We start from the raw sequence: 72,089 nt of genomic DNA, 5'->3' as shown, positions 1-72,089 counted from the left end.
AACACACCATCCTCTTCGTGTGCTAATATGACATTCATCGGAGTAGTAACACCTTTGTCCAAAATCCCGATGTATTTTCTGTTCGCTGTTCGGAGGAATAGGAACATGTGCCTTTTCCATTGGCCAAAGTGTTCCTGGCTGAACGGTGGGATTTTAATGCTACTGATCTTTTGCGTACTCATTTTTTTTAAGAATTTAAAGTGAATAGTGTTTGGAGAGATTTGGATTTTTGAAAGAAAAATATTTTAAATCAAAATTAATTTTTGGAATAAAATTAATTCGAATAAAAAATATTTGGACGTTACAGAGTGTGAATAGGATCTGATACGGAAAATGGTATCAACTGCTCTGATGCCAATTGTTAGGTCCTGAAACGATTGTAGAAGGGGGGGTTGAATACAATCGTCACTAAAAAATCGCGGCGGAATAATCTGATTTGAATTAAACTTGTTAATCAGATTTTAATTAATTAATATAACAATGTTTTAAGTCGTTATATAATTAATAAGGTTCATTTTAATGTCCACTAAAGTTCGTAGAATAAATTCGACAGGATGTATTCTAGTTTAGTGATTAAAACAACCGAGTGATCAAAGCACAGAAAACTGTGGATATAACGAATAGCAAGTTACAAACAACTTGAAAGTTTACAATGCAATGAACACTTGGAAATGAAGAAGTGAAGCCATATTTATAGGCAAAGCACTTGGAACTAGGTATGACATTGAAAGGAATGACTTAGTAGCTTAGGAATGACATTACAAAGCAAAGCCATGCCAAAAGGAAGGAAGGAATGACATTTAAAAGGAATGTCATACTGCCATACATGGTATGACATTAATTCCTTGGCCTTCAAGGGTCATTTGGCATGACATAACTAGCCAAAGTCATAAGCAATCAAGAGGTATGACTTAATAAGTCATAGAGCATCAAATGGTATGACATTCTAAGTCATACAACACAAGACATAAGGACAAAAGGAAAAAGCCATTCTGGATGACACGGTATGACTTTTTAAGTCATACCACTGAATGTCATTCGATGACAAACGGTATGACATTCTATGTCATGCCAGAATATGTAGTTTCCATAGACACGGTATGACTTTAATCGAGAAAGTCATTGCACCTGCTAAAGTCGCTTTGCTAGACACGGTATGACATAATTAGACTATGTCATCTCACCAGTTTAAGTCATATTACTTCACACGGTATGACATTAATTAATAAAGTCATACCGAGGTGTTTAATGACTAAAACACTTGTTTTTTAATTAAATAAATATTCAATAATCACTTAATTAATTATATTAATCATATAAATTCATAAATTAAATTAATTCGAAGGTGAATCAATTTAATAAATAAATTATACAACTAATTTAATTATTTAGATAAGTGAAGTGATTAAAGAAATATTTATATAATTCTTTTCTTCAAGCAGCAGGGACTCCAGACATGTTTAAACGCTGTAGATCTTCGTCTTGATGGAACGGCCACTTATAGTTGATGCTGAACACTTAATCTGAGTAGCTGACACACAAATGTACTGTCTGGTTCATCTGTATCTAGCTGAATTAAATATCCTTTATCAAATAAACATTTGAGTCGTGGCTTGTTCGTCGATTCTTTGTCTTCGTAGTTCTTCTTCATTAGTAACAATAGTATGAAATCTTCTGAATAAATAAAGTATTAAAACTTTATACCTTCTGGACTTCTGGACGTGCTACAAAAGATTATTTGTACACTGAGGCTTGAACATATTAATGAACTTTTTCCAGTGGTGTGTAGCAGCATCCTGAAATTCTTCAGACATATAATTTCAATAAATCACTTGGCGTTCTTCGTACGGATTCCTTCATCAGTACTTGGTATTTACCTTACTTTCTTATCAGAGTTGAGTTGGTACCTCTTTAATTACAAATAGGCTAAACATATGCCTTTCACAAAGCACAGCAGCATAAGGTATCATCTCTTTAGAGAGCATGTGATGGAAGGTACAGTGGAATTGCACTTTGTTCCTTTTGATCAATAACTTGCAGATATCTTCAGCAAACCTTTGGATGAAGCTACTTTCTCAAGGCTTGTAAATGAATTAGGGATGATCTCTGGTTCTTTTTAAACTCTGCTTAGTTGTTCGGCTAGGATAGAAGCATGCCATTATAATCTGAAGATTGCATGTTACCTAAACTCTGATTTATTCTCTGATAATTAAACTCTGATTTCATGATTCTGTTCTATGCGACATTCCCGTGAAGAAAATGCTGCAAATCTCTTGAATAGTAGTCATCAACTTAGATCAAGTCTAAACTCTGAAATTTTCTTATGTGGAAATTCTTTGACACTTGCATGATCATAATCTGAGACTTAGAGTGACTTACTTCTCAGATCTTAGGATTGTAATCAGATATAGAAATCTCTTTATTCTCTTTATAAGCTCAGAGCCGGTAAATCTCAGGTATGAATTCTTATTGATCATGTTCTTTCAGAAATAAAAAGAAAAGAAAAAGAATCAAATCAAGTACTCCTTTGAGATCTGAGATGACAATGTACAATGAAAGGGATAATCCAAGTACAATTGCTGGTATTAAGTAATATGCATCAAAAAAGAAGAATTTTCTTGGTGACCTTTCACCATCTCTGATTACTGGAGAAATACTGTGAAATACTACTTGCAAGGTCGGATTATGGTTATGACCCACTTATCATGAGAAGTTTCCAATCTAAGATCTGATAATTTTCTATTTTAAAGAGAGACATGATAAAGTCTGATCCTCACCGCAATAGGCTCTGCTGCAAATGAAGTGTTTAAATACTTTTCTGATACTCTGATTCACTTCTAAGAGTCTCTTGAAATTTGGCATTCTCTGTAGCTAACCAAGATCTATGCTTACATACACTCTTCACTCCACATCTGTGATAAATAGAGATCTGACTTACTTTGGTTGTGACAAAATTCATGCATTTTTGTATGTCCTGAGGATAATATCTTGTCTTATCTTTAAAAAAATATGGTCACAATTTTCATGAAGAAATTCCCATGATTTTAGTTGTTAATGTTAGAATCTGATATTTGCTAAATTCTGATATTGATCATTCTCTGATTGATCAGAATTTAATTTATTATTTGTCATGGTAAATAATCAGATTTTTGTTCTTAACCGATCCAATAACTTATGTATACGTTAGTGGGTTATAATAATTGAGTTTTACTTGGAAACATACATGTTTGCACAGTTAAACACATCAGTAATTATTATTGCCCCTTTATCTTTTTCTTGACTGTTGCCACACGGCCGCGTGGCCCACTGAGTTACTACAAGGTTTAACGTTAACAGTAGCGTGTATAACTAGTTCAAAGATTTCAATATCTTTATTTTTACACGCCTCTTTCTCTTATCATCTTCTCTCTTATTCTCAAACCCTCTCAGAACTTCTCTCAAACACCGACTCTACTTTTCATAATTCTTTTGTTTGCACAGACAAATGGCCACAAAATCTTTTGACGAGCAAGGTGATAAGTTCGTATCAAACAATTATGCTGCCATTCTCCAACACGATGAAGCACCTAAAGATTTCCATCTGATTCAAGATTTCTTGGCTCACAATGAGATCAATTGTGCTCTGACACGGCTAGACGCTCTTTCAGCTACTCAAGTCTTAGCATTCTGGAAGTCTGCCTCTTACAATGATGGTGATAAAGAAAAGACTCCCACCATCACTGTCTCTTATCAAGGTCAGACACACATTATCTATCCTCTCACAGTTCGAAAGGCTCTTCATCTGCCCGAGCACCCAGTTTTTGACAAATCTGCATAGGATGCTCAGTTGAGATCCTTGATGGATTCTCTAGGATATGATGATGATAACTACTTACTGGGAAATCTGAAGCGTCCATTGCTAATGAGGGAGTGGAGTTTCTTTTATGATTGCATAACAAGGGCATTTGCAAACAAGTGCTCCAACTTTGATGCTATCCCCATCCCTTCCCAACAAATCGTGTATTCTCTGAACCATAATCGTAAATTTGATTATGCTACTGCTATTCTACAGTTTATTGGTGATAAAATAGAAGAAGATACAGATGTTGTGTATTATGCTCGTTTTTGCCAGTTGATCTTCTCCTACTGTTTTCCCAATATCCCCATATCTGAGAATGACAAAATACCTAGATTCTAAATCACCAAGAGAGTTTTCACTGATTTGATAAATAAGGACAAAAAGAAAGGAACTGCTTTAAGTGCCTTTATTATTCCAGTTCCTGTTCAACATGCTCTGAAAAAGGCCATTCCAGATGTATATGTCTCTTATTTCGCTGAAGATAATCAACCTCATCCATCCCCTTCCATACCTCCAAACACATCCACCTTTGGTACCTCCCAAAAGGTGCCAATTGTAACATCACCAACTACCTCTGCTCAACCTCTGAAATCACCTAAGAGGCCTCAAACTCTGAGGTCCTCCAGGACGTCCTCTCCACCACAGCCACAATCCTCACCAAGAAAAAGGAGATTTCTTCAGAGAATCTCTGATTCAGATGAGGATGAGACTCCTATTGCTCATCTATCAAGAAGACGAATCTCTGAGGCTGATATTACAGACTTGACTATTGAACCTAAAGCTTCAGAGCCTCCTGCTCTACAGTTGGTTATTTATACAGAAACGGGTGATGAGTCTACAGATTTAGTCATGGTGCAACCAATCTCTGAGGTGCCCATGAGTGATTCAAGATGTTGTTCAGTCAGAACATCCTGAAGCAGCTCCTGTTCAGGAGGAACCACCAAAGATAAATTTGGAAAATTTAAATACTGTAGATCCTGTTCAAGAGGAGATATCTTTCTCCCCAGAGGCAAATGTCACAAATGAAGCTGCCTTTGTGCTTCCCTCATTCTCAATTGAAGCAGCCACTCCTAGCACTGTTGGTGTGGAAACACAAGCTGAGTCCTCTCTGCACACTCACAATCAGAATCTCTCAGCAGATGGTGATATTGCTAAAGAGGTGGACCTTCAATCATCTCCAGTTCACAAACTTATTTCCAAAGATGTCAGAGCAACTTCCCCTTCTCATAAGCAGTCACTGGATCATGATTTTCAAGATAAAAGATGGAATAATACCTGGAAGATATCTCAGATGGACATTGAATTAAATGATCTGGTTAAGCAACTTGACAGGGCTGACAAAGAAGTTGTAAACTCTGAGCTCAAAGCTTATTTAAAAGCCTCTGTCTTTGGAGTAAAATATTTTCATGGTCTTCATCAACAGACTCATTCACATGTAAACTCTATCAAGGATACTCTGACTACTCATGCTCTCACCTCAGAGTCTTACAACAAGAGAGTTATTCAACCCCTGATTCAAAAGGTTGCTACAATTGAAGCCAATCAGATTTCTATGAATCAAAAGATTGATGGTATTTAAAAATCTGTGGCCTTATTAATTTCTCTTCTTTCCTCTGATGATGCCAAAAGGGGGAGAAAGTTCATAGGACAAAAATGCTCAAGTGAGAAGACTTTGAAGAAGTCAAATCCTGATGATGCTGACAATCAAGGGAAGGAAGAAAGAAAGCTGAAGACTCTGATAAAGATCAACAGCTGATTCTAAAATCATTTGTCAGCACAACTTCTGATAAAAGTGCGGATCAGAGATGTCATAAGGAAGGATCAAAACAAGTAACTTTTCAAGATCAAAATCAAAGTCTGATCATACATGGTCAAGAAGCTGGAAACTCTGAGACACTACTTGAAGCTGGAAATTCTGAGACTCAGAAGTTCTTACAAACTCTGAAGTATAAAGGAAAGGAAGCTACTTTGTATTACAAAGATCCAAAGCTTCAGAAGTTTGATGAAGCAGTTGCAAGGAAGTATTTTGAGAAGGAAAATCCAGGAGTTGATATTTTGAGAAGGAAAATCCAGGAGTTGATATTGAAGAATTAAGAAAGGAAGAAGAAAGGCTGGCTACTGAGAACAAGAAGAAGGCCAGCAAGTCAAAGTCTTATCAGCAACAGACAAAATTTGATAACACTCTGAAGCCTTCTAGGCCTAAGGAAAAAGGAGTTGTAATTAGAGAATCAGATAGCTCAGAGTTCAACAGGCCAAAGACAAGATCTCAATTAAAACCTGAGACTGATCTGAAGAACAAGGGAAAGGAGAAGGTTGATGCCGTTCCTATTCCAAAAGAAGTTTCTCTTCCAGTCATCAAAATCACATCAGAAGTTCCTAGTGAAAGGCAGGTAACTTTTAGAGACTCTAAGATTTTAACTAGAATTGATGATACTACTGAAGATGAAGAAGACTGTGGTGCATTGAAAAGAAAGAGAAAGTCATCAGAATTAGTCGATGATAAACCTGCTGAGTTAAAGTTAATTTCTGACATTGCTCAAGTTAATGTGAAACAAGGTCAAAAGTCTATTTCAGATGTTGCTCAAGCAGAAAAGATATTAAAAAACTTGTCTGTTGAACAGAAGAAGAAGAAACTCTGGAGCTCTGCTGCTTTTAGAGAATACAAAGAAAGCCCTTTGCTTACTAGTATGAGGTTACAAGGAACAAGAGGAAAAGACACATATGAAAAAACTGGACTTGGGCACAGAAAGGAAAGATTGAAATCAGGTTTTGAAACTATGCTTAGAGATCCATATCCAATTACTAATAAACAAGGAGAACCAGTTACTCAGAAGCACTTGGACAGAATTGAGTCTGTTCAGATTTTGCTAGATACACATGATGGAAAAAGTGATAAAAAAAACTGGCAATTTTTCTGAGCAATGGAAGAGTGTATAAGATTGCTGATATAGAGCTGTTATTAAAATCTCTGAGAGAACTTGAGCATATCCATTTCATGCTGCAAGTGAGAAGTGGAGTAACTCAGAGATGGTCAGAACTAATTCAAAAGATCATCATAGACAAGAGAAGACTTTATGGAGTAAAGTCTGATAAAGAGTTTATTCGAAAGATACTTCAAGATGATAAATCAGAGATTGATATGCAGAAAGAAAGCTCTACAATTGAGGTTATCCAGGGTATAAGATGCTTGACATACAACAATGAAGCAGACAGACCAAAGCTAATACAGCTAGGTGAAGTAATTGTGAGAAGCAAAGCAAAAGCTTTGATTGCAGCCATCTATCAGACTTGTGAAGTCATTGAAGAATTTAAGACAGCTAAAGATCTGATGAAACAAACTCTGAAGGATATTGAAGATGGAATGATAAGACGGTTTGTCAGAGAAAGCTTTGGACACAAGCTGATAGAATAAAAGGAAGCTGGTAGCTCTGTAAGTTGTCATTATATGTATTAGATTGTTCTTGATATTTGTTTTTGACATCATTAGATATATATATAGTTGTTAACTTGTACATTTTGTTTATGCACAAGTTGGGGGAGATTGTTACATATATGATGATGTCCTGGCTAATCTAATTGTGTAGTTGCAGATCTATATAACAAAGTGTATCTTGGCTCAACTGGAAATCAGAGTTTGTAGCCTGCAGACGATATCAGAGTTTAAGCTGATCAGAGTTTGAAGGCGGCTGATTTCTAGGAGAGGATCTGGACGATTTGAAGAGGATAAATATCATGATGTGGACAACTCAGATTAACCAGTATTAGTTATTCTACTGGAATATCTTAGGAAGATGATCTTTATCATTTTATTTAGGATAATTATGTAACTATGTATATAAACACAGATTAGAGGTTCACTCTAGAAGAGTTGGAAATAGAGTACATCATTCTTGTAACCTCGCAGCTCTTAGTGATCAGAATATAAATCACTAAGAGATTATTTATATACTACTGTAATTGACTTTTGGTAAAAGTAACAAAAGTTGAGTTAAGTTATTCTCTTATTCTTGTAATTGAGCTTTGATTGTGTTCACTATATACATCTATATATTGTTAGAATTCGGCCTAACACTTTGACCATTCAATCGTTATGTACTTTGCAAAGATACTCCCCTATCTAGCGTTCACATCAATGGGAATTATGGACATAGTCTCGCGTCCCAATTAACAAACAGAGGTAACTCATTGAGAATGACATTCATTTTTAGTTGAAGTATGTTACAAACATATAGAGTTACCTTTACAATCAGTTGATTTGTCGGGGTGAAATTCTCAATCGTATGACCAATTGAATCATAATTCTACCCAGGTCTTGAACGTACCCCTCTTAGTATCATTGACCATAACGCATCTGCTGGCCATGTGTTGGAGTCAAGAGAAAAAGGTAATCATTCAAACTTTTGTTATTGCATCTTAATTATGTCATTGTCAGCAAATGAGTTTAAACCGTATGTCAAGAATTACATCAATTTCTGGATTTTATTTGCTGCTGTGTATTGGACCGAGTTATACCACACTCAAATTATTAGAGTTCCATGTTGACAGGTGAAAGGCGAAGAGGCCGTGGTCCAAGCATTGAATCATTGTTTAATCAAAAAAGTAAAGCGAGCATAACATGTTAAAGAGAACACATACATTCTACTACCGTTCTTTGCCGCACACCTTGAGCAATTGATAGAAATGTTAGAATATTTAAATGATAATTGTAGTTGTAAGACTGGTGTCTCCTAATAGGATCTAGCACGTTGTCATCGAGAGAAATACCTATTGGTGCCAAGTCCAATTCCGGCAGTCGTTTGACTAATGAGACCAATAAGACACCAGGTTTGCGTATTTACCATGTGCACTTTGGGTGATATTAAAAAAATAACGTGTGTGTAATTTTTCTAACAGGTTTCGGACGAAGAGGTCGTGGACCAAGCATCCAATGAATGTTCAAACATACGGCTTTCGACAGTATTTTTAACAGTACAATATTATCAAAAGGTTGTTACGCCTATGTGCATCTCTATCTTTTTTAAATATGTGTCAATTGCCAGCTGTCCTCACTCCCTTTGCATTTAAATTGTTTCCAGGTTTGGCTTATTGTTCCTTTGCAAAGGAAAATGTCTCTACATCTAGAGGAAAAAAAATCTTGAACACCTCTTCGATGAAGTTGTTGACGAGCCAATGGAACAAGCCATGATGCAAGACCGTGAGTTGTTACACCCTTCTTTAGTCATAGTCCCACATTTCCTTATAGATTTTAATAAATTTGACGTATCTTCCATAGTCGTTAGGCATAACCAATGATTATATAAAAGACATGACATTGATACGGACAATTGGGAAGGTTACCTGAACATTGGCCCTCCATCTGGAATCTGCAATAAATGCAGTTCATGTATGTGGTTGGAGGAGCGCAACAACAAATCTAGGAGAAAAGCACAGCCTACATACTCACTCTGCTGTAGAGATGGTTTTATAACACTCCCACCAGAGGACCCGCCTCCACCGTTGCTTGCATCATTGTTGTTTGGTGGTCCCAAGACAACGCACGTTAGTGCAAATATCCGTGTAACATCCCGACTTTTCGGAATATTAATACTAAATACAAAACTAAAATACAACGTAATTAATTGGAAATTCTATTACAAAGGTGACTATTACAAAGTGCAGCTAACAGAAGTCCAAACGTCAAGTTACTCCAAATCTAATATCCTCAAACTCCAATTCCAATGCACATTAACTCGCTCTTAAATCAAACCTGAAAATTGTAAGTAATGAGCTATACAGCCCAGCAAGCAACTAATCGATCCAACTAGTCGGGCCAAGTAACAAGTATACACATAAGATAAAACATACTTTTTTTATATACGATAACAATATACGAAACGAATACTTTCAAAACACTTTCATATTTCTTTTCGATGGCACAATCACATGGTGAACAATAACTCAGAACTCATAGTTTATACCATGACCACTACAACCCGATGATAACGGTCCTAAATTTTCTGAAAACTGTCACTATAACCCGGTGACTCGGTCCTTATTCTTATTCTTATTTTCACAAACCATGGCATAAATAAGAGTTCCGAAATCATAGTCAACACCGCACATATACGAGAACACAAATCAATTCAAATATAATCACTTAGCCCAAATTTATAGATCAAATATAAACATATAACACATCAGTTTAAAAACACTAGAAAGATCAATCAGAAACTTACCACAACACTGAAATCAAATAATCAACACCATCCAAGATCATATAACTAATCCTTGGCAACCAACCAAAATCATCTCATCCTAGACTCCAAAATCCTCCGCGAATCCAATCTGCCCAGATCACTAATCTACTGTTTTGACCCCATAAACAATATTTTCATGGAAAACTCAAAGCAGAAAAGTTGTAGAGGATGAAAAGACCTTTCCGAAAAGGTATGGATCATCAAAAACGGACCCATAACGAATCAGGAATTAAATAAAACGTCTGCTGATCAGATTCAAAGCGAAAAACAGGACCTGAATATGTTTTGGGATTTTGAGAACAGTTAGAAAACGAATATGAGAAAACATTGTGAACGAAAGTTGTAGACAATTGAAAGAGCTTTCCAAAACATCAAGAATCATCGAAATCCGATAAGAATTGAATTTTCTACGAATTTTACAAGAAAGATGATTTGTTTGAATAAAGGCCTACGAATTTTTGTAAGAAAAACGAAGAAAAGGTTGGGAGGCTCTCACAAGATTATAAAATAATGATGAGGGAACGAATCAATATATAAAGAGTCTGCAAACCCTAATTCTATACCTACCCGTTATCCGAATACAAGTCTGATCCATATTATACACCCATTATCCTAATTCAATTTTAAATCCTAATTATAATCCAATTTTAATCCTTTATTACTATTATTAATCAATTAATATTATTCTAAAAATTACGGGATATTACAATCCGTGTCCACAACTGCATGTTTTCTATGTGCTCGAGCGGTGGAAAAATAGATCTTAAAGTCAACTCCGGAAATTCTCCTTGTTGCTTCAAGATCAGGGGACGGAACATTCATTTATTGGGCAGCTTACTCCCATCAGATGGTGAGGCTCCTAAATTTTGCCTGCTCTATATATATGATACTGATAATGAAGTGGCCTACCGGATGAAGGCTATTGGCTCCGAAACTGATTAGATTGACCCTGAACTTGTCGCATCCCTCATTTCCTTACTTGATGAGCATAACCACCTCGTAAAATCATTCCGCACTACACGCGAAAGGTTCAAAATTAACAAACAAGATGAATTCTCACTGACTCTAATTTCCTCAGAAGCAGCTACTGGCAGGCAAAATATCATTGGTCCTTCAAACGAAGTGGGCAGATTAATAGTTGAACCTAATGGGAACACGCCTGGCCTCTGTGATACAATAGTACATACATGTCCTAACGGTCTGGAAAGAGTTTGGGAAACGGATAAGCAGTTTATGCCTCTTCAATATCCAATATATTTCCCTCAAGGCAAAGATGGTTGGCACCCGAAGATTTCATTGCATATTACGAAGAAGAGGAATATCAACACAAACGAGGCTTCAGAATATGTACCGGATAGAAAACATAGGGAATTTGTATCCATGAAAGAGTATTACTATTATAAATTAATGATACGGCAGCACGAATTTATGTGTCCAGTTACGAGTGCTCCACATATGGGAATCTCCTCTATTTTGTTCTGATGTATTGTTCCATTGAATTTGCAGGCTCTACCCCTCATTTTGGGGGAAGGTTGTGGCAACAGTATGTTGTTGATGCGTTCACTGCAATGGTACAGTACATACTCGATTGGATAAGTAGGAACAAGAAAACTATCTGTTCAGATCTATACACATCCGTGAGAGATTCCGTTCGCCGAGGAGACAATGATCCGTCCCATGTCTGGAAATGTGTTATTTTGCCCGCATCATTGACAGGTTACCAACGCTACATGTCTCAGTATTATAAGGATTCTTTGGCACTTAGTCGGAGCATAGGTAATCCAACATTGTTCTTGACCATGAATTGTAACTCCAAGTGGCCCGAGATCAAAGAGATGATGTAGAACCTCCCATTTGTGGATATATGTGATGCTCCCGACGTCACTAAAAGTCAACCAACTCATTGACCTCATAAAAAACAAAATATTTTTGAAAGATGTATTGGATGTGCTATTATAAGAGCTTCCACAAGTTCATGCTGTTGAAATTTGTTTTTTTTTTATACTTTTATCAATGTCAGAACTCACATATCCATGCATATGCTTATCCCAATAATTGGACTGCTTTCGGGAAAGAAGTAGTCGAAGGAAATGTTTATGTTGTTGAAAATTTTCAAGTTAGAGACGCTTTGGGGAGACTGAAACCTGTATCCAACATAATGTGCATACGCCCCCTCAGGTCTACTATTATACAAGAGCGGTCTAATGATATTTTGATTCCTTCACACAAGTTTTAGTTTGTCGACCTCGGGGATTTAGTAGAAGATGGCAAAAAAGTATCCAACGATGAAAATCCGGAGTTTGCAATAGGTTGTTTATGATAAGTGTTTGTAGTTGACATCAGTGATAAATGGACTCGGTATCTTATGATATTGTACTTTTCATGCAGACGTCTTGGAGGATCGAGGAATACGACAAACTTAAGAGAATTCCTACTAAAATTGGTGAAAGGGAAGTTGTCATGTTCTCAATTTCTGATAGAAAGTATGTCGTTATTAGGCCCTTTTTGTGATTTCTCTCTTGGACGCCACGTATTATAATATTTTTGAATTTTCGAATAGAAACATTATCATGCCATGAATTATATATCCTTTGAATGCAAGAATTCTTACAAAGTGACAGCGTGGGGAAGTTTGGCAGCTTCGATTGATGCTAATTTCAAGCCTGATCTTGAAACTCCAATGATTTCTGTAAGAAGCATTGCGAAAGTTGGTGAATTCAAAGGTACACTATTTTTGTACACATTTAAAAGTTCATTCCCAACCTTAAAAATATTGAAGAGCATGTGTTTGTTGTTCCTATCGATTTATGGTTTACCAGTTTTATTGATTCCAAAACACGTACATTAGTACCATTACATTTATATGTCCTAGGAAATACCCAGATTGGAACATTGCCGTCAACCAAGGTTTATTTTATTCTTCACATTGAGCCGGTTTCTGAGATGCGTGCCTGGTATGATTTATTGTGATACATATTACTAATTTTGTTCCCTCAAGACGTCGTATGTTGCATGCCCGTGGTTTAATGATGAGCATATATTCATATATGTTTTTATATGATTTTATTCCCATAATTCTAGTATTTTGTAAATAATCGGGTTATTACTAATTGATTTCAAGTGTTTAATGGCATGAAAGTAAATATTCCTAAAGTTGGATTAAATCAGATGAAAATTCGGATTTTACGGGCTACCTGCACAACAAATCTTGTTTGGGCCATAACTTGAGATCTGGACGTTAGAATTGGGTGATTCAATAGCCCACGCGATGATATCGACATTTTCTACAAGTTTAAAGTGGTCCATCTCTCTAAAGACAAATGGATCAGCCCAGAATCAGGCCTGAAAGTCAGCCTACGAATTTCTTTTCAGAATCCAAATTGTTTAGGAAATTATATTTGTTTTTCAAGGAAACCATTAGAAACACTATTATTATTAGGGTTTGTATGATTAGAAACATATCGAATATTGTGCGTATTGAGAGAGAGAGAGGTAGACAAAGCTTTGGGAGATAACTTGAGCGAAGATTGAAGGGACTCAATCCAAGTTCAAGAGATTTCATCAAGTTGTATTTCTTCACTCGATACTCTTGTGACATGATTTCAGTGATATATATATATATATATATATATATATATATATATATATATATATTTGTGTTTTCTTTAATTGTTATGGGTAACTAATACTCTAATCCAAGGATTGGGGAGTATTTGTTGGCTTAATATGTTTGTTTGATCTAATATTGTGATTTCTTTATGAATGTTAATCTGTCATTGAGCGCGTAACACAGTTATAGGAGTCGCGAACCTGTAATTGTATCTGTGGGATTTATAAGGAATCGGGAGAGAAATTATATTTCTTGTACATGATATGAGTATATGACATACATAACTCAATTAATTAATCGGGAAATTGTTAGGTGAGTTGTGAAACAGAACATCCTTGGTTCGTGACAGCTTATACTTTGGTTTTGATTGATCATGGGAGTGACTTCAATGTTAAATTATAGGTATTATTTTGTATCTTGGGAGAGAACATTATAATCAATAGAAGGATTGTTTTTAGCATAGTAGAGACTTGCATATCACGATTGATTGACAATCATTGTGTAGGAACAATCGGACCTTGGCCCTGCGTTTTATGATACTAATTAAAAGTTCGAACAGAATATTAACCTTAATCGCTACGGCGCATGCGATTCAAATCCACGTCTTCTACTGTATTCCTTGATTCTCCTTGGACGAAGTGTGGCCTTCGATCTCCCAAAGTGTGCCTCTCCTTAAAGCTCCGAAAACCCAAAACCCTAGCTGTCTCCTTGAGAAAAACGTCTGCCTCTCTCAAACTCTAGGATGAATTCGTTTTTGGTGTGTCTCTCAGCTTTAGGAGAACGAGAATATATATAGGCTAAAGTAGGGATCATGGACCATTAGGTCAGGCCTTCCAATGACATTCCGGGCCAGGCCCAATGTCATTAAATATTAATTCAATCCACTAAAGAATTAATATTTGCATTACCTTTCCTAATTCCGTAAATTAATTATTTAATTCGGCTCCCATATTAATTACTTATAAATTCCCCATGTTTAAGATATCGCATGTCCATTAATTAAATTAATTTCTGACAATTAATTTAATCAATATCTTTTATCCTTGATCATCCACTCAACCTTATAATTATGCAAGAACAAATCTGCCTGCAGGACTAAAGCATAATTATCTTTATGAGCTTTCAAGAGGACATCATCACCCGAATATATTTTTCGGACACGGTTTCCTTCTATAGTCAATATCCCACTATGTATATTATGTCATTGCCCAATACATAAATTCGTAATTTAAAATAAATTACTTAACTTATGAGTCAAGGCATGTGCATTAAATACAAGTGTCAATCACTATATCCGGATTAAGAACTTAAGCATTAATAATATCATAGAATCTTAGTTCTTTATTGTCAAAATTAAAGAAACAATTATTCTACTATTTTGATCCCGTTCAATATACACAAAGTATATAAGTATTATTCAATAGTCAAGATAAACTATTTCCAAATAATACTTCAGTCGTTCCAATGGTTTGTCTAACACCATTTAGACTGTGAACCTTTATTATATTATATAAGGAACTCGACAATCTAATCTTCTGCTATCCCATTTGATACTAGATTATGTACAATATATAATATACAGACAATGTGAAAACATGCATTCAAGATTCTCAAATAATTGTTATATACATCAAACGAATATTTCAGTATAACCCTAACACATTGTAGCCAGCAAAGAAACCTAATTCTTTGATTGCTTTTTTACCTTCGTTAATTCAACCTTTTACTTGCTCATTAGTTTAATTTAGTTGATAGTAAAAAAAAACCCACAATTATTCTCTAAACTTCTAAATAGAAGGGAGTAATATACTTGATTTAATATTGCATTTATGTCTTCCCTGAGAATGATTTAAAATTGGTTAATTATTTCTTATTGTTTAGATTTTATTAAATTTGTTTCCTGGATCTATCTCATTGGTGTTTCGTTTCAGGTACACCTTATATATGCGAAGATCGAAAAGTGTTGGAAATCTCGATCCAGATCCAGAAATTGAACGCACTTTTCGAATTAGAGGGCAAGAAGCAAGGAGAAAGCAAGAGGAGGCCAAGATGGGTGATAACAATAATGCAAACGGAAATCTCCATGTTATTATTCCTGATGAGTCATCCATTCAGGATCATGAGACTCCTAATCCTGCTAATTGAATGTATGTTACATATTTGATGATGTCATAGGTATCTAACTTGTTTAGTGTGCAGAAGCAAATATCAGAGTTTAACTGGAAATCAGAGTTTAACGACTGGCAGCTGGATCAGAGTTTAGCGAAGATCAGAGTTTGCAGGCGGCTGATTTTCAGGAGCAGATCTGGATAAATAAGGAAGATAAAGATCAAGGGAGATTTTGCAAATCAGGACAGCAGAAGGATAGCTACTGATTAGATTATTTTAGGAAGCAGATAATTGTAAATCAATCAGTAGATATCATGTAACTGTGTATATAAACACAGATTAGGGTTTACTCTATGAGAGTTAGAAACATCGAGCATATTATTCATATAACCCAGCAGCTCTTAGTGATAAGATATAAATCACTAAGAGAGTTTTTGTAACCTATTGAGTTTTGTGAATAAGAGTTTACTTTGATAATTCTCTTGTTTGATTATTTTGTTATTGATTGTGTTCACTATATTAATTCATATAGTGATTTATTTCGGCCTAACAAGTGGTATCAGAGCCAGCTCTGTTGATAGACCTACAGTGAGATCTTAATCACACAATCATGTCTGAAAAATCACAAACTTCAAACAGTAGATATGAGTCACTTAGGGTTCCGGTCCTCAGGGCATCTGAATATCCTATCTGGAAGGTTAGGATGGTTATGTTTCTGGAGTCCACAGATCCAGAGTACTTGGACAGGATTTATGATGGTCCACATATGCCAACAAAGCTCTTTTTTGCAGTTGGAGATGAACCCCAGAAGATGATTCCCAAAGAAAAGAAAGATTATACTCCTGAGGACATCTCATCAATCAGTAAGGATGCAAAAGTAAAACACTTGTTGCACAGTGCTCTAGACAATGCTATGTCTAATAGAGTGATTGGATGCAAAACTGCAAAAGAAATATGGGATGCCTTGGAAATCAGATGTCAAGGAACTAAAGCCATACAGAAGGACCATACTTACCCAAGAGTATGAACACTTTGATTCAAAAACTGGTGAATCATTGACTGATCTTTATGACAGGTTTGTCAAGATGCTTAATGATCTATCTCTAGTGGATAAAGAATATGATCTGGAAGACTCAAATCTCAAATTTCTACTTGCTCATCCTGAAAAGTGGGATTTGAAAGTAACCACTATAAGAGATAATCATGATCTTGAAGAGATGTCTCTGGATGATATCTTTGGGAGATTAAAAACCTATGAACTTCAGATGGAACAAAGAAGCAAACGACATGGTGGGAAACCCAAACCAGTTGCTCTAAAAGTTCAAGGAGAAACAGCTGTGAAAAACAAAGGAAAAGCACATGTCACAAAGTCTGATACTGAGACATCAAACTCTAATGATGACTCAGACACTGATATACCTTCAGACTCTGATGACAGTGATTCTGAGATGATGCAGCTGGCAGCATTGATGGTTAAAAGCTTCAAGAAGATGGCTTACAAAAACTTCAATAAAGGGAAGAAGTTCTCAAGGAAAGACAGAAACTCTGATAAGAAGGTCTTCAAAAGGAATGAAGGCAAAGAAGAAAAGTCCGGAAAAGCTGATAAGTCTAAGTATACCTGCTTCAATTGTGGCGAGAAAGGTCATTTTGCAACTAAGTGCAAGAAAGCCAAGAACGAAAAGGAACAAGCCATTATTACCAAGAAAGGAAGCTGGGCAGGCTCATCAGAATCAGAGGAAGAAGTCAACTATGCCTTGATGGCAAACACAGATAACAACACTGAGGCTGTTGAACCTAAGGTACCTCATTCCACTCTTGCTTTTGACACTGAAGATATAACTGAGTTAAGATTATTTCTTAAAAATTTGCATGTCAGTTATAGAGATCAGACTTTAGAAAATGAGAGACTAAAATCTGAGATCTTAGAAGTTAAGAAAAGGAATGATCATCTTGAGAAAGAATTAGTTCAGATGTTAGAAGTTCAGAAAGAAAGAGATGATTCTGTTTTCATTAAAAATGAGCTATTAAAGAAAACTGCATCTCTTGAATCAGAACTTGCTAAGGAAAGAGAGATAATCAGAACTTGGACTAACTCAGGAAAAACCACTCAGAATATCTTAGAAAGTGGAAACTGGAAGAAAGGTTTAGGATACTCTGACAAAAATGAAGCTGAGTCACATAAACAAGAAACTATTAAAATCGAAAGACCTAAGGTTGCTCCAGTAAGATTTGTTGCAGAATCAAAGGTTCATGACAAATCAAAGATTGATAAACCAAAACATGTCAACATAGGATTGATGACTCAGAAACAACTTAAGCATAAGCTCAAGGAGGTTAAACAAGAAAACAGGATTAAGGAACCTAGGAAAAATAGAAATGGGAAGGTAGGAATAAACAAAAGCAATAATTATATGCCTATTCCTAATGCTCCTAGGAAAACTTGTCATAACTGTGGTAATCCTAATCATCTTGCTTCTTTTTGCAGGAAGAATAAGGACATAAATACTATGTCTCCCAAATCAGAAGTTAAGACTAGGACTACTAGATTTAGACCATAAAATCCCTGTTTTCATTGTGGTAGTTTATGGCATTCCATCTACACTTGTAAGGAATACCATAGTTTATACTATGATTACTATGAATTGGAACCTTCTTTGAAGAAAAAGATTGATTCTCCTGGTTTAAACTCTGCTAAAAAGTCTGTTAGCACAAACTCTGATTTAAACTCTGATAAATCTTCCGCTGCTAGTGTTAACAAACTTAACAAGAACAAAGGATCCAAGCAAGTCTGGGTCCTTAAAACTAATCATTAGTTGTGTATGTGATTGCAGGGCAACAGGAAAAACATCCTAGTTCTGGACAGTGGATGCTCAGGACATATGACAGGAAATAAAGCCCTGCTATCAGACTTTGTGGAGAAGGCTGGCCAAAATGTTTCTTATGGAGATGGCAACATAAGGAAAACTTTGGGATATGGCAATATTAATCTTGGAAATGTCATCATTCAATCTGTAGCTTTGGTCTCAGGACTTAAACACAATCTACTCAGCATAAGTCAAATCTGTGACAGAGGATATCATGTTGATTTCTTTGAAGAACACTGTAAAGTGGTTAGCAAAAGCACTGGGAAGGTTGTTCTGAAGGGATACAGACATGGAAATATATATGAAGCCAAGCTCTCTTTAAGCTCTGAAAGCTCTGCAATCTATCTACTTAGCAGAGCTAGTATTGAAGAAAGCTGGAACTGGCACAAGAAACTCTCTCACCTGAACTTCAACAATATAAATGAATTAGTGAAGAAAGTTCTTGTAAGAGGACTGCCCAAATCAGTTTTTACTCCAGATGGACTTTGTGGCTCCTGTCAGAAGGCAAAACAGAGGAAATCATCATTCAAAAGTAAAACTGAGTCCTCAATTTTTGAGCCTTATCATCTGCTTCATGTTGATCTTTTTGGACCAGTAAATATAATGTCCATTGCAAAGAAAAGATATACTCTGGTCATTGTTGATGAATTTACCAGATATACTTGGGTATATTTTCTACACAACAAGGATGAGACATCTTCTCTTCTAATTGAAATTGTTAAGCAACTGGACAAAATTTCTAAAGATGCAGTAAAGATCATCAGGAGTGATAATGGCACTGAGTTCAAGAATTCTAAGATGGAAGAATTTTGTAAAGCAAATGGAATTAAACAGGAATTTTCAGCACCTGGAACACCTCAGCAAAATGGTGTTGTAGAAAGAAAGAACAGAACTCTGATTGAAGCTGCTAGAACCATGTTGGAGGAAGCAAAATTGCCAACTTACTTCTGGGCTGAAGCTGTGCAAACTGCTTGTTTCACACAGAATGCAACTCTGATAAATAAGCATGGGAAAACTCCATTTAAGATGGTCAAAGGCAGGAAACCAAATCTCAAATACTTCCACATATTTGGGTGTATATGCTTTGTTCTGAAAAATCATCCTGAACAGTTGACCAAATTTGATTTAAAAGCTGATGAAGGAATCTTTGTTGGCTATCCTCTGTCAACAAAAGCCTTCAGAGTTTACAATCTGAGAACAAGGGTAGTCATGGAATCCATTCATGTATCCTTTGATGATAAGAAAATTACTGGGATAGAAGATTTTGATGACCATGAGCAACTGAGATTTGAAGATGAAGATGCATTCTCTGACTCAATAAACTCTGACTCTGAGATCATATCAGAGTATGTCACTCCAACTCACCAACCTCAAGCACATGTTGAGGGGGAGCACTTTAACAATGAATATCTGGATGAAAATGTTGAAGACTCAGCAGAAAACACAAACTCTGATACTGACTCCTCAAACTCTGATCATTCTACATCAGAAAATCATGAGAATACATCTTCAGGGGGAGCATCAGAAACTCAGAATGCTCATGAAGATAGCATGAATAATGGGGGAGAGGCATCAGAGAATCAGAATGACACTGGAAATAGCATGGATTATGGGGGAGGATCAAACTCCAGAAGTCAACTGCCACATGAAAGAAAATGGACAAAGTCACACACACCAGATCTAATAATTGGAGATCCAGATGCTGGAGTACAAACCAGAACTGCAACAGCAAATGAATGCTTATTTCACTCATTTTTATCTCAGACAGAACCTAAGAAAGTGGAAGAGGCTCTTAAGGATGCTGATTGGGTAACAGCAATGCAGGAGGAGTTAAATGAATTTGAGAGAAACAAAGTCTGGACACTAGTACCAAGACCAAAGAACAGATCAATAGTTGGTACCAAATGGGTGTTCAGAAACAAGACAGACAATGATGGAATAATCACCAGAAATAAAGCCAGACTGGTAGCCAAGGGATATTCTCAACAAGAAGGAATTGACTATGATGAGACCTTTGCCCCAGTTGCCAGATTAGAAGCAATCAGAATCTTCTTGGCCTATGCTGCACACAAGAAATTCAAAGTTTTTCAGATGGATGTGAAGAGTGCATTTCTAAATGGAGAGCTGGAGAAAGAAGTATATGTTGAACAACCTCCAGGTTTTGTAGACTCAAAATTTCCAGATCATGTCTACAGACTAGACAAGGCACTCTATGGACTAAAGCAAGCACCAAGAGCATGGTATGAAACTCTGGCTCAATTCCTCTTGGACAGTGGTTTCAACAGAGGTACAATAGACAAAACTCTGTTTTATCTCAACCATGGTAATGACCTGCTTTTAGTTCAAGTTTAGGTAGATGATATCATTTTTGGATCTACTAATCCTAAACTCTGTGAAAGATTCTCAAAGCTTATGCAGTCTAGATATCAGATGAGCATGATGGGAGAGATGAACTATTTTCTGGGACAGCAAGTTAAGCAGACTGATGAGGGTATTTTCATTAATCAGTCTAAGTACACCAGGAATCTGCTAAAGAAATTTGGTATGCAGGATAGTTCAGCTGCTACTACTCCCATGGCAACAGCCACTAAGTTAGATAAAAATACTGGATCATCAGTAGAAATTACTAACTACAGAGGTATGATAGGCTCACTTTTATATTTGACTGCTAGTAGACCTGATATCATGTTTGCTACCTGTCTCCGTGCAAGATTTCAAGCAGATCCAAGAGAACCACATCTGGTAGCAGTCAAAAAGATTTTCAAATATCTCAAGGGTACAGTTGAGATGGGACTCTGGTATCCCAGAGAATCAGATTTTACACTGATTGGTTACTCTGATGCAGATTTTGCAGGGTGCAAAATAGACAGAAAAAGCACAAGTGGGAGTTGTCAATTTCTTGGAGGAAGACTGGTATCTTGGTTCAGTAAGAAACAAAAATCAATTTCAACATCTACTGCAGAGGCAGAGTATATTGCTGCAGGAAGCTGCTGTGCTCAGATTTTATGGATGAAAAATCAACTGTTGGACTATGGGTTATCTCTTACTCAAATTCCTATTTACTATGATAACCAAAGTGCTATTGCCATGACAGGAAATCCAGTACAGCATTCCATGACCAAGCATATCAGTATAAGATATCATTTCATCAGAGAACATGTGATGGAAGGGACAGTAGAACTTCACTTTGTCCCAACAGATCAGCAGTTAGTAGATATCTTCACCAAACCTTTGGCTGAAGCTACATTTACAAGACTTGTAAACGAATTAGGGATGATCTCGGGTCCTCTCTAAACTCTGCTACATTACATAAGAAGACATCTGTTATTAATCACTTTCATATACTTGATATACACCTGCATCTGTTATTCTCTGATCTAAACTCTGATGATTATGCTCTGATTTGACAAACTCTGATATTTATACTCTGACCTGACAAACTCTGATGACATGAAATTTTCACTGATAAGAGGAATTCCTGTGAAGAATATGTTGCAAATACTTGAATTAAGTCATCAACATCTCTAAAGTCTGATATTCGTGATATTACATATGTGGAAATCTATCTTACACATAACATGATCTAAAGTAGTTACTTAGACTGCCTTACTTCTTAAATATTAGACATGTACTCAGTAGAGAATCTGTTTTACTCCCTTTATGAGCTAAGAGTTAAATAACTCTCAGATATGGATCAACAAGTTTGTTTCTTCTCTTACATAAAAAAAAAATCCTCAGGTACTCCTTTGAGATCCTAGAAAATCTGTGAAAGGAAAGATCCAAGTGCACTGCTGGTATTAAGCAAAATGCATCAGAAAAATCTAATTTTTCTTGGAGACCTTTCGCAATCTCTGATCACTGAAGAAATACACTGAGAAATATTAATCTGATGAAGGTTATGACTCACTTACCATGAGAAGTTTCCTTTCAAAAAATTAGTGTCTACGAAAAGAGAAGAAAATTTATACTCTGATCCATTTTATGGGAAACTCGGCTTATGAAGTGTTTAAACCATATTCTGAAAATCTGACTCTTTCTAATGTTTCTTAAGAAATTTGTCAATCTTTGTGACAATAAAGGGATCATGTCAACACACACCTTACACTCCGCATTTGTGATTAACAAATTTTCTAACATCGAGTGATTTTTGATTAAGTTCAAACAATCGTTTGCAAACTCTGAGGAAAAATGGTCATTCAGACTTTTAATGATTAATCCTCATCAGTAAGAATCTCTATGAACAATCTCTGATTTGTCTCATAGTCTGCCATTTCTTTAAACTCTGGTCCAATGGTCAAACCTCTGATCAACGTCGGAGTTTAAAATAAATGATATTTGGTCAAATAAATATTAGTTTTAATTGTCAAACGGTACAAAATCCATTTGAATTCCTGAGTGGAGAAAAACACGGTGAATAATTGTGTTTTCTCGGAAATTGTTACACACACGCAGCATTCACACGCCAGTAATTATTACCGATCCACTACCATTCTTGTTACCGTTTGACACCTGCCACGTGTCCCACTACCACTTCTCGTCAGTAAATCGTGTATACACATATATATATCAGTTTTAAAAGTTTTTTTCACTTTTTACACACGATCTTTTACTGTCTATCTCTCTCTCTCACCCTTTACCCTCATTTTCGCACTAGCATTTTATCAAACACCTTATCTGCACTACATCAAACTCTCGTTTTTCTTTCAGAATCATGTCGACAACGGCTTTTGATCATAATGGAGCCAAGTTTGTTACTAACAACTATGCTGCCATACTCGACAATGATGAAGCTCCCAAGGAGTTTCATTTAATCCAGGATTTTCTGGCTCACAGCGAGCTGATGTATGCCTTTACTCAGCCAGAGTCTATTTCTCCTTCGCAAGTCCTCACCTTCTGGAGGACAACTAATTACGATGATGGGGGTGACCACGGCTCTCCATCTTTAACCTGCGACTATGAGGGCCAGGAGTACTTTGTTTCACCAGCGACTGTCAGGAAGGCTCTTCATCTTCCTGAACACAACAAGTTTGATTCTCCAGTCCCTACTCAAACTCTGAGGGACATGATGACCTTCTTTGGCTATACAGCAAGCACTGATAAGATGGGGGAACTCAAGCGTCCACATCTATGGAAAGAGTGGAGTTTCTTCTATGACTGTATCACAAGGGCCTTCGGTAATAAATGTAGCAATTTTGATGCCATCCTTCTTTTTAGTCAGCAAATCGGGTATTCTCTGATTCATAATCTTAAATTTAATTATGCTACATCAATACTGAGATTTATTGGAGATAGGAGAAAAGAGAATATGAGTATTGTGTATTATGCTCGATTCTGTCAGCTTATATTCTCTTACTGTTTTCCTGATGTACCTATACCTGAAACTGGTAATGAACTGCCATTTAAAGTCACAAAACGTGCATTTACTGATCTTATCAAGAAGGACAGTAAGTGATACTCTTAGTGTTTTGATGATCACACTGCCAGCAAGCTAATAGCATAAAACTGATGCTTGTTAGCGAGCTATCAAATTTATATATACTTGTGCTAACAGCTTGATATGTTTCAGTATTATGTTCAACTGTCAGCAAGCTTACAGGTTATTATTCAGGCTTATCAGCAAGCTCACAGCGTGAACAGAATAACAAATGGATAAGGATCAAAGTCGAAAAGCAAGGAGATTTATTAGGAATCGATTTGTAAGGACTTTAATATTTATATATGACTTATATAAATATTAAAGCTCAGTTTTTAAACAAGAGTTTTAAACAAAAACGATTTCCTAAAAGATAGGAGAGTTTATCTCTATCTTGATCTTGTCTCTAACTACTCCTATTTGATTTCAAATTATGGTTTTATACATAAATGTTTTACTGGGATATCTTCACAACGTTCCTACGCTTTTTACTCAGTAAACTTCACAAGATTAAACGTTCAAATTGAGAACAAATTATGCGTGAGTTCGGTTGGAATAAGAACGTTTGAATTTGTTAGCAAATTGACCGTTGGATCTTTGTGTATAAATACTTGAGTGTGGTTCCCGTTTTCAAGAACAAGAACACACTTCAAGCTTTCTGAAATACAACACACTTACATTGCAAAATCTTCTTTGAGCTCTAGTACTTATATTTGATTATATATCTTTATTGAGTTCATAGTTTCGGTTGTATTACACTCATACATTGTATTGTTCAAAGTGTAAAGGTTTGTTGCTGTGTATCCAGCTTGTGAAACAAGGGAACAAGGGGACTAGTTAGCTAGAAGAGTATACTTGGGAAGTATAGGTCTTGGAGAGCTTTTGGTTCGTGGTTCAGGGGTTTCAGCAAGCTGATAACAGGAACAAGGGTTAAAGGGAGTTATATTATTGAATCATTGTAATTGTTAACATCATTGATTAATAATATAATCTCTTACCAGTTGGTAGGGGACTAGGATGTAGACCGTTAGGGTTAGAGGTCGAACCTGGATAAAATTCTCTGTGTTGCTAGCTTACTGATTATATCTGTTTTGCATTACATTTGCATTGTTAGCTAGCTGACTGTTTACTCTGAAATTAACAGCAAGCTGTCTGAGACAGTTTAACTATTCGGTAACAATTAAAAATCGGTCATATTAGCCATAACACCTATTCACCCCCCCTCTAGGTGTGTAATTTCAATTGGTATTAGAGTTGTGTTTGTACTAATATTTCTGTAACAGGAATACTATCGATCGATATGGCTGATAACTTTCAGGGAAAGTCCAATTTTAGACCTCCTCTCCTCACGGGTTCTGACAACTACAATTGGTGGAAAGGCCAAATGGAGGCTCATCTATCTAGAGATCCCCTAATGCAAAGAGTTATGCAAAGAGGTCCTTATGAATATCTTGATAAAGATGGCAAAGTCAAGGACGTTGATGTTCTCACAGTGGACGAGCTATCAAAGGTTGCTGCCAACGGAAAAGGAAGGAGTACACTTATCAATGGGCTGAATCAAGATGAATATGACAAGGTCTCTTCTCTCAAAACAACAAAAGAAATTTGGGATGCTTTGGAGACATATCACGAAGGCTCACAAGGCCTAAAGAAGGTCAAGCTCGGAAAGCTCATGAAAGAATTTGGAAGCTTCGCTATCAAGAAGGGAGAATCCATTCGGGAAAGCCAAGCTAGATTCCAAGTTACTCTTAACAGCCTTGAAAGACTTGGCAAAAAGATTCCTCAATCGGAAATCAACATGAATATTCTAAATGCAGCTCCATTCGAATATGGTGCCAAGGTCACAGCATTGGAGTCAGCTCTCAACATTGATACTATGGATCACCTAGCTATATTTGCTGAGTTGGAACAATTTGAAGCCAAAATTGAAGCTAACAGCTCAGAAAGCAGCAAGCTGCCAACAGAGAAAATGAAGAATCTTGCACTACACTCTACTGTTAGCAAGCTGGAAACAGATGAGGAAACAGAATCAGATGAGGATCTAGCTCTTATGTCTAGGAAAATCAAGAGAATGATTGAAAAGAAGAATAAAATGAAAAGAGAAAAAGGCAAAACATTTGGTGCAAAGAAAGATCCAAAAGATGATGCATGCTTCGAATGTGGCAAGAAAGGGCATTTCAAAAGGGATTGCTACAAGCTCAAAAACAAGCCAAAGCCGCCTAGACAGCAAGCTGATTTCAAGAACAAAAAGAAATCAAAGGCACTTCTTACATGGAGTGATGATGAGGATGAATCAGCTTCTGATGATTCTAGTGATGAGTTGGTGAACTTGGCTCTTGTGGGTCTCGATGGCTCAATTGATACAACTGATTCAGATACGGACACTAATAGTGAGCTAAACTCTATTAATTCTGAATTACATACTATTGATACAACTACTTGTGAACTAACCATGCAGGATAAGAGTTGTTCATCAATAATGGAACTCATTGATCTCAAGAATGAGAATTATGAGCTCGAGAAAGAAAATGTTCATTTGAAGAAAGTCATAGGTGATTTCTTGAATGAAAAGAGCGCTAAAGCTAGTAGTGGAATCATTGCTACCCTCAAGGAACAGATCTCACAATTTGAAGGGAACAACATGCAAATCCAAAGAAGGAATGATACACTCATGAAGGAACTCAGCTCGCTGAGAGCAGATCTTAAAGCTAAGGATGCAAGCTTGGAGGCATTCGAGTTAAGAAAATCCCAAAGCTTAGCCGAAATCACAATTCAAGCTGAAAAGATCAAGTCATTGGAGCAAGAAGTTAAAGATCTTCAGAAAGCCATGGGAAAGTTTGTTCAAGGAGAAGAAAGTCTCAAATCTATGATGAAACAAGCTAAAGGTTCTCATGATAAAGGAGGCATTGGTGCAGCTTCTACATCCACATCATCAATGAGATATGAAGGGAAAAATGGCATTCCATACTGAAAGGCATATGTTTAGCCTATTTGTAATTAAAGAGGTACCAACTCAACTCTGATAAGAAAGCAAGGTAAATAGCAAGTACTGTTGAAGGAATCCGTACGAAGAACGTCAAGTGATTTATTGAAATTATATGTCTGAAGAATTTCAGGATGCTGCTGCACACCACTGGAAGAAGTTCATTAATATGTTCAAGCCTCAGTGTACAAATAATCTTTTGTAGTACGTCCAGAAGTCCAGAAGGTATAAAGTTTTAATACTTTATTTATTCAGAAGATTCCATACTATTGTTACTAATGAAGAAGAACTACGAAGACAAAGAATCGACGAACAAGCGACATCTCAAATGTTTATTTGATAAAGAATATTTAATTCAGCTAGATAAAGATGAACCAGACAGTACATTTGTGTGTCAGCTACTCTAATTAAGTATTCTGCATCAACTACAAGTGGCCGTTCAATTAAGACAAAGATCTACAAAGTTTAATCAAGCCGGAAGTCTCTGCTGATGAAGATATACAATATTATAAGTATTTATTTAATTATCTCACTATTCAAAATAATTAAATTGGTTGTATAATTTATTTATTAAATTAATTCACCTTCGAATTAATTTAATTTATGAATTTATATAATTAATATAATTAAGTGGGTAATTATCTAATATTTATATATATTAATAAAACTGTTTATTACATCACCTGACTCGGTATGACATTATTAAATAATGTCATACCGTGCCCCGTTTCCAGACTTTCTCAGAAATGACTTGAAAAAGTCATTCTAATGGCTGTAGGATGATCATATAGTTCGGTATGACATTCTGATTGAATGTCATACCGTTTGCTTGCATATGGTGTACACTGATATGACATAATAATGTCATACCGTGTCTTTGATTCAGGGTTTCCTGGTTGTGTGTATGACTTGAGTTATAATGACTTAAAAATGTCATACCGAAGTGATCAAAATGGCTTTTGAGTTTCATGTCATACCGAATGACTTAGTGGCCAAGTCTGAAAAGTCATACCGTGCCTATGCAGTATGACATTACTTATTTATGTCATTCCTTTCTTGTTTTAGGGCATGGCTTTGTGTAACAATGTCATATCTTCCTTTGTAATGTCATTCCTAAGCTTAAAAGTCATTCCTTTCAATGTCATACCTAGATCTAAGTGGTTTGCCTATAAATATGGCTTCACTTCTTCATTTCTCAAGTGTTCAAGCATTGTAAAAGCTTTCAAACTGTTTGTAACTTGCAATTGTTATATCCACAGTTTTCTGTGCTTTGATCACTCGATTGTTTTAATCACTAAGTTAGAATACATCCTGTCGAATTTATTCTACGAACTTTAGTGGACATTAAAACGAACCTTATTCATTATATAACGACTTAAAACATTGTTATATTAATTAATTAAAATCTGATTAACAAGTTTAATTCAAATCAGATTATTCCGCCGCGATTTTTAGTGACGATTGTATTCAACCCCCCCTTCTACAATCGTTTCAGGACCTAACAATTGGCATCAGAGCGGTTGATACCATTTTTCCGTATCAGATCCTATACACACTCTGTAACGTCCAAATATTTTTATTCGAATTAATTTTATTCCAAAAATTAATTTTGATTTAAAATATTTTTCTTTCAAAAATCCAAATCTCATCCAAACACTATTCACTTCAAATCCTTAAACATGAGTACACAAAAGATCAGTAGCATTAAAATCCCACCGTTCAGCAAGGAACACTTTGGCCTATGGAAGAGGCACATGTTATTATTCCTCCGCACAGCCAACAGAAAATATATCGGGATATTAAACAAAGGTGTTTCTATTCCGATGAAAGTCATATTAGCACACGAAGAAGAAGGTGTGTTAATACCTCATCAGACCATTCCGAAAGAACTTCATGAGTACACAGATGAAGAGGGTGAACAGATGAACTTAGATGACGCTCTTCAACTAATTTTGGTGGAATCTCTAGATCCAGTAATGTACAATGCTGTTGTTAATTGTACAAACGCCAAGCAAATCTGGGATACGTTAGAGATCATCAATGAAGGCTCAGATGAAGTTAGAGAAAACAAGAAAGAGATACTGATGGCTCAGTATGAACAGTTTGGTTCCAATCCCGGAGAAGGGATTTCAGAAGTGTTTATCAGACTTAATAATCTGATTAATAATCTAAATTTAAATGGGAAATACTACGACAAGAAAGAGGTCAACATGAAATTTCTCTTAACACTTCCTGAACATCTGGAACACAGAATCACTGCCATCAGGGAAAGCAGAGATCTGAATGAGATATCTCTGGAAAGACTCTACGGAGTGTTGAAAACTTATGAACTTGAACAAGTTCAAAGTAAACAGAGATATGGCTGGGGTAAAACACTGAACCATTCGAGAGCTCTAGTTGTTGAGTCACCTGTACCGGAAGAGAAGAAGGATGTTGTTGTTCCTTCTAAAACCACTCAGGAATTTGTTGTACCTGAGATGGGTCAGACTGCTTCTTCCAGTGGTGACGAAGAGTTCTATACAATGGAAGAGCTAGAACAATTAGAAGATCAATCTCTATCACTGTTTGCCAAGAAGTTTGGAAACATGAGATTCAGGAAGAATCCCTCCTACAAGTACAAACCTACTGTGAACAGGTTTCAGAAGGGAGGCTATTCATCTTCAACAAGCAAAGGAGGATACAAGACTGGGATGGTGGACAGAAGTAAATTTAAATGTTTCAACTGTGGTGAACCTGGACACTTTGCAACTGAGTGCAAGCAGCCCAAGGTTCAAGGAAAGAGAAAGGATTCGTATGATGAGCTGAAGCAGAAGTATGATGCCTTAGTAAGAAAGCATCATGGTACTTCTGGAGGTCAAAGCTTCAAGAGCAAATCATATCTAGCAGAAGGGAAAAGCTGGGATGATACAGATAGTTATGAAGAAGAGCAGATTGGGAATGTTGCTCTCATGGCTAATGCTGGATCATCTTCACCTCCTCCTGCTGGAAGCTTTCAGGTAGATCCTACATGCCCTAAACTTTTTATGCAATTAGGACTCGAAAGAGATGATGCTATTAAAAAGTTGAAAGCTGCCAATCTTAAAATTGATACACTAGTCTTAGATATTCATGCTTATAAAATGAATGAGATGAACGTATTAAAACCTAAAATAGAACAACTGACTATGGATTTAGGATTACAATGTGCTAAAGTCAGAGTTCTAGAGAAAGGTGAGATTGCTTTAAGACTTCAGCTAGATGAAGAGAAAGTGAAATGTAAAGCCTTTAAGGATGCCTCCACTATAGTCAAAGAACTTAATGATAAACAAGAGATCAAGAGAACTGTTGGAATAGGTTTTGACTATAACAAATCTGTAGGTAAGGCTAGTAACATTACTCCTTTTAAGAAGAGTGCTGAGGAGAGAGGAATTCCTTTTGTTTTGAAAGATTCCCCTCAACCCCTTTTTAAATCCTCAGAAGCTGAACCTCTTTTAGAAACTCCTGTTGTCATCAGATATGAACTCAAATAGGAAGACCTTAAAATGAAAGAGAGTAATGAGAAGAGAGATGAGATTCTGACATCACTGAAACCAATCAAAGTGAAAGGCAATGTTAGGTTGCCTAAAGCTGGTTTAGGTGTCAACTCTGAGAGAACTAAATTCAACAAGCCTAATAATTTTGTGAATAGTAAGAACAAGAACAATAGATGTCATTCTACTGAGAACTTTAAATATGTTAACAAGGTAAGAGTTGAATCTATTGATGTTCCTACTACTGTGACTGATATTCCTGTTGTTCCTGTTTTTGATGCATGCCATAAATGCTGTGGTGTTGATAATTGCATGACTTGTGCTTTCAATATGATGTCTGCTTATTTTAGAAATTTGCATGCTAAGAATGAAAACACATCTCCTAGACAACACACAAACAATAAGCATGCTAGATCAAAGACTGCTAGTCCTCCTCGTGTGAGAAAGGAGACTTATGTTCCAAAGCCTAAAACCAAGGTTTATAAGGCTGTTGTTAAGGAAGTAAGTTCAGTCAAATCAGAACCAAGTATCAGTCCAAGAGGCTCTGTTGTATTACCTGATAGAAATCAATTCTTTAAGTTTGCTGGACCCAATCAAGTATGGGTCCCAAAGAAGGTTTAATCAGTATGTCTTTTGCAGGGTGCCAGTGGAACTGTTCGTGTTACCTGGGTGCTTGACAGTGGAGCGTCAATGCACATGACTGGCAATAAATCCCTGCTAGAAGACATAAGAGAAGGAGCTGGCCCTATAGTCAGTTTTGCTGATAATAGCAAAGGTCGTACTGTGGGATATGGCAAGTACAAAATTGGAAGGATCATCATAGAAGATATTGCTATAGTTGAAGGACTTCAACATAATCTCCTGAGTGTCAGTCAGTTTTGTGACAAAGGATATTATGTTCATTTTGAAAAGGAGATATGTATCATCAAACATATCAAGGATAAGCGTCCTTCACTATGTGGCATAAGGAAAGGCAATATATTCGTAGCTGATTTATCTTCAGGACCTGGAAACGAAGTTCACTGTTTCTATGCAAAAGCGTCTGCTGAAGATAGTTGGTTATGGCATAAGAAACTCTCGCACCTCAACTTCAAAACCATGAACTCTCTAGTCAAAAGAGATCTAGTGAGAGGTTTGCCTTCCCTGGAATTCTCAACTGATGATCTCTGTGAAGCTTGTCAGAAAGGAAAAGCGAAGAGAGCATCTCACAAAGGCAAAACCATCAATACCATTATAGATCCACTTCATTTGTTGCATATGGATTTGTTTGGCCCTGTGAATGTTGCATCCATTGATGGAGGAAGATATGCCTTGGTTATTGTGGATGATTTCTCAAAATTTACTTGGGTTTACTTCCTGGCTTCTAAGGATGAAACCCCGTTGACAGTGATTGATCATATAAAGTTAGTTGAATTGGATAAAGGTGTGCCAGTCAAAGCTGTAAGGTCAGACAATGGCACAGAATTCAAGAATCAAACTCTAATCAACTTTTACTCTGAAAAGGGAATTAGAAGGCAGTATTCAGCACCAAGGACTCCACAGCAGAATGGAGTCGTCGAAAGAAAGAATCGTACATTGATTGAAGCTGCAAGAACTATGATTGCTGAATCAAAGCTTCCACTGTACTTTTGGGCTGAAGCTGTGACTACTGCCTGCTATACCCAGAATAGAACTTTGATCAACAAGGATCATATGAAAACTCCATTTCATCTGTATAACAACAAGAAGCCTTATGTCAAACATCTTCATGTATTTGGAGCCAAGTGTTATGTTCTCAAGGATGGTGAAGAGAACTTGAACAAGTTTGAGCCAAAGGCATCTGCAGCAATTTTTGTTGGTTATACAAATAATGCTTATAGAGTTTTTGTAATTGATACTCTGTCAGTGAAAGTTAGTGTCAATGTTACATTTGATGACACTAAACTCCCAAGTTTACAATCTGCTGATCCATCTGAATCTCTGAAGTTTGACAACTATCCAGATTCAGATTCAGATGATGATGTTCCACCTGAGGTTGCAACAGGTGATGACAACAATGATAATGATCCAGGCAATGGTGGAGGAAATGGCAATAATGCTGGAGATTCCACTGATGCTAGTGGTGGATCATCAAGTCATCCTGGCAACAACTCAGGGGGAGCTGGTGGATCAACTAGTCATACACATCAGCCTAATGATAATACTGCTGAATCATCAAGGACACAACTTCCAAGGGAAAAGATTTGGAGCAGAGATCATCCCTTTGATCTGATTATTGGTGATCCTGATGTTGGTGTAAGGACTAGAAGTGCTACGACAAACGAATGTCTATTCTCTGGTTTTCTTTCACAATTAGAACCAAAGAAAATAGATGAAGCACTTGCTGATCCTGATTGGGTTCTTGCCATGCAAGAAGAACTCAATCAATTTGAGAGACAAGAAGTCTGGGCCCTGGTTCCAAGACCAAAAGGAAAGTCTACAATTGGATCTAGATGGGTCTTCCGTAACAAGTTAGATGGTGATGGCATTGTTGTAAGAAACAAAGCCAGACTGGTTGCAAAAGGTTATTCTCAGGAAGAAGGAATTGACTACGATGAAACCTATGCTCCAGTTGCTCGTCTTGAAGCCATCAGAATATTTCTTGCATTTGCTGCACACTCCAACTTCAAGGTTTATCAGATGGATGTGAAAAGTGCATTTCTGAATGGAAAGCTAGAAGAAGAAGTATATCTGGAACAGCCCCCTGGCTTTGAAAATCCAGAGTTTGCTGATTTTGTGTACTTCCTATTCAAAGCTGTCTATGGACTCAAGCAGTCACCAAGAACATGGTATGACACCCTCTCTGAGTTTTTAATTGAAAATAAATTTACTAGAGGTGTCATAGACAAAACTCTCTTTTACAAATTGCATGATAATGATATGATATTTGTTCAAATATATGTTGATGATATTATATTTGGTTCTACTAATGATAACTTGTGCAAGAGGTTTGCTAAGTTAATGCAGAGTAATTATGAGATGAGTATGATGGGTGAATTGTCCTACTTCCTTGGTCTTCAAGTAAGCCAAAAGGAAGATGGAATATTCATTTGCCAATCCAAATATGTCAGAGATCTTCTGCGAAAGTACAATCTAGAAGACTCTTCTCCGGCAAAGACACCCATGGCCACTGCCACAAAGCTTGACCAGGATAAATCTGGTAAGAAAGTTGATATCACAAGCTATCGAGGCATGATTGGCTCATTACTCTATCTCACTGCTAGTAGACCAGATATTATGTTTGCAACATGTTTATGTGCTAGGTTTCAGGCTGATCCTAAAGAATCACATCTTATAGCCGTCAAAAGAATCTTTAGATATCTTAAGGGTACACCTGGTTTAGGTATTTGGTACCCTAAGAATACTGGTTTTGACTTAACCGACTATACAGATTCTGATTATGCAGGTTGCAGGATTGATAGAAAGAGTACGTCTGGAAGTTGTCAATTTCTAGGACGTCGGTTGGTTTCCTGGTACAGCAAGAAGCAACACTCAGTGTCCACTTCTACTGCTGAAGCTGAGTATATAGCTGCTGGCAGTTGCTGTGCTCAGATTCTCTGGATCAGGAATCAATTAAATGATTATGGTATGTCTGTTGACAAAATTCCAATATTTTGTGACAACACCAGTGCCATAGCCATTTCAAACAATCCAGTGCAACACTCCAGGACCAAGCACATAGATATCAGGTATCATTTCATTCGAGAACATGTCATGAATGGTACTGTGGTGTTACATTTCGTACCCACAGCTGATCAGATTGCAGACATCTTCACGAAACCACTTGATGAATCCACTTTCTCTAAGTTGGTTTGTGAGCTAGGGATGTTAAATATGCCATGATTCTCTTTGTATATATTTTACATATACTTTGTATGTTATTATATATTTTTGTGAATTTTCTGTGTAATTATATCTATTTTATTAGATGTTATATAATTGTCTGTAAATTATCTGATAATTTTATGTGTAATTATGCATGTTCATATCTGTCTCTATAATTTTCTAAGTGCTGCATACTCCCCTGTAATATTATCCATGCATTTAGATAATTATATGTATTTATTTTGTATTTTTCAAAATTAATTAAGCATAAATATTTGTTTTTAAGTTAATTCATTTTAATGAATTAAAGTTAAATTCATAAGTATTTATATTTAATTAAAGTTGAATTTTACAAAATTTATGTGTAATATTTTATATATTGTGTGTATTAGATTTTTGATTAAGTACAAAAGGTTCTATTTGTTTTTAATCAATCAAAAATCATAATATGTATTTTCTTTATTTAAAATCAGTTTTATTGAGCTCGGTATGACATTTTTAGAAAATGTCATACCGGTTGTAGCTTCTACGGTACTACACACTACGGCATGACTTTCGAAAAGAAAGTCATACCGTAGTCATCACCTACCCCCTTTACAGATCTCGGTATGACATTTTGAGCTAATGTCATACCGCACTTCACAGATAGTCATACTCACTCGTTCGGTATGACATTTCTTTGTTAAGTCATACCGACCATTCAAAAGTCGTATGACTTAACAAAAGAAAGTCATACCTCATTTGTTCATCTCCTCCACACGCCTACACGCACAGACATTGTTCTTGAGCTCGATTTTTTCAAGTTTTTGCATCAAAACTTGCTGGTTACTTTAATTCAAGCCCATAAAGCTTGCTGGTTACTGATTTATCACGAAGACAAGTCGAAGTGCTGCCGGATTTTTGATTTTTCAAACCGAGTTTGACTGGGTCGACTGAGTCAGGACGCGTTGGACCGAGTTTGCCCGAGTTCTTGCCGGTTCTGTGACCCTCTTGCCGTGGATTACCTGTTCTGATCAGTTTGTGGAAGTTTGAATCAAAAGTTTTTGAAACCCTTGTTTTTGGATTTCGAATTTTAGGGTTTTAAGAGTGTAATTGGGGATTTTTGAAGTTAGTGGGTGCTAAGACATTGTTTGGAGACTAATTTGTGCCATTTTAAGGATTAATTAAATTTTAATTCGATTTTACACATTTAAATCGAATTATTAATTAATTAATTAATTGATATTCAATTATTAATTGAAATTTGTGAGAAATTTGAAAATTGTTATTTTATTTGAAAAATTCTCACTTAATTCAATTTTTAATTTTAAAAAATGGCCGGTCGCTTTGTTATCGAGGAGACAAACTTGAATGGATTCTTTGACCCCGAGGCTAGTTTAGCTCGTTTTAGACCGTGGGTCCGGTTTCTGAATAGCCAGTCGCTCGTCAGCACTGCTATTACAGCTCATGCAGACCTCCAGATACAGCCAATTCAGGACTTCTACTCGACAGCCCTGAATACTACTTTGTTGGATAAGCATCGGGTTTCTGGAGATATACATGGAGGACGTACGATTACTATCAGCACTGATGATGTGAATAGGATTTTGGGGTTTCCAAGGGAGAATTTTGCTGAACTCCCTACCGAAGCTGAACTCACCAATTTCTTCGAGACAATCTTATATCAGGGAGATATCAATTTGCCTAGAATGTTGAAAGGCAATCTGAAGCCTGAGTGGGATCTTTTCTTCGACACTTTAGCTAAAGTGTTTGCTCCGACCACTCGCAAGAACTTTAATGTAATAACCTCGCTGCTTCAGAAGATTGGGTTCAGCATTGTTTATAATCGTCGGATTAACTTTGGAAAGCTTATTCTTCAAGCCATTCTTTCCAAGTTAGGACCTCTTAGGAACAGATCTGTTGAACAGAACGCAAAGGTTTCCTGTTTCTATCCTCGCTTTATCATGTTGTTTCTAAATGATAAGATGACAGACGCTGAGAATGAACACTACTCCAACTCTCCTGTGGCACAAGTTCCTCGTGCCTGCACCAAACTTATGACTCAGTTGGATAACAAGAACAAATTTGCAGCTATTCCCCTTGTCACTACTCCTTACATGCTACAAATGTTCAATGCTCCTCTTCAACCGTATCAACTTCAAGTGGCTCCTCCACCTCAACCTCAGCAACAACAACAACAGCAGCAGCAACCTTAAGAACCTCAACCCCTGCAGATTCAACAACCTACACAACACCATCAACAACAACTTCATCAACAACAACAACTTCTACAACAACAACAACAGCAGCATTCACCTCAACAATCCCAAGAAGCACAATCTTCACACCATTCATCCAACCAATCATCATATCACTCCCCTATCCATCAACAAGAACAATCTAACCCTTCATTTGAAGATCAAACTTTGGATTATGATCTCTTCGAGCATCAACCATCTTCATCTGAACCTCTCCCACATCAAACACAATCCCAAATCATCCCACAAACACAATCTACCTCACAACCCCTTCCCTCTGACTCTCCTATCAACCCAGAGCTGCAGTCCTTCCGTCAGGACCTACAGGTAGCTCAGGTACTTTCTAACTTGTCATCTAATTTTAATGTTGATACGTCAGATTATGGTTGTGATCTTGTTTGTGACCTTGATTTTGTTTTCCAGCCTACCAGCAATGAACCTGACAACACACAGGTTCATAACCTAGCTGACGATTCAATTCAACAAACTCTCGTTTCTCCAAACACATCAACCTACATTTCAATGCAACCTGTTCGTAAAGTTGCGAGGAAACGGAGTTCGAGTAGTTTAATGAGTCAACCCACAGCTCTGTCTCCCTCAAAGAAGCAAAGGGTGGAAACCTTGGAGACAACTGTAGCCTCATCTGTACCTTCTCAACAAGGCTCAGATTTTGAAATGGCAGATAAACAGTCTCTGGACCCATTCTCTCTACAGGATGTGGCCATTGAAATTGACCGTCCGGCCGCGGTAACTTGTACAGAGTCAAGCACTGCGCTAGCACTCACGCTAGTGCCAGCCCAAACAGATACACAGGTTACTATGTTTACTGAGTGCACAGATTTTCAAAATCAATGTATTATTTATGAAAACTTTGCTGATCTCCCTTTCTTTTATGATCAGGCGGAACTTGGCAGCGTGCAAGTTAATCTGCCCTCACAGGCATCCGGAGGACAATTTGTTCCTCCACTACCTTTGAACCCATCTCAGGGGACATTGGTAGTATATACAGGTACAGCGGGAAGAGTGACTGAACAGAGTGATGTAAGGCAAACACCGAGCGATACACATGCACGTGAGGCTAGTGAAACAGCTTTGAGTGTACGTGAGGTGAGCGCACACACTAACCCTGCTCTGTTTGAGGAACAAATGGCAAAGCTAAGAGCTGAGCTTGCCAGAATGATTGCTGAGAACGAGAAGCTCAAGGGTGCACAGTTGGTGACCCTGCAACAGAAAGCTGAGGAGAGGCCATCCAGTTCTTACAGGGATGAGCTTAAAGAGGAAATCCATGACTTGGCTGTTGAAATGAGGTCTAATCATGAACTTTACATGTCCCAATTTGAGACCATCGACAGCAAGTTAGATCAACTCCTCAGAAACTCTCACAAGTCTGATGATCAACCCTCTGGAGAGGATCCCTCAACTAAGGGGGAGAATAGAGACAAAGGTGACGGGGATGATAGAGGCAATAGCTCAAATCAAAGCAACAAAGATAATACCACTTCTGGATCTGCCCCTGACAAAGAAACTCATAAGTCTAAAGGCAAAGAACCGTTACATCAGTTCGACAATGTTTTCAATTCTGATAGTTATGATGACTATCCACAGGATATGGATGATGATGACATCTTCGATGCTACCTATCGTCAAGCAGAAGAAGAAGAAGGTCTATTTGATGAGGGTTATTTGTTTCAGGATGAAGAACCTGTTGACCCAGAACATGAGGAGAATGTCCGGAAGTTCAAAGCTGAAAATGAAGCTAGGAAGCGTAAGCTTCGTGATTTCCAAAAACTTCTAGAGGACAAGTTGATGACAGAAGAACAAATCAAGATCGAGAAACAGAAAATCTATGATGCTGCAATCAAGCAGAAGAATCTTGATATAAGGAGGAAAGAAGGAAAAAGCTGGGACATTGCAAGAAGAATCTTTAATCCACCTCAAAGGGAGCCTTTCGACGACAACAAGTTCTTATCTCTGATCTATGATCTTAGAGAGGTAAACCCTGACGAGGATGTCTTTATGCATGCCTTTGCTTTGGAATTAAATTATGTGACTGTGGGGGTCAACAATTTGCTAGAGCAATGGGAGCTAATTGTCTATACACAGAGGAATGGTTCTTTCAGACTATCTGTCGAATCTCTGAAATCATTCTCTGTATCTGAGCTCTGGGTGCTTCGAAACAAGGTTAGGCGAAGCTCCAACCTGAATGAACTCCTTCGTGACAAACTGATGGAACAAGCTGTATTCAACAGTCCTCAGGTTGTCAGGAATCCTTACTGTGTTAAGTTCGTTCACAAGGAGATCTTCAGCACTGTCTATCTCAATGAAGAAGCCTTGCCAAAGTATCCAGCTAAACAACTTGCTCTTGCCTCCACTCTTTTAAGAACCAAGGGCTTTGCTTCTAAAGCTAAGTCTGATGCTGATGATGTGATTCTTGCTTACTGCACTCGAAAGAATGTTGCTCAGTACTTTCGAAGGATGAAAAATGTTACAAAATCTCAGCCATCAGACTTCCGAGAAGACCCTGTGGATTTGGAAGTACTTCATCAACTGGCTCTGGTAAAGGAACGAAAGAAGCGTGGTGAATCCACTACATCTGAAGTGCCAACCAGGGAAGAACCATCAACTCCTATCCTTCACACTTCTGATATCGAAGAAGGAGAAGTTGATCTTTAGATTCATTAGGGATTTGTAATATATGTTCAATAAGAACATCCTTTTGTAATCTAATGTAATCTTTTGAATTCTGGTGAATGTTTAATGAAATACCAGAAACTTTTTGCTATTTACAATTCATGTTTAATCCTTTGTCTTATCAGTTAGTTGAGTTATCCTCTCGATAATTTGCATGTTATGTTAACAAACAAATAGGGGGAGATTGAAAGGCATATGTTTAGCCTATTTGTAATTAAAGAGGTACCAACTCAACTCTGATAAGAAAGCAAGGTAAATAGCAAGTACTGTTGAAGGAATCCGTACGAAGAACGTCAAGTGATTTATTGAAATTATATGTCTGAAGAATTTCAGGATGCTGCTGCACACCACTGGAAGAAGTTCATTAATATGTTCAAGCCTCAGTGTACAAATAATCTTTTGTAGCACGTCCAGAAGTCCAGAAGGTATAAAGTTTTAATACTTTATTTATTCAGAAGATTCCATACTATTGTTACTAATGAAGAAGAACTACGAAGACAAAGAATCGACGAACAAGCCACATCTCAAATGTTTATTTGATAAAGAATATTTAATTCAGCTAGATACAGATGAACCAGACAGTACATTTGTGTGTCAGCTACTCTAATTAAGTATTCTGCATCAACTACAAGTGGCCGTTCAATCAAGACAAAGATCTACAAAGTTTAATCAAGCCGGAAGTCTCTGCTGATGAAGATATACAATATTATAAGTATTTATTTAATTATCTCACTATTCAAAATAATTAAATTGGTTGTATAATTTATTTATTAAATTAATTCACCTTCGAATTAATTTAATTTATGAATTTATATAATTAATATAATTAAGTGGGTAATTATCTAATATTTATATATATTAATAAAACTGTTTATTACATCACCTGACTCGGTATGACATTATTAAATAATGTCATACCGTGCCCCGTTTCCAGACTTTCTCAGAAATGACTTGAAAAAGTCATTCTAATGGCTGTAGGATGCTAATTCAGTTCGGTATGACATTCTGATTGAATGTCATACCGTTTGCTTGCATATGGTGTACACTGATATGACATAATAATGTCATACCGTGTCTTTGATTCAGGGTTTCCTGGTTGTGTGTATGACTTGAGTTATAATGACTTAAAAATGTCATACCGAAGTGATCAGAATGGCTTTTGAGACTTAGTGGCCAAGTCTGAAAAGTCATACCGTGCCTATGCAGTATGACATTACTTATTTATGTCATTCCTTTCTTGTTTTAGGGCATGGCTTTGTGTAACAATGTCATATCTTCCTTTGTAATGTCATTCCTAAGCTTAAAAGTCATTCCTTTCAATGTCATACCTAGATCTAAGTGGTTTGCCTATAAATATGGCTTCACTTCTTCATTTCTCAAGTGTTCAAGCATTGTAAAAGCTTTCAAGTTGTTTGTAACTTGCAATTGTTATATCCACAGTTTTCTGTGCTTTGATCACTCGATTGTTTTAATCACTAAGTTAGAATACATCCTGTCGAATTTATTCTACGAACTTTAGTGGACATTAAAACGAACCTTATTAATTATATAACGACTTAAAACATTGTTATATTAATTAATTAAAATCTGATTAACAAGTTTAATTCAAATCAGATTATTCCGCCGCGATTTTTAGTGACGATTGTATTCAACCCCCCCTTCTACAATCGTTTCAGGACCTAACACATACAATTATGCCATGCCTTGGGTGACTTGTCACAAGTGTGGAATGAAGGGCCATCTTGCAAATAATTGTCCAATAAAGAATACTCAATCAGCAAGCTGGAAAAGAAATCAGCTCACAGACAGTATGCTGACAACAGAAACAAACAGAAGACAGCTCCGGGACAATATGCTGATAAGACCAGCAGAACATGGAAGAAAATTTCTAAAGTGGTCCAAATGTGGATCAATAAATCTGATCTAAATGTTCTATATGTTTTATCATCTAACACTGCTGGACCCAACAAAATTTGGGTACCAAAACGTTGAGTTGTTTGTGTTTGTTTTATAGGTTTGTCTCGTGTCTAAAGTAAAGCTAAATCAATGGATATTGGATAGTGGATGCACTAGGCACATGAGTGGAGACAAATCTCAGTTTCTAAGCTTGAAGATGAAGAAGGGTGGACGTGTCACAATTGGTGATAGCAAAACTCTTCCTATTCTTGGCAAGGGAACTATAGGTGATAGTATCATTTCTATTAACAAGGTACAATATGTTAAAGGTCTTACTTATAACTTGCTTAGTATAATTCAGTTATTTGATGATGGTCATATTGTTAACTTTGGTAAGGATAAATGTACTATACTTGTTGGTGCTAACAAAATTCCTCTAGTTGCAAAACGAGAAGGAAATATATATGTTTTGAACTTTGAAGAACAGGAGGCAGGTGTTTGTTTAGCAGCTGTGGATAATAATCCAGAAATTTGGCATAGAAGACTTGGACATGCTCATATGGATCATCTCAGCAAGCTGTCAACAAAGAAGCTTGTTCGAGGATTACCAAAGCTTAAGTATGTCAAGATGGAGACATGTTCTGCTTGTCAATTGGGAAAGCAAACAAGGACTCCACATAAGGCAAAGAAAATGGTATCTACTTCTAAACCTTTAGAGCTTCTTCACTTGGATCTCTTTGGTCCCGAAGCTTATAAGAGTATTGGAGGTAAACAATATACCTTTGTTATTGTTGATGATTATTCTAGATTCACTTGGGTATTATTCTTGCGTACTAAAGATTGTGCTTTTAGTGAATTTGAGAAACTAATCAAGTTGCTTGAGAACAAACTAGATACAAGACTTGTAGGTATTCGAAGTGATCATGGTGGGGAATTCCAAAAAGACTTCATTACTTATTGTGAAGAAAGAGGAATCTCACATGAGTTCTCAGAACCTCGTACACCTCAGCAAAATGGAGTTGTAGAGCGTAAGAACAGGTCCTTACAAGAAACAGCAAGGACATTGCTGCAGGAGAGCAAGCTGCCAAGAAGCTTTTGGGCAGAAGCTGTCAACACAACAAGCTATGTTCTTAACAGAGTGCTTATCAGGCCAATTCTCAACAAGACTCCTTATGAATTGCTAAGGAAAAAGAAGCCTAACATCAGCTACTTCGAGGTTTTTGGATCTAAGTGCTTCGTACTCAAAACCATTGATAGGGATGGTAAATTCGACTCTAAATCTTATGAAGCTATATTTTTGGGCTATTCTTTAACAAGTCGTGCTTATAGAGTGTATAATCTTGCTAAACATACTGTTGAAGAGTCTATTGATGTTTCATTTCAAGAGTCTACTGATGATCTTGCAAGAGACGAGGAAGAATGTGCAGGTACAGGTACTAGCAGCAAGCTGACAGTGCAGGAAACTGGAAATCAGCAAGCTGACAAGTCAACTGCCAAAACTTCAGAAGGCAATAAGGCTACTGAAACCACTCCATCTCTTGAAGAAACTTTGGATAAGATGTCAAAGCTCACACTGGATGAATCCAGAGGTCAAACTTCATCAGCAAGCCAAAATGTTGTTGATTAGATTCCTCCTAGGCGGACTACAAGGAATGAAGAGGTCATAGCTCAACATAATCTACCAAAGTCAACTAGACCAGTGAAGAATCATCCTCCTCAGTTGATCATTGGAGATAAATCAGCTGGAATCAAGACAAGGAAAGCTCAAGCCAACATTTGTGCTTATGCTGCCTTCATAGCTCAAGAGGAACCAAAGAATGTTCAAGAAGCTTTACAAGATGAAAATTGGATCATGGCAATGCAAGAAGAACTCAACCAATTTGAAAGGTGTGATGTTTGGGAGCTTGTAGATCCACCAAAGGATGCTTCAATTGTTGGAACCAAATGGGTGTTCAAGAATAAAGTTGATGAATTTGGTACTATCACTCGGAACAAAGCATCCACCAAAGGATGCTTCAATTGTTGGAACCAAATGGGTGTTCAAGAATAAAGTTAATGAATTTGGTACTATCACTCGGAACAAAGCTAGACTTGTTGCACAAGGATACAATCAGCAAGAAGGAATTGATTTTGATCAAACATATGCTCCGGTTGCAAGATTGGAATCTATTAGGATGCTATTGTCATTTGCATGCTACAAGAAGTTCAAGCTACATCAAATGGACGTCAAAAGTGCATTCTTAAATGGCTATCTAAAGGAAGAAGTCTATGTCAAGCAACCACCAGGATTTGAGGATGAAAAATATCCCAACCGTGTCTACAAGCTCAAGAAGGCACTATATGGATTAAGGCAAGCACCTCGATCATGGTATGAAAGGTTAAGTGAATTTTTGATCAAAAATGGTTTCATTAGAGGTAAAATTGATCCTACTTTGTTTACTATCTTCAAAGTTCAAGATATATTAGTTGTTCAGGTTGTATCGTTTGTTTCGGATACAAAGATAACTCTTTCACCTATGTTTTTGAATACTATTATTCAAGCCCCTCCCTCCCCTATTTCAATCCATACCAAACGAGGCTTTAAGCAATTGAATGATTTTTCTGTTAAAGATCAATTTGGTGTGTTATTTGGTCAAGATGTTCCTACTGAAACTTTTCCATCTACTACGCAAATTCTACCCTTAGCTCATGCTGTGTTTAAGGTTTCCATTGAAAATTTGTGTCCTCGATTGGATACTCGATCCAATCTGTCAGCACAAGATGTTGTTGTGGTTTCAATGGTTATGGCTGGGAAGTCCTTTGATGTTGGGGACTTAATTTTAAACAATATGATTGGTGCTCTTGAGGGAAAATCTACTGCTGGATTACCTTATGGATTGCTTTTGACTCGTATCTTCGAGTGGTTTGGTGTGAGTTTTGATGGTGTTGAGTCTGTTACTGCCAAAGAGTTTTTAGATGTTAAGTGTTTGAGTCAGTCAAATTTGAAAATTGAAAAGGATGGTAGTTTGTCTGTTGTGGAGGTTCCAGTTGTTACTCCACCTCCTGCTGGTGCTCCTGTTTGTGTTGATTTGGGTATCTGCTAAAGAAATTTTGGAATTCATGGATGAACTCCATGATAATCATAAGCAGCTGGTTGAAGGACAGAAACTGTTATCTGAGCAAATGGATGACCTTGCAAATCAGTTTCAGTTCTGGAAAGATATTGTGTTTGGAGGAAAGACAGGAAATTCTCTTGAGAAGTGTAGCTCTGGGAGCTTTGTTTATGAGCTTCGTAGGAGAATGTTTGGTTCTGGAGGTTCTTCTGATGTGAAGTTTACCTTCATTTTTGAGGACGATGCAACGGACAGTCCTAAACCGCGCACAACAATGGATGCTCTTCAGCAATGGTTATCCTGAGTAGGATTTGTTTTGGATAATTATTGGATACCAGGTGGTTTATCCTGGTTAGGATTTTTATTATCTATGCAAGTATCTGTTTTTGGCTTAAATATTGTTTTGTGCTTAACTGCTATTTAGTTGGATAACTGCTATTATATTGATCAATGCTTTATCTGTTAAGTTTCATGATATTAGATTGCTGTATTCAGGGGGAGTTTAAATACTTTTTCTAAATATGGTGTAATCATCAAAAAGGGGGAGATTGATACTCTTAGTGTTTTGATGATCACACTGCCAGCAAGCTAATATAGCATAAAACTGATGCTTGTTAGCGAGCTATCAAATTTATATATACTTGTGCTAACAGCTTGATATGTTTCAGTATTATGTTCAACTGTCAGCAAGCTTACAGGTTATTATTCAAGCTTATAAGCAAGCTCACAACGTGAACAAAATAACAAATGGATAAGGATCAAAGTCGAAAAGCAAGGAGATTTATTAGGAATTGATTTGTAAGGACTTTAATATTTATATATGACTTATATAAATATTAGAGCTCAGTTTTTAAACAAGAGTTTTAAACAAAAACGATTTCCTAAAAGATAGGAGAGTTTATCTCTATCTTGATCTTATCTCTAACTACTCCTATTTGATTTCAAATTATGGTTTTATACATAAACGTTTTACTGAGATATCTTCACAACGTTCCTACGCTTTTTACTCAGTAAACTTCACAAGATTAAACGTTCAAATTGAGAACAAATTATGCGTGAGTTCGGTTGGAACAAGAACGTTTGAATTTGTTAGCAAATTGACTGTTGGATCTTTGTGTATAAATACTTGAGTGTGGTTTCCGTTTTCAAGAACAAGAACACACTTCAAGCTTTCTGAAATAAAACACACTTACATTGCACAATCTTCTTTGAGCTCTAGTACTTATATTTGATTATATATCTTTATTGAGTTCATAGTTTCGGTTGTATTACACTCATACATTGTATTGTTCAAAGTGTAAAGGTTTGTTGCTGTGTATCCAGCTTGTGAAACAAGGGAACAAGGGGACTAGTTAGCTAGAAGAGTATACTTGGGAAGTATAGGTCTTGGAGAGCTTTTGGTTCGTGGTTCAGGGGTTTCAGCAAGCTGACAACAGGAACAAGGGTTAAAAAGAGTTATATTATTGAATCATTGTAATTGTTAACATTATTGATTAATAATATAATCTCTTACCAGTTGGTAGGGGACCAGGACGTAGACCATTAGGGTTAGGGGTCGAACCTGGCCAAAATTCTCTGTGTTGCTAGCTTACTGATTATATCTGTTTTGCATTACATTTGCATTGTTAGCTAGCTGACTGTTTACTCTGAAATTAACAGAAAGCTGACTGAGACAGTTTAACTATTCGGTAACAATTAAAAATCGGTCATATTAGCCATAACACCTATTCACCCCCCTCTAGGTGTGTAATTTCTGTAAGAAACCCAATGCACCAGTCTTTGCTATTCCTGTTACAGTTCAGGATAAATTAAGGGTTGCCATTCCAGACAAATATGGACCTCTATTCTCTGATGAGAATTTACCACATCCTCCTTCCTCAACTACTCAACCAGACATTGAACCAACCTCTGGTCCTTCCCAACAAGGACCACTTGTAAAATCTGACCCAACCTTACCCTCTGGTCCTTTCCAAAAAGGGCCAGTTGAAATATCTTCACCTAAGAGGGTTCTTAGATCTTCTAAGTCCACAAACAAACCATCTCCTCCTCCCAGAAAAAGAAGATTCTTGCAGAAGATATCAGACTCTGACTCTAATGAAGCCCCTCCATCTCCACCACCAGCTAAGAGACAGAGAAAGAAGGTCAAGCCTACAATCATAACTGATCTGACTGTTGACCCTCCTCAGCCAGAAGATCCCAATCAGGCCTTGATCCTATTCTCTGATCAACCTCAAAGTGCAGAGCCAGTCATGGTTGAACCTCTCTCTGCAATGCCTTTTGAAACTATTGCAGCTGATACTCATGTGTCAGATAAAAATCCTGATGTTCAAAGTCAATCAGAAGATGCACAAATAGAGGTTGTGTTAAAAATGATTCAAGACTCCTTGATTCAATCTGAGGCTTATGTTGCAGCTCCTGTTCAGGAGATTCCTTCAGCTGAAATTTCTGATGCAGCAACAGAAGCTCTGGCATCTCACACTCTAAGTATTTTTTTTGATGATAATGATGATGATGCAACAGAGTTTACTTCAACTCCTGTTCATACTTATGAGATTCCAGTCTCAATCTCTGATCCAGTTAGAGATACTACACCAGTCAGGATTGATTCTCCAGTTCATGCACTGTCACCAGTCAGAGAATCTTCTCCTCTCAGAACTCCTACTCCAATTCCAAGTTCTCCACTTCTACCTTCCATGCCTGCAAAGAGAAAAGTTTGTCACTTAACATACTTCCAGAGGATGTGCAGAGCTACACCTCCCTCTGTGGATGACAGACTTGCCTCTATTGAGGCTACTCAAAAGTCAATGCAACATACTCTGGCTGACTTGAGCTCCTCTGTAGCTCTGCTGGTTCAAGCTCTTACCTCTGATAATGTCAAAAAGGGGGAGAAAGTGCTTAAAGACAAATGCAAAGATGAGCATCCATTAATGAAGAAAAAGCCAGATGATGATGAAGAAGGAAATAAGGAAGCTACTGCTACTGATGAAAACTTCAACAAGCAGTTGGTACAGATCAGAGAAAGGAGTAATAAGGATGAAAACTCTGAGAGACCCAGAGAATCTAAACAAAAGCACAAGTCTATGGAGATGACTTTTATGTCTCAAGTTCAGAGCATAAATGAAGCAGTCAGGGTTTCTGATGTTATATCTAAAGAACTTGCTATTGTGAACTCTGAGGTTGAAAAGAAGAAAGAAGATCTGATTTCTGAATCAGATAAGCTGATTGAAGCTGGAGATCCTGAGTCTCATAAGTTCTGTCAAACTCTGAAGTTCAGAGGTAAAGAAACCACCTTATTCTACAAATCTCCTTCTCTGCAAGCTATTGATGAAGCTGTAGCAAGGAAGATATTTGAAAAGGAAAATCCAGGAGTGGATATAGAAGCCATCAGACTTGAGGAAGAAAGACTAGCTGCTGAGAAGATGAAGATCAGCAAGACAAAGTCTGATGAGCAGAAACAAATAACTGATCCCTTACAGAAACAGAGAAGACCAAAGCAAAAAGGGATAGTGATCAGTGAGGTGAACTATACTGATATCAACAGACCAAGAACCAGGTCTCAAACTCAACCTGAGACTGATTCAAAAGACAAAGGAAAAAAACCTGTTGATGGAGTTCCTCCTGTGATCAAGAAATCAATTGTCAAGATAGCATCAGAGAATCCTTCTCAGAGGATGATAAAGCTGAGTAAGAATGCAAACATAATCACTGATGTATCTGATCAGACAGAAGAAGAAGAAGAAGCTGGATTAACCAGAAGAAGAAAAGATGAATTCAAGCAAATTTCTGATATAACTTTAACCTCTGACAGTGCTCAAGTTAAAGTTCTAGCAACTGAAGAAAAGCCTGAGACTGAAGATGTTAAGGCCTCATGGCTGAAGATAAAATCTGGGAAATCTCAAGACCAGAAAAAGAAAAGTCTCTTTGGAAGCCTTGGTACAAGTCTGTACAATGAAAGCTCAATGCTCACCACGATCAGAACTCATGGAACCAGAGGAAAGGAAGCTTATGATACTACTGGTCTAGGGCACAGAAAGGAGAAGATACAAACAAGCTCAGCAACCACCTTCAGAGATCCTTATCCTCTGACTGAGAAGGTGGGAGAAGCTGTCACTCAGAAGGACTTAGACAAAGTAGAATCAGTGCAGATTCTCATGGACACTCATGATGGTACAGGAGACAAAGAGAAGATTTCCATATTTCTGGAGTCTGGCAGAGTTTACAGAATCTCAGAAGCTGATTTATTGCTGAAATCTCTGAGAGAGCTTGAACACTTTCACTACATGCTGGAAATCAAGAATGAAGCTACTCAGAGCTGGTCTGATCTGATGAAAAGGACTATAAATGAGAAAAGAAGATTTTATGGGATAAAGTCTGATGAAGAATACACTCCAAAAATAGCTCAAGATGATGGTTCTGAAATCTGTATGGAGAAGAATAGCTCTGTCATGAGGACTATTGCAAATACCAGAATCTTGGGTTATAATAATGATGCAGACAGACCAAGAGTAATTCAGCTGGGAGATGCTATGTCAAGAAGCAAGGTGAATTCCTTGAGAGCAGCTATCTATCAGACTGGGGATGATACTGAAGAACTCAGAAATGTTAAAGCCCAGATGATACAGACCTTGAAGCTGAAAGAAGAAAATCTGATCAACCAGTTTGTCAGAGAAAGCTATGGATATAGGTTGATTTGATAGATAGTTCTGCTGGTTCTGTAAGTTGTAATTAATTTTGTAAATTAATTATCTTATGCATTTGTCCTTGATAGTTTTTGACATCATCAGTATATATATTTATTTATTTATATATATATATATATATATATATATATATATATATATATATATATATAACTTGTTCATTCTATCTAATGTACAAGTTGGGGGAGATTGTTACATATTTGATGATGTCACGGGTATCTAACTTGTTTAGTGTGCAGAAGCAAATATCAGAGTTTAACTGGAAATCAGAGTTTAACGACTGCCAGCTGGATCAGAGTTTAGCGAAGATCAGAGTTTGCAGGCGGCTGATTTTTAGGAGCAGATCTGGATAAATAAGGAAGATAAAGATCAAGGGAGATTGTGCAAATCAGGACAGCAGAAGGATAGCTACTGATTAGATTATTTTAGGAAGCAGATAATTGTAAATCAATCAGTAGATATCATGTAACTATGTATATAAACACAGATTAGGGTTTACTCTATGAGAGTTAGAAACATCGAGCATATTATTCATATAACCCAGCAGCTCTTAGTGATAAGATATAAATCACTAAGAGAGTTTTTGTAACCTATTGAGTTTTGTGAATAAGAGTTTACTTTGATAATTCTCTTGTTTGATTATTTTGTTATTGATTGTGTTCACTATATTAATTCATATAGTGATTTATTTCGGCCTAACAATGTACAAGATTTCTGCGATTGGTGCAATTCAATATAACATCAATCCCAGTCTTATTCAGATGGTGAGAAATTCAGCTTTTGAAGGAGACATTGAGAGAGAGGATCCACACCGACATCTCGAGCGCTTCGTGCAAATGTGTGGTTCTTTCAGAATCAATGGGGTTACTATTGATCAAATTCGTCTTTATATGTTCCCTTATTCTATATAGGGAAAAGCTTTGGAATGGTTTCAACAGCTTTCAGATGCTACTCTAGCTACCTGGGATAATATTTCTACTGAGTTCTTATCCAAATATTATCCTTCTGACAAGACTCATCAAATGAGAGCAATTATTCTTACTTTCAAAGCACAATCAGGTGAAGGCTTGTATCAGACATGAGAGAGATATAAGGCATTGTTGAGAAAATGTCCACATCATGGTTACGAAGAGTGGATGGTTCTAAGCACTTTCTATGGAGCTCTAAATTCTGATATTCGGCTGAGTTTAGATGTTGCAGCTGGAGGAAATTTTAAGAAAGCACATGTTACTCAAGCTAAAGCAATTCTCGAGGAATTGGCCTCAAATAACTATGCTTGGGCACCTAGTGGTACAAGCTCAGTGAAATCAACACAAGACACTGAAATGGTGAACTTGCTCACTCTGAAATTGGATGCTCTTACTCAAGAAGTTTGTGGACAAAGGGCAAATGTCAATGCTATTTCTACTCCAATGGAAGGGTATAATGATCCCGGTACTTATCAGTACCCACATGCACAACAATTTCCAGAGGAAGCAGCTTTGATCCAAGGAGGACAATCATGGTCTGTTCAGAATAATTCTTATTACAATCCAAATCAGAGGCCCAACAACAATCTTTCTTACAACAATAATCATGCTTTTAATCCATCATATGCAGCTCAGAAGCAGCAACCTCCTGGTTTTCAACCACGTCAGCACTATCAAAATCAACAACAGTTTCAACCTCCACCAAAGGAGAAGAAAGAACCTGCTGATTGGGAAATTGCACTCAGTAAGATGATACAAGGGACGACTGGAGCTTTTGCCAATATGGAGACCAAATTTGAAAAATTGGAGTCAAGGCTTGATCATATGGCTTCATCACAAAAGATGTTGGAAGATCAAATTGGGCAAATTGCTAATAAGGTTGGTGTTCGTGAGCAAGGATCTCTACCTAGTCAACCAGATTTGAAGGGTAATGAACAATGCAAGGCTATCACTTTGAGGAATGGAAGAGAATTGCCCGAAGTCGAGGCTGTCAAACATAATGAGAAGGCCCCTTCAAAGAAAGACAAGCTAGTTGAATCTGAGGTTGAAGTTTCAGAAAAGGAAAATGATGAGCAGAAAGATGAAATTGCACCAAAGGTACCAGTGAAACCATATGTTCCTCCAATCCCTTTACCACAAAGGCTGTATAACAAGAAGTTGGAGAAACAGTATGAAAAATTCTTGAAAACCTTTCGGCAATTGCATATAAATATTCCTTTTGCTGATGCCTTGGCACAAATGCCATTATATGCCAAATTTTTGAAGGAGATGTTGTCTAGGAAGCGAAAACTTGAAGATGTGAAAACCATTACTCTGAATGCGGAGTGTAGTGCAGTTATTCAAAAATCAATTCCGCAAAAGTTAAAAGATCCCGGAAGCTTCTCATTGCCATGCACTATTGGAAAGATGGATAATATTAAAGCCTTATGTGATTTGGGGGCTAGTGTAAGTTTGATGCCATACTCCATTTGCAAGAGGCTTGGTCTTGGAGAGCTCAAGAAGACAAGAATCTCACTTCAGTCGGCAGATCGTACAATCAAGCATCCTTTGGGAGTCAAAGAGGATGTACTTGTCAAGGTAGATAAATTCTTTTTTCCTTGTGATTTTGTGGTGTTGGATATGGATGAAGATGTGGAAATGCCCATAATCTTGGGGAGGCCATTTTTGGATACTGCTGGAACCACGATCGATGTCAAAGCTGGGAAACTCATACTGAATGTTGGTGATGAAAAGGTTGAGTTCGATCTCAAAAAAGCACTGAAGATGCCTTTAATTGACGCTACATGTTTTAATGTTGACATAGTTGATGAGATTGTGAAGAATGGTGATGTAGACTTGGAAGAAGAACAAGCTCCAACTGACAAATAAGGTGAGGACAAACTTGCATTAGAGATGCAAAAACCAGGTATGCCAATGCTTGAGATGGCTTTTTCAATTTCAGAGGCACCTCAGGTAGAACTCAAACCTCTTCCTTCTAATCTCAAATATGCTTTTCTTGGTGATAATGAGACATATCCTGTGGTTGTATCTTCTTTACTTAATGATGATGAACTTGAAAAATTGTTAAATATGCTTAAGAAATTTAAATCAGCAATAGGTTGGACAATTCAGGACATCAAGGGAATTAGCCCCGCTCTTTGTATGCATAGGATTGACTTAGAAGATAATCATAAACTAGTGATTAAACGACAAAGAATATTAAATCCTAACTTGCAAGATGTGGTAAAAAAGGAGATAACTAAGTTTTTAGATGCGGGTATTATATATTCTGTTCCACATAGTAATTGGGTGAGTCCTATCCATGTTGTGCCTTAGAAGGGTGAGATGACTGTTGTGAAAAATGAAAAGAATGAATTAATTCCCACGAGAACTGTAACAGGTTGGAGAGTCTGTATTGATTATAGGAAATTAAATAATGCTACTCGCAAGGATCACTTTCCCCTCCCAATTTATTCATCAAATGTTAGAAAGACTTGCGGGTAGTGAGTATTATAATTTTCCAGATGGTTTCTCAGGATATTTTCAGATTCCTATTGCTCCCGAGGATCAAGAAAAGACAACCTTTACTTGTCCATATGGAACATTTGCTTATCGTAGGCTACCCTTTGGTTTTTGTAATGGCCCGTCTACGTGTCAACGACTTATGACGGCTATATTCTCTGATTTTATAAGAACAAACATGGAAGTCTTAATGATGAATTCATTGTATATGGTTCCTCCTTTGATACTAATTGTTTGACTAATCTTTCTCAAGTTTTGTAGAAATGTGAAGAAACTAACCTTGTTCTTAATTGGGAGAAGTGCCATTTCATGGTAAAAGAAGGCATTGTGCTTGGGCACAAGATTTCTTGTAAGGGCGTTGAGGTGGAAAGGGCCAAAATCGAAGTGATTGAGAAATTACCCCCACCTTCTTTTGTGAAGGGGATTAAAAGTTTTCTTGGGCATGCCGGTTTCTACCGTTGTTTTATCAAGGATTTTTCTAAAATTTCTCGCCCTCTCTGTAATTTACTTGAAAAGGGTAGCATATTGGATTTTGATGAGAGTTGTCTTGTGGCTTTCAACAGGTTGAAGAAGGAGCTTACTTCTACACCTATAATGTCAGCCCGTGATTGGAGCTTGCCCTTTGAGCTTATGTGCGATGCTAGTGACTATGCAGTTGGTGCTGTTTTGGGACAGAAAAAAGACAAGCGCATGCACGTGATTTACTATGCGAGCAAGACACTTGATGAGGCACAGGTCAATTATGCTACCACTGAAAAAGAGCTCCTTGCTGTGGTTTTTGCTTTTGACAAGTTTAGATCGTATCTTGTGGGATCTAAAGGGATTGTTTATACGGATCATGCTGCGATTCGTTATATGATGTCAAAGAAGGATGCCAAACCTCATCTGATTCGTTGGATACTCTTACTTCAAGAATTTGATCTGGAAATTGGAGAGAAGAAAGGCTCTGAAAATCTAGTAGCTGATCACCTTTCGAGATTGGACCAAGGCGATGGAGTTGTAGGTGATAATATGCCTATTAATGAACTATTTCCGGAAGAAGCACTTTTGGTTGTCTCTATGTCTACAACATGGTATTCGGATTTTGTCAATTACATTGTTGGAGGTTTGGTGCCATCAGATCTGACGCATCAACAAAAGAAGAAATTTCTTTTTGATGTGAAACATTACTTCTGGGAAGAATCTCTACTCTTTAAAGAATGTGCTGATGGGATTATGAGAAGATGTGTTCCTCACTATGAGATTTCTAATATCCTTAAGCATTGTCATGCTTTGGAGTGTGGTGGGCACAATAGTAGCATGAAAATAGTGGCAAAAATCTAGCAATCAGGATTCCATTGGCCTTCAATGTATCAAGACGCAAGAATTTTGTTTCTACTTGTGACAGATGTCAACGGACGGGAAACATATCGAGACGGAATGAGATGCCTCTACAGCCTATTCTTGAGGTTGAACTTTTTGATGTATAGGGGATAGATTTCACGGGTCCATTTCCATCCTCCTATGGAAACAAGTATATTCTGGTGGGAGTTGATTATGTCTCAAAATGAGTGGAGGCCATTGCCACTCCTACAAATGATGCTAGAGTGGTGAAAAAGTTTCTTCAGAAGCATGTTTTCACAAGATTTGGAGTTCCTCGTGCTATTATCAATGATGGAGGGTCCCACTTTTGCAATAAACTGATTGAAGATATTTTGAAAAAGTATGGTGTGACTCAAAAAGTTGCGACATCTTACCACCCTCAAACAAGTGGGCAAGTGGAGATTTCAAATCGAGAGCTAAAGCAAATTCTCGAGAAGACGGTGACGAGTTCTAGAAAGGATTGGTCAAGAAAGCTTGATGATGCTTTATGGGCTTATTGCACAGCTTTGAAGACACCTATTGGAATGTCTCCTTATAGGTTGATTTTTTGAAAAGCTTGTCATTTACAAGTAGAATTGGAGCATAAAAGCATATTGGGCAACAAGATTCTTGAACATGGAGCTAAAAGATGCGGGACTAAACAGGTTGCTGCAACTCAATGAATTGAGACTCCAATTCTATGAAAGTGCTGAAAGTTATGAAGAAAAGACCAAATTGTGGCATGACAAGCATATTCAGAAGAAAGATTTCGAAGTTGGACAAAAGGTTCTTTTGTTTAATTTGAGACTTAAACTTTTTCCTGGAAAACTTAAGTCACGATGGTCTGGACCGTTTGAAATTGTTAAAGTGTATCCGTATGGTACTGTGGTAATTACTCGAGAGGGGTCTGAAATTTTTAAGGTGAATGGTCATAGGCTCAAATCATATTTGATCGGAGAAAAGTTACAAGGGGGAGATCATTATCTTCTCACCGATCTTAAAACTTAATCCGAAAGTTTTATACAGGAAACGGTGCGAATGATTATGAATTCCGGGCTATTATGGAAGAGCAGGGCACGTTGTTTTAAACTCCACGGAAAAGCCAAGATTTGTAGGCAGAAGCTGAAATTGGCGGTGAAGGAAAATGACACCCGCGTTATTCAGCCACTGGTCTCGAACTCTATTTCAACTACTTACACCGCCGATTTACTTAATAAAACCTGCGGTTTTGCATCATTGGAGCAGACATCAGTGTACCGCTAGTCTACATGTTGTTTTATTAGTCTTTTTTCTTTTTCCTTTTTTTTCTTTTTTTTTCTTTCGTTTTTTCTTTTTCTCTCTTAATTTTAATTATCTTTTTGTAATGTTTATAATTATTTTATGTATTATGTAAAATTATATAATTAATTCTAATAATTGTGATTGTATATTATTTATTATAATATTATATTTATATTATAATTATGTTCTTATTATTTATTATTAGTATTATATTTTGTATTATTATATTACTATATTATTTCTATTATTTATCATATAACTATATTACTATATTTTTACTATATTTTCGGTATTATATTATTATATAACTATATTATTTAACTTATATTTGTTTTATTATATTACTATATTATTAATATTATTGATATTATTATTATCTATACTTAGATTATGTATTAATATAAATTTGTATATACTTATTAATTTAGTTCAACTAGTTAAAAAAATGATATATATATATATATAAAAGAAAAAATAATAGAGTTTTGTAATTGTTTTTAATATATGTTGTGAGAGGAATTGATACAACACCCTCAGAACTATATTGCAAAATTATAGGGATATTCGTTACAACTACGTAAAATACGGCTAGCTTTTACGGGTTACGGTTAACATAAACTAAAGAAAAACTAATGTGTTTAGGGGCTGAGCTCGCAAAGGACCAAGCAACGAGGCCGGAATTATGGAATCAGTCCCGCAATTGCCCGGAAATGTACGTCACAAAGGTTACACGTGCCTCTCTTAAGAGTGTAGAACTCGTGAGTAATGAATCTGAATCCCCTTTGCAAGGTGCCTACATACCCTGTTTATAGGGATCAAGCCCATGTAGTTCTCGATTTAGGACTGTGAAGAGATAAGCTCTTTTCCCCTCTACTTTGGGATAAAACAACTTCCTCTTGTAGTTATCTAGCGGCATCCCACTCCAAGTAGGTCACTTGAAGCGTTCATCTTGCATGCATATCCGAATTATTCATGAATTATCTTCCCATATCGTAATTATCTCCAAAATAGATGTATTTATCCTTTAATTTGTAGATAAATATCAGCTGATATACTCCTAATCTACCTCCAACTCGTCCTCCTAGAAACAAGGAAGAAGAGTCCTGCTTGGAGTCTGCCTGCCGTTCTGCCCAGGCGGCGGAAGCCCTGCCAGCGGTATCCCCTAACTGCAGCCCCGTAGCTGCAAGCCAGGATGCACTTAGCGGTAACCCCTAAAGCGCCTTCAGGTGCAACCCCATTCTGATGGCAACCTCCATTATGCTTCCAACGTAAGCCCGTATACCTTCTTGTATGCCGTTAATGGTTCACCTAACCATGGTGAAGCCCAATACCATTTACCAAATAACTCTAGTAAGCCCAAATAAAGCCCAGACAATATGAGGGGCTATAAAATAAGCCCAGGGAGATTTTACGGCACAACAACTACCCCCTGGTTCCTTGATGTATAAAATACGAGAGGGACCTAAGAACTGTAACCTTCAATTATCCAGTTGCAAGCCTTCGAATTATGTCAGGGGTTGATCATAAATTATTTCTAAGCTTACGTGGGTGTACCCGGTGTAAGAAACAAGAAATAATTAAGAAATACCTCCCACATAATTATAGAACCAATTACATTATAATTTAATTTATTGTAACCAGCGTAAGCCCCGAACATAATTTCCCAAAATAATTAAATTCTTTCTAGAAATCTGCTCGAGCTTCCACAAATTCAGCTCCGCCCTTTTGGTTTCCCGCGTGTCCTGCAATGTCTTGAGATAAGCTAATCTCATATATTTTGGGGTTCAATTTAAATTCAAATTGATTTGAATATAACCAAAATCCCTTAATAGGTGGTTCAGTCATAGAGACCTATCATGCCTCTATCTCTTCTACCACCCACCTAGACCTCGGGAACCCCTGGCTCATCAAAGCTTCCTCCATGCCTAGCCAACCGTAGTGTGCCACCTGGCGGGGCTGTCCCCCACTTTTTACCGCTATATATACACATACATAAAGCTTTGTTTCAATTTTCATTATCTCTTAGACTCTTTACTTACTCTTCCTCTCTCACCGACGCAAGCTGTTCATCTTCTCCGGCCTTCTCTTCGCCGTCTCCGTTTTCAACTCCAACAAAAAGGTATGCCCTCTCCAAGTCTCCATCTTTCCTTTTCCTTTACATTTGCTTCATATTTGTGGCTAAATGTTTACATGATTCATGCTTAATTATTGTTGTTTCCCTTTTGATTGTTCACCTCGACATGCGTGCACACACCCATATTTGTCTTGCTTGAGATTGTTGTGATAAACTGAACTGTTAATTTGTTCTGCATGCTCTTGTAATCGACTGTACACTCTCATTTCCTGAATATACACACACCACTGGTTTTACTTGACTCCGATTAGGCTCTGTACACCCCTTGACCGGATTATCGCCCTTGGTGTTGCTATGACGCGGTGTCGATTTGAAGCCCCCAATCGCAACCATAGGCAATAAACCCTAGGTTCTCAATCGGCCTCCAGGGTGAACCCCTCTTTTCGCGATCGGTGCCTCTTTTGTGTTCTTTGTTTGCTTCGAATGTATGATTGCATGATTTATGTGCTGTATTTGACTAGCTTGTAGTTTAGAATGTCGATTGAGTGTTTGTTGTTGGGGTTAGGGTTAGAATCGGGCCTCCTGCCCTAGACATCTTGCTAGGCTTCCCGTTGATAGACGGAGAATACAAACCGTGATCTGCTTCCCATATCATTCCCCTTTGAGGGAGACTGTCCCTTTATACTCTGGGGCTTCAACTGGAGCCCCTTCCTACGTACTCCATATTTGCAGGGCTTCATATCTGCAGCCCAGCCTTCCATAGACCTTTTTTTTCCTTTTTCCTTCTTTTTCTTTCCAGCCTCTTCGCCCCTTGTTGAATTCTTTGTTAACCCCATCCTTTCCTCTTGTAGATTTCTCAAGGATCCATGTCTTCTCATTCTTCCCAATCCACCACATGCAAGGCTCCCATCGTTGTGGTTGACACGGGGTCTTCTTTCAGCTCAGACCCTCATCCTGTTCAACCGCTCCTGGGGGTTAGCTCTAGGACCCGCTCCAAGCACAGCTCAGTGGTGAAGGAGCTCAACTGGACCACTTCTGAGTCCAGCAAGGCGGACGGGACCCCAGACCCCCAGTAGGTGCCGCTGCTGATGCTTTCGAGGGGAGCCCTGAAGGACTTGAGCAGGAAGCCGAGGCTTCTGTTGAGGCGTTGGAGCCTCCGGATGTGGTCCTGTCTTGCGAGCATATGGACTCCATCATGACTCCCGCCAGGCTGCAATCCCTCCTGGAGTCCTGCAACCCCGACTGTACTCTGGTGATTCCGAAGCCTGGAGAGAGGTGTCACCGCTTTGACACCCTTAAGCCGGACACCAACTACCCCAATGTCGTGCTCTCCTCCAAGTTCTTCAGGTTGGGGCTATCTCTTACCCTTCATCCTGGAGATTCTGGACTTCTATGAAGTCTCACCCATGCAGCTTACCCCAACTCCTACCGCATGGCGGTTTGCCTCTACATCCTCTACAACAACCACCACGGGGTGAGGATGTCAGCCTTGGAGCTGGGCTGTTTCTTTCAGCTGAAGCTGACCGGGAGGACCCTTGGGTTCTTCTACCTTACAGCTTGGAATACCCACCACAAGAAGGGTATAAAGGGCAACCGTCAGTCGATGTCCGACTGGCAGAAGTGTTAGGGTTATACAGAAATATTCGTTTGAAGTATATAACAATTATTTGAGAATCTTAAATGCATGTTTTCACATTGTCTGTATATTATATATTGTAGACAATCTAGTATCAAATGGGATAGCTAAAGATTAGATTGTCAGACTCCTTATATAATATAATAAAGGTTCACAATCGAGGTGGTGTTAGACAAACCACTAGAACGGCTGAAATATTATTTGGAAATAGTTTATCTTGACTATTGAATAATACTTATATACTTTGTGTATATTGAACGGGATCAAAATAGTAGAATAATTGTTTCTTTAATTCTGACAATAAAGAACTAAGATTCTATGATGTTGTTAATGCTTAAGTTCTTAATCCGGATATAGTGATTGACACTTGTATTTAATGCACATGCCTTGACTCATAGATTAAGTAATTTATTTTAAATTATGAATTTATGTATTGGGCAATGACATTATATACAGAGTGAGATATTGACCATAGAAGGAAACCGTGTCCGAAAAATATATTCGGGTGATGATGTCCTCTTGAAAGCTCATAAAGATAATTATGCTTTAGTCCTGCAGGCAGATTTGTTCTTGCATAATTATAAGGTTGAGTGGATGATCAAGGATAAAAGATATTGATTAAATTAATTGTCAGAAATTAATTTAATTAATGGACATGCGATATCTTAAACATGGGGAATTTAGCAATTAATATGGGAGCCGAATTAAATAATTAATTTACGGAATTAGGAAAGGTAGTGCAAATATTAATTCTTTAGTGGATTGAATTAATATTTAATGACATTGGGCCTGGCCCAGAATGTCATTGGAAGGCCTGACTTAATGGTCCATGATCCCTACTGTAGCCTATATATATTCTCGTTCTTCTAAAGCTGAAATACACACCAAAACGAATTCATCCTAGAGTTTGAGAGAGGCATACGTTTTTCTCAAGGAGACAGCTAGGGTTTTGGGTTTTCGGAGCTTTAAGGAGAGGCACACCTTGGGAGATCGAAGGCCACACTTCGTCCAAGGAGAATCAAGGAATACAGTAGAAGACGTGGATTTGAATCGCTTGCGCCGTAGCGATTAAGGTTAATATTCAGTTCGAACTTTCAATTAGTATCATAAAACACAGGGCCAAGGTCCGATTGTTCCATCAATGGCATCATAGCGAGGTTGCGGTTCTGCGATTTATGATCTGTAGTCCATGTCATGATTATATATGCATATATAGTGATTCTGTGATGCAGGTTGTTATCCACTATTATGCCCGTGTTTTAATTCTGTTATGTTTGGATTCCACGTGGTTTATCGTGGCTGTTGTAAATCACGAGGGTTGATCGTGATAGTTTTGATCTTGTAATTCAATTTGTAATTGTTTTAGATTATGATCTGATGTAATAGAATAGGCTGGTTCGTCTGTACAGTTTGTATGTAATTGTTTGATCAACGGGGCTGCAAGAAACAAGGATCTTCCGCTGCTGCGATTAAGGTTTCGGGGGTGCTGCACTATTTTGGATGTAACTTTTGCATACGATGTCCGATTTGGGCGAACGAGCACTTTTCGAAAATGGCAGAATGAGACCTACAGTATAAAGTGTTCGAGTCTATTTTTCGGAATTTTTCGAGGCATTCTGAGGTCGTTTAGGCATCCAAACGGGCTCTCGAAGTTTTCTGGAATCTTCCGAAGGATGAATTCGAAGCTGATTTTTCCGGGGCCATAATAGTGGACGTGTTTTATTATGATTTACATAATACTTGATTATTGTTGTTATGTGTTTCTTGTCTTTGTTGTTATGCCATGTGATACTAACCCTTCGCATGCTAGAATGACATGGACATAAGGATGTTTTTCATTAATGCTTTAATCATGATAGTATGCTGCCATGTTATGTGTTCTTTGTGTTGCTATGATCATGATAGTATGCATGTGGACTTCGAAGAACTAACATAGGGCGATGCATCTAGATTAAAATCCTCAAAGTAAATTCTAAGTGGGAGAGGGAATTAATATGATATTAAATCCCATGGTCTCCATCATTGTTTGTATGTAATTTAACATAAAGACGAATATAAATTATGTATACGTCACCCATCGTGGCATGTAATTTATGGTGTCTAGAAAGTTATAGATATTACTGGAACAAACTTCTTAAATTAATACGAATAGATACGAATTTTCTTTATCTCTGATTTGGGGCGATTTCTACGGCTTATGGGTATTAAGTGAGACCGATGTGACTCCTCCACTGCCTAGAAATCAAACCAGACACGAATATTGAATTGAAGTATTCTATTCAAGGAATATTGGAAGGTATACATGCCGCCCATCGTGGCGTACCAAGTTCCATAGGTTTCGGATAATTTAAGATTTGATGATGGTATACACATAGCTATGAAAAATAATATAGACCACCCCAACGTGGCTTATTGTTTAGTAATAAGACCGAAGTAACATTTAAACAAATTTAGGTGGTATACATGTCACCCATCGTGACGTACCAGAAACTTATGGTGTTTAAACGTTAGTGCATTTAATTTTAATAATTGTTAGAGGAACCAATAGGTCTTAATTTTAATGCACCATTCTTTATGTGTAATGTGAATTTTTCATGCATGATTCTCAGGATAAAATGGGCTTTAATCCACTGTTCACCATACTTAAGGATAACAAACTTACCGGACCTAACTATATTGAATGGAAACGTAATTTGGACATTGTGTTGACTGTTGAGGAGTACAAGTTTTGCACTTATGAACCCAAGCCTGAGCAGCCCGCTGCTGATGCTTCTGATGAGGAGAAAGAGTATTATAAACGATGGATAAAGGCTGATGAGATGTCGCGATGTTACATTCTGGCAGCAATGTCAGGTGTTTTGCAGCATCAGCATCAGGCTATGGCCACTGCTTCGGATATGCTCTTTAATCTCAAGTAACTTTTTGGAGATCAGAATAGGGCTGCTAGGCAAGTAGCCATGAAGGCTTTAATGAACACTCAGATGACTGAAGGTACACCTGTAAGGGATCATGTTCTCAAGATGATGTCACATCTGAATGAGATAGAGATCCTTGGTGCTGAGCTTGACGGGGAAACCCAGATTGACATTATCCTTATGAGCTTGCCCAAGAGTTTTGAGCAGTTCCGCTTAAATTACAACATGAACAAGAGGCAGTATAGTCTTGCGGAACTGCTGACAGAACTTCAGGCAGCTGAAGGATTATTTCGCCAGAGTGTTCAAGTGAATGTGGCTGAGAAAGGTTCTTCCTCTAAGCCGAAAGGCAATAAGAAGAAGAAAAACGCTCAGACACAGAAAGCTGTGAAGGCAGTGGGAGTTCAAGGTGGTGTGAAAAAGCCTAAGGGGAAGTGCTACCAGTGCAAGCAGCCGGGTCACTGGAAAAAGGATTGTCCTCTTCCGAAGAAGACAAACGATACTGGTATGTCTCTTTCTCTAGTTACAGAAACATTTATAGCGGCTATATCTACGAGCACTTGGTGTGTAGATACTGGAGCCACTGATCATGTTTGTAACTCTATGCAGGGGTTCCAACAATCCAGAATGCTTAGAGATGGTGAGATCTACATGTTCATTGGAAATGCTATGAAAGTAGCAGTAGTTGCAGTAGAAGTTATTCATTTATCTTTTGGTTCTGATAAGATTTTGGTTTTGAACAATTGTCTTTATGTACCTTCTTTTAGAAGGAATTTGATTTCGGTTTCTAAACTTCCTATGGATGGTTATAATGTTTGTTTGGATCGTAATTTTTCTATTATGATGAATAAACGGATTATTTGTTCTGGTACATTGCAAGACAATTTGTATATAATTAATCCTAGTCAACCCGCACTGCAACTACAACATAGGGTAAACAACACATCTTCTACCTCTAATAAAAGAAAGGAACCTTCTAGTTTGAACCAAACATATCTTTGGCACTTGAGATTAGGTCATATTAACTTGAGGAGGATTCAAAGACTGGTAGTAGACGGGCCTTTAGGCTCATTGGCAGTGGAGCCATTTCCAGTTTGTGAATCCTGCTTGGAAGGTAAAATGACCAATAGGCCTTTCAAGGCAAAGGGGAATAGAGCCAAAGAAGTGTTAGGATTGGTTCACTATGATTTATGTGGACCTATGAATATCCAATCAAGAGGTGGTTATGAGTATTTCGTCACTTTTATTGACGATTATTCTAGATATCGGTACGTTTATTTGTTGCGCCGTAAGTCTGAGTGCTTTGATAAATTCAAAGAATACAAAGCTAAAATGGAGAACCGACATAATAAAAGTATCAAGTCACTACGATCTGATCGTGGTGGGGAATACTTGCTTGTGGAATTCAGGGAATATTTATCAGAGAATGGGATATAATCCCAGTTGACTGCACCAGGCACACCCCAGCAGAACGGTGTAGCAGAGAGAAGTAACCGGACTCTTTTAGAGAGTGTTAGATCGATGATGAGTTATTCGGATTTACCCAAGTCATTTTGGGGACATGCCTTAGAGACAGCAGCTTATCTTCTGAACTTAGTACCTTCTAAGTCGGTTCCTAAAACCCCTTTATAATTGTGGACCGGGGACAAACCGAGTCTAAGACATATTCGGATATGGGGTTGTCCAGCACATGTGCTGAACAAGAACGCGACTAAGCTAGAATCTCGTACAGAAGTAAAGCTGTTTGTAGGCTACCCCATGGGAAAAATAGGTTATTTATTTTATAGTCCTAAGGATCGGGATGTCACTGTTAGCACCAATGCAAGATTCTTAGAGGAAGACTATATAATGAATCACAAACCCAAGAGTAGTATCGTTTTAGAGGAACTAGTGGGAGGGGCGAATAATGAACCTGTAGTACAAGTAGAACAACCACAGCAGACTGTGCAACCGGTCACTAATACCGCACCAGTTCCTCGTCGTAGTGGGAGGGTTGTTCGACAGCCCGACAGATTCATGTTTTTGGGAGTGTCTTCGGACTTGGTCTCTGGTGAACATGATGATGATCCCCGGACATACGAAGAGGCAATACAAGACAAAGATGCAAGTCTTTGGCAAAAGGCAATGGATTCTGAGATGGAATCAATGTATTCTAATCAGGTCTGGGAGCTCGTGGAACCACCCAAAGGTGTAAAACCTATTGGATGTAAGTGGGTCTACAAGAAAAAGAGGGGATCAGACAAAAAGGTGAAAGCCAAAAAGCAAGACTTGTTGCGAAAGGGTATACTCAGAAAGAAGGTATCGATTATGAGGAAACCTTTTCGCCAGTAGTCATGCTTAAGTCAATCCGTATTATTTTATCTATAGCAGCTCATCTCGATTATGAGATTTGGCAAATGGATGTCAAGACAGTTTTCCTTAATGGAAATCTTGAGGAAACCATCTATATGCAGCAACCAGATGGATTCATTAAAGAAGGCCAAGAGCATCTTGTGTGTAAGCTGAAGAGGTCTATTTATGGACTTAAACAAGCTTCTAGGTATTGGAACATTCGCTTTGATCAGGCAGTCCAGTCGTATGGATTTGATCAATGTCCAAGCGAAGCATGCGTGTATAAGAGATGTGAGGGAAATGTAGTGGTTTTTCTAGTGCTTTATGTTGATGACATTTTACTCATTGGAAACAATGTTAAGATATTGTCTTCAATAAAGGCATGGTTGTTCAAACAATTTGAAATGAAGGACTTAGGTGAAGCAGCATACATCCTTGTGATCAAACTTATAAGGGATCGCAAGAAAAGGATGTTGGCTTTATCTCGGGAGCCCTACATAGATGACGTATTAGCTCGTTTTAACATGCAGGACTCTAGAAGGGTAATTTACCCTTCAGACATGGAGTTACTCTATCAAAGAGGCAGTGTCCTTCGACACCTAAGGAGATAGAGAACATGAAGGCAGTTCCTTATGCTTCGGCATGTGGGAGCCTAATGTATGCAATGTTATGTACGAGGCCTGATATCTGCTTTGCCGTGGGTATGGTTAGCAGATACCAGTCAAACCCAGGATAGGAACATTGGAGTGCTGAAAAAACAATACACAAGTACCTGCGAAGGACTAAGGAGTATATATGTTGGTTTACAAGGCCTCTGATTTATTGCCTCTGGGATATACCGATTCGGATTTCCAGACAGATAAGGATAAGAGAAAGTCCACCTCGGGATGTGTTTTTACTTCAGGAGGTGGAGCCGTAATATGGAGGAGTGTGAAGCAAAAATGCATCACAGACTCAACCATGGAAGCCGAATATGTGGCAGCCTCTGAGGCAGCCAAAGAAGCTATATGGTTCCGAAACTTCCTGCTAGATTTGGACGTGGTTCCTAATCTGCCACAGCAAATCACGATTTATTGTGATAACACTGGTGCTGTGGCAAATACCAAGGAACCACGGGCCCATAAGGCAGCGAAACACATAGAGCGTAAGTATCACCTCATACGACAGTTCGTTAACCAAGGAGATATCATTGTTGCTGACATAGCATCGAAGGATAACCGGGCAGATCCTTTCACGAAGAGCTTACCAACTAAGGCTTTTCAGGAGCACGTGGAAGCGATAGGAGTCAGATACTTGGGCACATAGTTATTATAGTTGGTAGTGGATTGCTTGTAATAAACACTGATATACTCAAAGAATATCTTGAGTATAAGTGGGAGATTGTTAGGGTTATACTGAAATATTCGTTTGAAGTATATAAAAATTATTTGAGAATCTTAAATGCATGTTTTCACATTGTCTGTATATTATATATTGTAGACAATCTAGTATCAAATGGGATAGCTAAAGATTAGATTGTCAGACTCCTTATATAATATAATAAAGGTTCACAATCGAGGTGGTGTTAGACAAACCACTGGAACGGCTGAAATATTATTTGGAAGTAGTTTATCTTGACTATTGAATAATACTTATATACTTTGTGTATATTGAACGGGATCAAAATAGTAGAATAATTGTTTCTTTAATTCTGACAATAAAGAACTAAGATTCTATGATGTTATTAATGCTTAAGTTCTTAATCTGGATATAGTGATTGACATTTGTATTTAATGCACATGCCTTGACTCATAAGTTAAGTAATTTATTTTAAATTACGATTTTATGTATTGGGCAATGACATTATATACAGAGTTGGATATTGACTATAGAAGGAAACCGTGTCCGAAAAATATATTCGGGTGATGATGTCCTCTTGAAAGCTCATAAAGATAATTATGCTTTAGTCCTGTAGGCAGATTTGTTCTTGCATAATTATAAGGTTGAGTGGATGATCAAGGATAAAAGATATTGATTAAATTAATTTTCAGAAATTAATTTAATTTATGGACATGCGATATCTTAAACATGGGGAATTTATAAGCAATTAATATGGGGGCCGAATTAAATAATTAATTTACGGAATTAGGAAAGATAGTGCAAATATTAATTCTTTAGTGGATTGAATTAATGTTTAATGACATTGGGCCTGGTCCGGAATGTCATTGGAAGGCCTGACCTAATGATCCATGATCCCTACTGTAGCCTATATATATTCTCGTTCTCCTAAAGCTGAAATACACACCAAAACAAATTCATCCTAGAGTTTGAGAGAGGCAGACGTTTTTCTCAAGGAGACAGCTAGGGTTTTGGGTTTTCGGAGCTTTAAGGAGAGGCACACCTTGGGAGATCGAAGGCCACACTTCGTCCAAGGAGAATCAAGGAATACAGTAGAAGACGTGGATTTGAATCGCTTGCGCCGTAGCGATTAAGGTTAATATTCTGTTCGAACTTTCAATTAGTATCATAAAACGCAGGGCCAAGGTCCGATTGTTCCATCAATGGCATCAGAGCGAGGTTGCGGTTCTGCGATTTATGATCTGTAGTCCATGTCATGATTATATATGCATATATAGTGATTCTGTGATGTAGGTTGTTATCCACTATTATGCCCGTGTTTTAATTCTGTTATGTTTGGATTCCACGTGGTTTATCGTGGCTGTTGTAAATCACGGGGGTTGATCGTGATAGTTTTGATCTTGTAATTCAATTTGTAATTGTTTTAGATTATGATCTGATGTAATAGAATAGGCTGGTTCGTCTGTACAGTTTGTATGTAATTCTTTGATCAACGGGGCTGCAAGAAACAAGGATCTTCCGCTGCTGCGATTAAGGTTTCGGGGGTGCTGCACTGTTTTGGACGTAACTTTTGCATACGATGTCCGATTTGGGCGAACGAGCACTTTTTGAAGGCAGAACGAGACCTACGATGTCAGGTGTTCGAGTCTATTTTTCGGAATTTTTCGAGGCATTCTGAGGCCGTTTAGGCATCCAAACGGGCTCTCGAAGTTTTCTGGAATCTTCCAAAGGATGAATTCGAAGCTGATTTTTCCGGGGCCATAATAGTGGACGTGTTTTATTATGATTTACATAATACTTGATTATTGTTGTTATGTGTTTCTTGTCATTGTTGTTATGCCATGTGATACTAACCCTTCGCATGCTAGAATGACATGGACATAGGGATGTTTTTCATTAATGCTTTAATCATGATAGTATGCTGCCATGTTATGTGTTCTTTGTGTTGCTATGATCATGATAGTATGCATGTGGACTTCGAAGAACTAACATAGGGCGATGCATCTAGATTAAAATCCTCAAAGTAAATTCTAAGTGGGAGAGGGAATTAATATGATATTAAATCCCATGGTCTCCATCATTGTTTGTATGTAATTTAACATAAAGACGAATATAAATTATGTATACGTCACCCATCGTGGCATGTAATTTATGGTGTCTAGAAAGTTATAGATATTACTGGAACAAACTTCTTAAATTAATACGAATAGATACGAATTTTCTTTATCTCTGATTTGGGGCGTTTTCTACGGCTTATAGGTATTAAGTGAGACCGATGTGACTCCTCCACTGCCTAGAAATCAAACCAGACACGAATATTGAATTGAAGTATTCTATTCAAGGAATATTGGAAGGTATACATGCCGCCCATCGTGGCGTACCAAGTTCCATATGTTTCGGATAATTTAAGATTTGATGATGGTATACACTTAGCTATGAAAAATAATATAGACCATCCCAACGTGGCTTATTGTTTAGTAATAGGACCGAAGTAACGTTTAAACAAATTTAGGTGGTATACATGTCACCCATCGTGATAGGTCTTAATTTTAATGCACCCTTCTTTATGTGTAATGTGATTTTTTCATGCATGATTCTCAGGATAAAATGGACTTTAATCTACTGTTCACCATACTTAAGGATAACAAACTTACCGGACCTAACTATATTGAATGGAAACGTAATTTGGACATTGTGTTGACTGCTGAGGAGTACAAGTTTTGCACTTGTGAACCCAAGCCTGAGCAGCCCGCTGCTGATGCTCCTGATGAGGAGAAAGAGTACTATAAGCGGTGGATAAAGGCTGATGAGATGTCGCGATGTTACATTCTGGCAGCAATGTCGGGTGTTTTGCAGCATCAGCATCAGGCTATGGCCACTGCTTCGGATATGCTCTTTAATCTCAAGGAACTTTTTGGAGATCAGAATAGGGCTGCTAGGCAAGTAGCCATGAAGGCTTTAATGAACACTCAGATGGCTGAAGGTACACCTGTAAGGGATCATGTTCTCAAGATGATGTCACATCTGAATGAGATAGAGATCCTTGGTGCTGATCTTAACGGGGAAACCCAGATTGACATTATCCTTATGAGCTTGCCCAAGACTTTTGAGCAGTTCCGCTTGAATTACAACATGAACAAGAGGCAGTATAGTCTTGCGGAACTGCTGACAGAACTTCAGGCAACTGAAGGATTATTTCGCCAGAGTGTTCAAGTGAATGTGGCTGAGAAAGGTTCTTCCTCAAAGCCGAAAGGCAATAAGAAGAAGAAAAATGCTCAGACACAAAAAGCTGTGAAGGCAGTGGGAGTTCAAGGTGGTGTGAAAAAGCCTAAGGGGAAGTGCTACCGGTGCAAGCAGTCGTGTTAGGTCCTGAAACGATTGTAGAAGGGGGGGTTGAATACAATCGTCACTAAAAATCGCGGCGGAATAATCTGATTTGAATTAAACTTGTTAATCAGATTTTAATTAATTAATATAACAATGTTTTAAGTCGTTATATAATTAATAAGGTTCGTTTTAATGTCCACTAAAGTTCGTAGAATAAATTCGACAGGATGTATTCTAACTTAGTGATTAAAACAATCGAGTGATCAAAGCACAGAAAACTGTGGATATAACAATTGCAAGTTACAAACAATTTGAAAGCTTTTACAATGCTTGAACACTTGAGAAATGAAGAAGTGAAGCCATATTTATAGGCAAACCACTTAGATCTAGGTATGACATTGAAAGGAATGACTTTTAAGCTTAGGAATGACATTACAAAGGAAGATATGACATTGTTACACAAAGCCATGCCCTAAAACAAGAAAGGAATGACATAAATAAGTAATGTCATACTGCATAGGCACGGTATGACTTTTCAGACTTGGCCACTAAGTCATTCGGTATGACATGAAACTCAAAAGCCATTCTGATCACTTCGGTATGACATTTTTAAGTCATTATAACTCAAGTCATACACACAACCAGGAAACCCTGAATCAAAGACACGGTATGACATTATTATGTCATATCAGTGTACACCATATGCAAGCAAACGGTATGACATTCAATCAGAATGTCATACCGAACTGAATGAGCATCCTACAGCCATTAGAATGACTTTTTCAAGTCATTTCTGAGAAAGTCTGGAAACGGGGCACGGTATAAATAATGTCATACCGAGTCAGGTGATGTAATAAACAGTTTTATTAATATATATAAATATTAGATAATTACCCACTTAATTATATTAATTATATAAATTCATAAATTAAATTAATTCGAAGGTGAATTAATTTAATAAATAAATTATACAACCAATTTAATTATTTTGAATAGTGAGATAATTAAATAAATACTTATAATATTGTATATCTTCATCAGCAGAGACTTCCGGCTTGATTAAACTTTGTAGATCTTTGTCTTGATTGAACGGCCACTTGTAGTTGATGCAGAATACTTAATTAGAGTAGCTGACACACAAATGTACTGTCTGGTTCATCTGTATCTAGCTGAATTAAATATTCTTTATCAAATAAACATTTGAGATGTGGCTTGTTCGTCGATTCTTTGTCTTCGTAGTTCTTATTCATTAGTAACAATAGTATGGAATCTTCTGAATAAATAAAGTATTAAAACTTTATACCTTCTGGACTTCTGGACGTGCTACAAAAGATTATTTGTACACTGAGGCTTGAACATATTAATGAACTTCTTCCAGTGGTGTACAGCAGCATCCTGAAATTCTTCAGACATATAATTTCAATAAATCACTTGACGTTCTTCGTACGGATTCCTTCAACAGTACTTGCTATTTACCTTGCTTTCTTATCAGAGTTGAGTTGGTACCTCTTTAATTACAAATAGGCTAAACATATGCCTTTCAAGTCGGGTCACTGGAAAAAGGATTGTCCTCTTCCTAAGAAGACAAACGATACTGGTATGTCTCATTCTCTAGTTACGGAAACATTTATAGCGGCTATATCTACGAGCACTTGGTGTGTAGATGCTGGAGCCACTGATCATGTTTGTAACTCTATGCAGGGGTTCCAGCAATCCAGAATGCTTAGAGATGGTGAGCTCTACGTGTTCATGGGAGATGCTATGAAAGTAGCAGTAGTTGCAGTAGGAGTTATTCATTTATCTTTTGGTTCTGATAGGATTTTGGTTTTGAACAATTGTCTTTATGTACCTTCTTTTAGAAGGAATTTGATTTCGGTTTCTAAACTTCCTATGGATGGTTATAATGTTTGTTTGGATTGTAATTTTTCTATTATGATGAATAAACGGATTATATGTTCTGGTACATTGCAAGACAATTTGTATATAATTAATCCTAGTCAACCCGCACTGCAACTACAACATAGGGTATTGAACAACACATCTTCTACCTCTAATAAAAGAAAGGAACCTTCTAGTTTGAACCAAACATATCTTTTGGCACTTGAGATTAGGTCATATTAACTTGAGGAGGATTCAAAGACTGGTAGTAGACGGGCCTTTAGGCTCATTGGCAGTGGAGCCATTTCCAGTTTGTGAATCCTGCTTGGAAGGTAAAATGACCAATAGGCCTTTCAAGGCAAAGGGGAATAGAGCCAAAGAAGTGTTAGGATTGGTTCACTATGATTTATGTGGACCTATGAATATCCAATCAAGAGGTGGTTATGAGTATTTCGTCACTTTTATTGACGATTATTCTAGATATGGGTACGTTTATTTGTTGCGCCGTAAGTCTGAGTGCTTTGATAAATGCAAAAAGTACAAAGCTAAAATGGAGAACCGACATAATAAAAGTATCAAGTCACTACGATCTGATCATGGTGGGGAATACTTGCTTGTGGAATTCAGGGAATATTTATCAGAGAATGGGATATAATCCCAGTTGACTGCACCAGGCACACCCCAGCAGAACGGTGTAGCAGAGAGAAGTAACCGGACTCTTTTAGAGAGTGTTAGATCGATGATGAGTTATTCGGATTTACCCAAGTCATTTTGGGGACATGCCTTAGAGACAGCAGCTTATCTTCTGAACTTAGTACCTTCTAAGTCGGTTCCTAAAACCCCTTTAGAATTGTGGACCGGGGACAAACCGAGTCTAAGACATATTCGGATATGGGGTTGTCCAGCACATGTGCTGAACAAGAACGCGACTAAGCTAGAATCTCGTACAGAAGTAAAGCTGTTTGTAGGCTACCCCATGGGAAAAATAGGTTATTTATTTTATAGTCCTAAGGATCGGGATGTCACTGTTAGCACCAATGCAAGATTCTTAGAGGAAGACTATATAATGAATCACAAACCCAAGAGTAGTATCGTTTTAGAGGAACTAGTGGGAGGGGCGAATAATGAACCTGTAGTACAAGTAGAACAACCACAGCAGACTGTGCAACCGGTCACTAATACCGCACCAGTTCCTCGTCGTAGTGGGAGGGTTGTTCGACAGCCCGACAGATTCATGTTTTTGGGAGTGTCTTCGGACTTGGTCTCTGGTGAACATGATGATGATCCCCGGACATACGAAGAGGCAATACAAGACAAAGATGCAAGTCTTTGGCAAAAGGCAATGGATTCTGAGATGGAATCAATGTATTCTAATCAGGTCTGGGAGCTCGTGGAACCACCCAAAGGTGTAAAACCTATTGGATGTAAGTGGGTCTACAAGAAAAAGAGGGGATCAGACAAAAGGGTGAAAGCCTGGAAA

The 72,089-nt window shown here is 37.5% G+C and overlaps 1 protein-coding gene across 1 annotated transcript; it reads left to right on the top strand.

The window, feature by feature from the left end:
- Positions 1-50,157: 50,157 nt before the first annotated feature.
- On the top strand, positions 50,158-51,858 carry LOC108212377 (uncharacterized). The gene has a single exon (XM_064089984.1). The coding sequence runs from the start codon at positions 50,158-50,160 to the stop codon at positions 51,856-51,858; it is 1,701 nt and encodes a 566-aa protein (XP_063946054.1).
- The last annotated feature ends 20,231 nt before the right edge of the window (positions 51,859-72,089 follow it).

The sequence above is a fragment of the Daucus carota genome, chromosome 3 (genome assembly GCF_001625215.2).
Source record: "Daucus carota subsp. sativus chromosome 3, DH1 v3.0, whole genome shotgun sequence".
In the NCBI taxonomy this organism is placed as follows: Eukaryota; Viridiplantae; Streptophyta; class Magnoliopsida; order Apiales; family Apiaceae; genus Daucus; species Daucus carota.
The sequence above is the reverse complement of the archived record's forward strand: the minus strand, read 5'-3'. Positions and strand labels throughout refer to the sequence as shown.

Coding starts and splice junctions, on each gene's coding strand:
- LOC108212377 (XM_064089984.1), top strand. CDS start 50,158: ATGGTTCTAAGCACTTTCTATGGAGCTCTAAATTCTGATATTCGGCTG.